Source organism: Haemaphysalis longicornis, unplaced genomic scaffold, assembly GCF_048455015.1.
Source record: "Haemaphysalis longicornis isolate Haplotype H1 unplaced genomic scaffold, Haemaphysalis longicornis Haplotype H1 scaffold_5, whole genome shotgun sequence".
Lineage (NCBI taxonomy): Eukaryota > Metazoa > Arthropoda > Arachnida > Ixodida > Ixodidae > Haemaphysalis > Haemaphysalis longicornis.
In genome coordinates, this window is record NW_027526385.1 from 214,260,294 (window position 1) to 214,332,382 (window position 72,089).

Sequence of the window (72,089 nt, forward strand, 5' to 3'; positions counted from 1 at the left end):
TGCCCTACTTTCTACAAAGAAGTGTTATGTGATCTTTCAATGCATTTGAGCTGTTGAGACAAGCTGAACAAACTGAACAAAAAAAAAACATTTCGCCAGACGACGGCTATCTGTTTTTTTTTTATTGCGGAAGTATGTCCGCTGCCATAAATACGGTCACAAGCATAGATTAACTCCCGTTTCGCGGACGAAGCCATGATGGGGTCCCCAAATCCATCGTTGTAGATCAGGTGGTCGCCCAGGATGGAGGCCTGTGCCTCGAAGATGTGTTCTCGCTGCTTCCAATTAGGGGCAAATCCACAGCAAATGTTCTGTGTCCGTACTTCGGCAGGAGGCGTGCAAAGGCGCAGTTCTGTGCGAACGGGACATGGTAAAGTGGTGGCCACTCCCGGGAAACAGCGGGAGGGAGCGCCACACCAACACGAAGTCTTTGCAGCAAGACGTCCTCCCAGCGAGCGGGTGTGCTAGGGAGGTGCATCCACACGGCGGAATTTGAGCTCGTGTGGCGCGGCGAAGATCTTTCCTTTGGAGAAACGGTCCTGTGGTGCCTAGTGTCAGTAAATACAATCGTCGTGGAGCAAATTCAGTGTGCCAGGCACCATCCGCCGCAGTGTGAGTGGGAAGAATATTTCGCCGCACCTACGAGAGCCACAGAGGTCAGGGGTACGCATCCAGTATGTCATGAGTGTCCCTCGAGATAGCGGAGTTATTTACTCTACGTAAATCACGTATGGCCGCCGTGTAGTCTGTATAAATTTGTAAAGAAGCACCTCCAGGGGCTTGATGGAGAGCAGGAGTTAGTGCTTGCAAGCTGTCGTGGATGGCTGTAAGCTCGGCCAGCATAGATGGCGGGGTGGACGCTTATCTGTCGAAGTTTAGAATAGGTCCCAAAAAATCCATCACTCGAACACACCACCATACAGCGGTACTTACGGACACAAACGGAAGTTTCTCTTTCTCCTTTTAATATTCTGCACCCGATGTCGTATGGATAGCGTTAAAAATTTCAAGCGACGCCATGGGTTTAAAGTGTAATGCTTTAGTAGTTTACGGGAGATTAAGATATCATGCTGAGGTGTTGGTCCCGACTTGTTACGAGTGTCTGGACTTAGCTCGAAATAAATTACAAAGGATGATTGTACCTCGTAGGAGGCATGGCCGGACGCGAAAGTCGGCGAGCGGGAGCAGTGTAAGCAGGCCGAAACACTGCATACACTCCCCAGAGACTGAACGTGTGCCAATTTATCGTTTAAAAGAAGAAATCATTGCGGTCTCCCTTAAAAAAGATTGGGTGCGATCCCCCGTAGGGACAGGGGCAAGTGTCTGTCCTTAGTTTGCAACAAATTAGGAATGCAATGAATGACTTTAATTATAGGCACTGTTGTGGGACATGGGAAAAAGGGTAGGGGAGGCGCGTCTATTTGAGTGTTTCAACTGCCCTGCGAACTTTCATTAAGCACGTTATGTCTGGTTACGCCCATAAGGGCACCATACATAAATATAGGAAGTAGTGACGAGGACAATCGAATACTAGGTTCCGGGTAAAGTACGACCAACGACTTCTGAAGAACAAGTCAAACATGCCAGAAATAGCCGCCTCTCCCCTGCCCCCACCCCCACCCCCCCGGCACAGCAAATTACAGAATTTGGTCTAAAGGCAGGTCTATATAAAGTAGTGTGATGGCGGATCGTTCAGCGCCTCTCAAAGTGACCTCCATACACAGCCTTTGTGGCTCCTGAACGGCAACAAATGAATAAAATTGCATTTTTTGAAGGCATTAACGGAAGCCAAATGCAGCGAGCGGAAGCAATGCAAGCAGGCCGACGCATAGTTTCTGCCGATATGAGTGACAACGAGCTCAGCCTGCCCTTTGAAATGCAAATGATGTCAGGGGCTTTCTTTGAGGCGTGCGCACTGGCAGCTGGTTATGAGTGTCTTTCCAAAGATCGAAATTTTTTGTAAAGGATTACTGATCTGTTTAGGAGACGTTAAAGGAAGCGAAAGGAGACAAACGGAAGTGAAGGAAACAAATCGAAACTCAGCTGAAACTGGAGTGAGCGGAAACTTTCATCTCGCGGGCCTTTAAAGAGCGATTGAGATTGCGGTCTTCCTTGAAGAAAGTCGGGTACACTCGCGAATTTTTACGTCGGTGCCCTTAGATGAAAAAAATAATAAGGAATACTGTAGCATTTGTAGGGCGTGAACTGAAGCGAAAGGCGGGGAAAACCCTATTCTTAGTAGCAACATCCAGTGAAAGGTGCTTCAAAGCCAAATAAAATTGGTTACGGTGTGTATACCGGGGATATAAAATTGGCATACCTTCTTTTTCAGAGCTATTTATAGGTAAACTTTAAGTGATAGACAAGGCTTTCGTATCAAAAGGGTAATTCTACGAGAAGACGAACATGCGCACACACGGCGTGTTTTGTTTTTGCCCATATATATAGGAGATATGTGCAATCCAGCGAATAGCGAAAACCCGCAACCCGTTATCCTCGAGCCTGCGTACTTTGCCAGAAAAAAAATGGCAAAGCTGGCGATAGTGACGCGCGAGTTCCTCCAGATGCAGTTTTTTTTTTTCAAATTCGGGGCTTCTCATGTTAACGAGTAAGTGGTGCTGCAGGTCGGAGCCGAGCAAGTACAGACAGGAAATTGAAAATTCCTGCGTATTCTAAATAGTAAGGGAGATTTTGTGGGCAATGGAGCGCAGTGACCTTGCAGCATCATGGCGTGATAACTCAATGTCGGACAATGGGGCAGTTCCACGGGCATAAAGAGCCGCTTTTTCAGCCCACTCACTTCCAGAAATGTCGTAGTGGCTTAGAGCCTTGAAAAATAATATTGTGCGATGCCTTACTAGGAAGTCATACTCTCGAAGAATCTCGGCCACAAGCTCTCCGTACAGACCGCGGCGAATGGCAGACTTCAGGCACTGGAGAGAAGGCCTGGAGTCGCAAAGCAGACCCCATTTTTGGGGTAGTTCTTTCTTTGGATACAGATGAGCCTCGTAAATAGCTATGAGTTGGACTGCAGTCGATATTGTTAAATTGGACAGCTTGAATTGAATGTGTACAGATCTGGCTTGCACGATTACAGCTCCCGCCGAGCTGTAGACGCGAATTCATGTAAAAAATGCATAGATCCCTTATAAAAATTTTTACGTCCAGTCAAAAGACAGTCTATTTCCCGGAGGCAATAGACCATGTATGTCCTCTGTGTGTCCCCTGTATTGGAATTTGGCCACTTACTTTTTGTGTCCTCCAAGTGTCCTTTGTGTTTCCGTCCTCCATGTGTACAGTATATTTCCCAAAGGCAATAGACAGCATGCGTCCTTCATTTGTCCAGTATGTTTCCAGAAGGCAATAGACTGTGTGCGTCCTTTGAGTGCCCTAAAATTGGCCACAGACTTTCTGTGTCCTCTATGCGTCCTTTGCATTTCACGTTTCCTCTGTGCGGCCTGGAAGTATCCGTCCACCTTTCTCCTTTCAGTTTTCCTGCGGTTGATGAATGGCTGCAAATAATCAAGTTCTCTATTCCTCATGCACTGAACATCCTTCGAATGGCAAGCGTGTTTATATAATACTTTGTGGCGCTTAGAATTGCTGCCAACCACGCAGTAAAACAGCGACGCATTTTTCTGCCTTTACAATGTTTATTTGAGTAACATTGTGAATAATTAAATGCAGTGTACTGAAAATTATGGCCATCATTATTTGGCCACCTCGCCGCGAGAAAGCATTGAAGAAAGCGATCCGGCAATTTATTTCTCGCTGACACCAAACTCCGAGCACGTAAAAGCTGCAAAAAAATGAAAAGCAAGAACACAGCAGAATTATTATTTGCAGGCAATCTTAAGAAAACGGTCAACAGAAACGAACAAGTAACCTACATGACAAACATGCCGGTACATATCATTTAAGAGGCATTCACAGTTGTAGTTCGCCTATGTGTCACAGGGGTGATGATACAGGGGCAGATTATTTAAAGAGCTTCTCCTAAAAAAGCTGCCTCCTAAAAAAAAAAAATCGGGGAGTGCGCGTTTTGTTTTACAACCATTAACGCAGTTTTCTTTTTCTTTTTTTTCATGCAACAAGCTTTAGCGGTCGAATCCACCCAAGCCAAGCGGCGGCCGCTGGCCCGTCAGCTTGATAACACTTTCGTTGCCGGCAATGGCAAGGATCACTCACACAGCATACTGGCCGCCGCTCCTGGAAGCCCATTCATGTGACCGCGCCGACGCAGCCGGTAATTTACAATAAAAGAAGCGCGGGGAGCCGAACACCAAGGAAAATACTCAACACGGTTAACGAAACGGCGCTGCGGCAACGCGTAAGAAAATTTTAACATGCCCCACGATAAACAATCACTTACGGCAGAACACGCAGCCTTTTTCACACGTCGCGTCGACAGACTGGAACTTGCAGTAGAGACTCTTGATTCACGTAGGCACGCACAACTTGTCAGGTGTTTTGTCAAATGGCGACCTCGATGTGCGTTTGCCACAGCAGCGCACTACAGCGACGACACAGGCGCTTTGCCGGCACTCACGATGTTTCAGGTGGCACAAGAGCACTAACACGTAATATTACGGCAGGAGGAGCACGTAGTAATTCACGTAACAGCAGCAAATCGAAAACAAACCATCAAAACCTTGCACAACGAATCATACACGTCTTTTTTTGCCCACCTATAACAATGACTGCATATATGCTAGCCTAGATTAGACTTATTACTACAGTTGGATAGCAGTCATAGAGTTTTAGCAGGTACTTGGTTACTTCGTGATTACCCCTGAAGCAAACTAGGCAGACGCCATTATAGTATTTTGTTAAAGTTGATAATAGCAAACATATGTATAATGGCAGTACATTTTCTTGATGCGAGCAACGTCTTTTGTTGTCGTAAGTTGTTGCAACTCAAAAGCAAATAAAAATGGATTAACAAACGAAGTTATTATCATCGTCATCTACATCTAGATTGACTGTTTTGTGTTTTGTTCAGCGTCCAAGCATTCACTGTTTGTGGGCTTTTCACAAACAGAACGGCCGGATAAAAAATTATTCTCGCAGACATACGCAAACACACGCACACACACACACACACACACACACACACACACACACACACACACACACACACACACACACACACACACACACACACACACACACACACACACACACACACACACACATACACACACACACACACACACACACACACGTGCGCGCGCGCACACGCACGCACGCACACGCACGCACGCACTCGCACGCACGCTCACTAAAGCACCGTGCGTCAAATCCACGCAGGCAAACAATTCACTCAAATAAAGGCTTAGCAAGACTATGTATGCTCAAATATTTAGACCTACGTTTAACAACCCACCGCATTCTGTTTCGGTGGCTTGGAGGTTAAGTACTCGCCAACTGACCCAAACGTCGGTGGTTCGAAACCAGCACAGTAATCTTTTTTTTACCGTGTTTTAATTGAAGTTTTTCTGCCTTACGTTATATTTTGAATAATTCTGCGAATTATTCAGACATCACTAGCACGAAATAACGTATACAGTGCTGCAGAATTTTAAACCATCGGCGTTGTTTCTTACCATCTCTAGCCAAGCCAAAAAACTTAACCTTTCGAGTTTAATTAAGGCTTACATGCTCGACTTTATGTTTACTTGAGGAAGCACAGCACGATTGTTTAGTTTGCGGCTCTTCAGAAAAAGAATGTAAGGCAACAAATAGTTATACTTCTACCCAATGTCCTAGAGGCAACACAAAAGACATAAGTCAGTCTTTTGACTTCCTTTTGCCTTCAGTACATACATAAGCAACAGCATTACGGCACACAGAAAAAGAATTAAGACAGCAAATTCAAGTTATATCTTCCACCCTTTGTCCTAGAGGCAACACAGGGGAAACAAGCCAAAGTCTTTTGACTTCATTTTGCCTTGAGTACACACATGGGCAATAGCATTGCGGAACTCAGAAAGAGAAGAAAGCAAGTCAGTTTTAAAGTTTTATACTTCTCATCCGAAATAAAATCTCGTATACAAATTTAAACTTTGTCTTTACCATAGTACATGTAAAGGTAAAACATCATGGCTGTTTATCCGGCAGTCTATAAAAAGTACACAGCCTGCTTATGTCCTAAAGGTAACACAGAGGAAAAGTCAAAAGAAAGGCCACACAGTCAACATGCAGGAGACACAAAGTAAACAGAAAGGAAAAGTTCATTTTCATAAGGGATGTAAAAAATGCAAATGTAAAAAATGCATAGCGTCATGTAAAAAATGCATAGATAGCTGTTGAAGACCTGTGGGGGCATATCCTCTTTCTTGGTTATTCCCGAGTGTGTTTAGATGCACTTCCGGCGTCGAGAGGCTCCAAATGCGTGATCATGTCCGTGCCACAGGTGTGTATCCAGAGGGGAGCTCCCGCAGTGGGAGGCGCTTATCTTACAAAAAGATGCCGTGCACAGGGATGAAAGGTGGTGATGTGGTAGCCGAGAGAGATGTATAATATGAGCCCCGAGGGCTTCCACTGTAACGTATGTCGTTATTGGATTATCTCTTGCGGTGCATATGGTCACCACTGTTGAGGGACAACGCTGTAGACCACGACACATCCGGACACCTCGGTCTTAAATCGCGTGAATTGTTCGTAAGTTGGTTTTGCTTGCATTGGACAGAACGGGGAGGCTGTAACGTAGAACACCGAGAAATAGTGCTTTGTAAAAATGTAGCATTGAGCGAATAGAAACGGCCCACTTCTGCCTGGCCATAAATTTGCAGTTCGGACAATCCCACAGAGTCTTTTCTTCGCAGATGAGATTTGTTCATTCCATGATAAGTTTCAATCGATAATGATTCCAAGAAACCGGTTACTTATATGCAAGGAAAGGGGTGTCCTTTAAAAAGATTCCAGTATGCGACATTTCCTTTAAGAGTAAATGCCACCACTGCACACTTATCTAAGGCTGTTTGAAGTCCTTGTTGACGTAAAAATGAGCATGTGTGGGTCCCAGCTTTTTGAAGACGTGCCCGTACCTGAGGACGTGAAACCCATATAGCCCATATGAAAATATCTTCAGCATATATGAATAGATGTACAGTGATTGATTTGTGGCTTTTTTTAAGTCCCATCAACGTGAGTGTGAACACATGTGGGCCTAAGAACATTGCCTTCTGGGACGCAGACAGACGTTCCAGAAATTTCTAGTGCTGAACCCATGACACAAGGTTAAAACACTGCTGATGGAAGAACGGCCTTGTCGGAATCCAGACATAGGGTTTGGGTAAATATTGTGGTGCTCAAAATACCACTGGAGACGGACCAAATCCACTATTTCCATTAGGTTGCCGTTGTAGCTTGCTAGGTATACAGGGCGATACGACGGTAGGTCGAGCGGAGACTTGCCTGGTTTGAGGACTGGAACCAGACGGTTAAATATCCACTTTTCAGTGACCGTGTCATCTCCCCAAGAGTGGTTTATACGACAAAGAAGGGTGTGACGGACTCCTTGACTTAGGTGACACAAGGCTAGTATGTGGCATTGTCTGGTCCTGGTGAAGATGTACGTATACACTGAGATAAGGCAGCGTCGAGCTCTTTTCTTGGAAAAAGGAAGGGTTTCAATATCTGTGAACCACTGACCACTGTCAGTCAGACTTCTGGGGACCAATGCCAACTCCAGACAACTGATACATGTTGCTGCACAATGAAAAGTTGGGCTGCCATCATTTACAAGGCGATGCTCACGTTGGGATGCCAGTGAGACAACTCTTCGACCTCCTACATCGTTCTTCTGGCTCCCTCAGGGCATACTGCGTACGTTGAAATCTCCGGTTATGATCAAAGTTCAGGGGTGTCCGGAATAATTTTGTCTAGTCTCCTGCAATCCAAGCGCCCGGATGGACATATATAAGCTGCTATTAGCGTGAGCCATAGGCCTTACTTTTTCACCGTGAGGCCAATATACTGGTTACTGTAATGGTGTTGAACTGTGTAGAACACATCTGAGTTCTCTTATGGAGAACACCACTACTTGGCTCGACACGCCAGAAGTTAATGAGAAAAATGTTTTATATCCAGAAAGTTTCATCTTCTTACTTGAGGTCGGCACGTAAATGACGATAATAGTGAAGATATTTATGAACACAAACTGACGAAAGTCCAAGAAACAAGGTTTCAGGCTTCTAGCATTCCATTGCAGTATAGTGGCGCGTTTTCCTTCACCCCGAAAGGACCTTGAATTAGGGGCCATGATGTTCACCAAAGGATGGTTTCGAAGAGGCGTTAAACTGTGCTAAATAGCGTCCCAGAAATCCCTAAAATGGCTGGCTTCAGTCTCAGCAGGATCTCATGGATAGTTTTGCTGCATCTTGGAGCCATAGAAGTAAGGTGGGACCGGAGGGCTGTGAAGAGGGCTCGCACAACGTTAGAGTAGTCATCTACCTTGACTTTCTTGGAATGAACACAACTATCCTTGAGACAGTGGCTTGTTAACCATGTCTGCGTTTCACCGGAAGGAGGCTGGAACTGCGCATCGCGATGAACTGGTGTAGTGTCGATATCCCGTGGTTGTGGTTGCTCAACACTGGTCGCATTTTCCGTGCTTTCCGTCACCTTCACGGGCTCATGTGCAATTAGGGCCGGAAAACTGCCCTGCCTGGCAGCGCCTGGTGTAGCGGCGAAGGAGATTTGCGTCCTTCGATGAACGCCTTCCTCCTGTGTAGCGCGCTGACGTGAAACGTACACCCGCTAAAACTTGCAGGGTGATCGCCACCGCACTTAAAACACGTAAAGTTTGCATTACGATGATGAAGATCATGTGGGCCTCTACATCGCTTACAGCGCTAGTCTCCATTGCCGATCTTGGCGATGTGCCTAAAACATTGACGCTTGAAGCAGCGAGAAGGGGACTCCGTGTAATCGGCTGTTGCGTGTTGCGTGCCTTGCAAACCCGAGGTTGACCATGGTCGGACGTTCCGTGTTTGGCGCGAACGAGAGCACCGCTGCATCAGATGGAGTGGTTTTCTACTTGTCCACTGAAGAGCCAACGCGCCGCATAAGCCTTCTCACGGGCAGAACACCTTGAGGACAAATAGAGCCCACGTATTCCTCCGTGTACCACTTGGGAAGACCTTTATGATACACGTTTTCTGTACGTAGGACTGAGGAAGGCGGGAGGGAACACCAATTCCCCCTACTCCATCGCATCTCAGCAGAGTATTCACCTCCTTCTCCATGGCCACGACGAGAAGCAAGGCTCCCTCAGCTGTGAACAATCTGCGAAGTGGGCCCTTGCTCAACAAAGACTCAAAGTCTAGGAAGAAGGTGATAGGGGTAACGTTTCTGAGGCCCTGATCGCTTTTAGTTTGGGAGACAACCACAGGTATGCCGACGGTCGCTTTTTACGGTGACTCACCAGCATGGCTTCTTCTTAATCCACGTCAGTCATTTCAGGGATGACTTCTCTTTCACCCACAATTGTAGTATTGTCCGCTTTGGAAGAAGTGATATCATCAGTGTTCTGCTCATTGCCTGTTATCGGTGGCACGACCGCTGAGTCCTCTGTAGGTGCAGCTAAGCTATTCTTAGCAGGGGGGCCAAGGCGTGATCTCTGGTGGTAGCTTCACTCGGTCTGCGGTGCCCTTTCAGGGTGGAGGACTCCCAGAAGGATCCAGGCGACGCATATGGAGAAAACCCCCATAAAAAGTCAGGCGTTCTTGTCGAAATGATGGCTGAATTCGTGATTACCACGGAAAAAGAAACGAGATACGAGGAAGCTAACACACAAACTCCTCCATCGTCGTCGTCCTCTTTCTCCATGCTTGTTGAGCTAACCATACCATCCTCATGCCGATTCGCCAAGAATGACAGAAAACTTCATGGTTTGCTGTGATCGTGGGAGCAGTAGCTCGTAAAGAGAAAGGCTCGAGCTTTATCCATACGCGTGGAAGCACATTCTCGGAACGAGAGAGACACGTACTAGCCCACTCGCCTTCACAGTGATGTAAAGTGATTATCATTTACACGCTAATAGGAAGCTGACACCCATAATGGAGGAAAGGTCATTGCCGCAGCAAAAAAGAAGCAAATCTGTAGCAATCGCGAGCTTATATTGCCATTATGGTCGTCCAGAATCTTTCTTCACTAGCTCCAAGTCTTACATGACAGTGTAAACGTGTTAAATTTTTTTGTCAGTGGTCGAACGCCGAGACATGGTGTCGATATAGGGTTGAAGTGATGAAAACATTGATAGGGTGCGTAGTTTTGGAAACACGCTATGGCGAAAGATGACATCGAGCCTTCTATCGAGTTAAGTGGCGCACGGCTTCAGCCACCTGAGAAGTTCAGTTTTGCGAACCCGAGCTGTAGGAAAGAATAGGGCTTTGATTCCGCAAATATTGATATGCATGCGGGATCTGCGTAGCGCTTGGAGAGGTATATGTTAGACTGCTCATTTACGCAAGATGCATCCAAGATACCTGCTGCGTTCTCAGAAGCAGCCGTGTCTTTGTAACACAGATGTAGGTTTTTGCCTGAATAAACCCGTTATCCCTGCCATGCTGGGCTTACGCCGCATTGTGGGTACTCTGTTTGCGCAGAGTCTGTCGATGAAAAATGCGGGTTTAGTTCTATCTCATATCTTTGTAGTCTATGCATACATGTTGTGTTTAGTATACACCTTATTGTAGTTAGCTAAATGTGTTTAGGTTTGTTATATTATAGCTTGTTTGGGCTGTAGTTGAGTTATCTATAAACACAGTAGAGCATGTTGTATTCTTGGTACATTAAAATCATTGTTTTAAAGTGAGTAAAATATTCCCACGAGAAGGAAAAGGCGAGGACGCTGCAAACGAGGATGAAGGTTTGGGCAGCATGCAGCCTGGCAGGGTGCCGTTATGGCTTCCATGTACATACTGTAAAGGCGTGGCTTATCATTGCTACCAATCCTTCGTCTCAATCGCTCGGCCGCCACGTTACACTGTATTGGGTGAAACAGAATAATGAAAATGATTGTTTTATACGTGACCAAAGAAGGGAAAACCAAACAAGTAAAACATTCTTTACGTTAGCCCCATCGTTCTGTTTTATCTCCAACGACACAAAGCCCAAAAAACACACTTTTGCGTTTTTTAATATGTCAGTTTGCCGGTTGATACGTCCCAAGATGGGGTAAATCATTTTTGTTCATCGGTCATTTCTTCCTTTAAAAAAAGATCTAATGTCCCTGAAGGACGCGTACTACCATAAAATAAACGTAGTAATTGCACATTCCGTTTCCTTTTTTGCTGAGAAAGATTTGAATCCGTGAATAATTACAGTTTAAAGTTCATAGCAGGGCATTTGTTCAGGACAGTCCTTTTTTGCACTAAAATTATTGAAATTTACAAAAACATAATACTCATTTCGACAAATCATACGCAAAGGCGTGAGCGCCCTTTATAATCACTGTCCAATTTGTAGAAACTTTTTGGCCAGATTTTTATAGACAAGGGGAATAAAAAAATAAACGATTTGCTGAAAATGCACGCAAGCAGTTCTGTAACAAAGGTTTTTTTCTTTTGTACGAAGAAACGTTTCCGTAAAGTAATTAAAACGCTAAATGCGTTGCTAGGCCAAGTTTAGGTACACGTGTGAATGGTTCAGTAGGACTGCTGGTGTGCGGGGATTTGGCTAAAGCTGACTAAGCAATGTTCCGGGCCTGAACATGAGCGCTGGTGTAATTCTTGTGCTTTATAACATCATCCCGACAATTCACGTAAGATATAGTAGTTCTTTGTTCTTACTAAAACTAAGTTTTGAGGCAGGTTCAAAGTATTATTCTTAGGTCGATAGAGTTGGAATGAAATTAAAACATTTGTAAAATTTGCGTTGGCTTTCATGTTTCATCTGGGTTCCGTTACCTGCAAAATTTCTAGAAACATCAAACGTGGCATGATATGTTACACTTTAATGTTGTTCAATGGTGCACTCTGACAGATCATAAAAGTTATTTTATAGAAAGTTTGTAGTAGTAGAGCACAAAAAAGGAGTATTGGCTTTTTTACGTGGAGGATCTCTACTCTTGGTTGGCGAAGCTTTGAATGAATATTTTTGTTATTTAACCTGCAGAGATGTGTTATTCATTGGAAGGCAAGATATGTAAAAAAATTGTACATATACTAATGTTAAAAACAAAATACCAAGAAAGAGGAGTAATACCACATAATAAACCAAAAGCAAATATATGATTACTTTTGCGATATAATAGTTCTTTCGTTCGAAACAATTGAAGAGAATGAACTGAAACCTTTTCTAAAAATATTTGGGCCGTACACACCCACAGCAACAATGGTAAGAACTGTGCCACCGGTACACCAATTTCTCAACGCAGTAACTCAAATATTGATTTTACGAGACCATCTGTTGTTTAATGAATTTAAGGCCATTTATTCATGAGTTGAGGAATGTTCTGCATTAAACATTGTATATTACCTCTACATGAAGTAGCAAAATTTAGACTTTATTTTCGTTACAGGCAGCAGTAAGTGAAACTTTTATGACCGTGCAAATCAATTTCATGATAAAATGTTCCAAGACAGCGTCTGTCATAAGAGAACCAAGCCGAAAAAACTGCAAGACACGGCACATTTCTTACGTTTCTTGCTAATTATTTGGTTAGGGCCATTTTCTTTCGGATAATATTGGGATGCAGATGTACGTTACTTCAAATCTTTGTATTTAGAATTGAGGGCAACTGAAACAGCCGGCAAAATTTGGGATGCTTGTATGTTAGCGACCAGAGTTACTTGGTGAATTATATATTTGCTATTACAGAAGCTAGTTCGATCATTACACTGCAGTGTGTGCCCAAGAACTTGGCAATCAAAAGATTTAGCTTAAATAAATTTAAATGGTAGCAATAGAATCTGTCTTTGTGGTGCTGCAAAAAAATTCAAAACAAAAACTTCTGCGGTTGTGTCAGCTTTCAATATGAAGCTACCGCTTATCGTGTTGAATTGTCGATCGGCAAAGTGAAAGATTCATTTCGCCTGCAAAAAGCCTTGGATTCACTTGGCTTACCTTGGATTAACGAGAAGTAGTTTGCTAAACCTCGACAGTCTGCGTTTGCGTAAGGTCGTGCTAAGGAGCATGGTGTTTTCGAGTGGAACGGGTCGCTCTTCCTCAGTATCCACCAACATCGTCGTGGGCTTCGCATTCCGGAACCTCTCCAGTGAAGCATCTCGGTAAGCGATATTCGCGGGGTGGTCGAAAGCCGATTTCCGACGACGGCTCAAAATCTTTTGCCTCCGAGCAATATTCAGAGGAAAGAAGGCCCCACCTCGCACTCATTTACGCCAAAGTCGCGCCTCACGGACATCGCAAACTGCGGAGGCCGTTTGTGAGTCTCCTCGGCCTCGTAACTTGTTCCGAGCAACGTGAAGGCACGTGGACCCCCCAGCAGTACAAGGGAAGCGTTGGAAGGACAGGACAGTAGCCGCGCGGATCCCGAATGCGCAGACGGCCACCGCTACCTGTCTGTTCGTCCGGCGGTCCGAGCTACCTCCTTCTCACAACATCAAGGGAGGCATCGCCCGCGAGCTCGCCGTAACTCCCAGAGTCTCCCAAGTGAGGGTTAATAGCCGACTGAATGTGGTTGCGGCCGACACCTAGACAGACAGGTGCCTGGCTGCCCCCCTTGGCCACTCAGACGGTGGCTCGCATAGCTGTTCATCGAGGACGTCCCCCCAGTGGATGCACCAGCCGTGGTCTCGTTCTTGTCGTGCACCTTCAAGTCACCGTCAAGGACATCCAGGCCAGCATCGAGTTTGGGAGGTGGTTAGTAGTGGGGCACGGAAGGCTGATGGGGCTCTGCTGGTCAAGTTTGCTGCCCCTTGCCTTCTCGCGTTTGTGGCTGTGTACAATTTTCTGCTGTCTGTGAGGGGACATCGGCCGCGCCCCACGCAGTGAGCGCGCCATGATCGACTAGACCACGTGACAGCCTGTTGCAGGGACTAACAAAGGTGTGCTCGCTGCGGTGGGGGCCAAATCACGCAGCAGTGCCCTGCCTCTACACTACGCTACACTAACGGCAGTGGCCACCACCCAGTTACAAACCCTCTCGACCCCCACTGGCAGCACGAACGCAAGGTGACCACAGCTATGTGACGCGTACCGCAGCCACTGACTCGAGCTGAGGCCGCAGCTTCGGTCTGCACTGAGCAGCGACCATGATTTCGGTGATTGCCAGGTGACACTCAAGCCAGCAGCAGGCCAGCCGCCAGCCGCAGCAGCCTGCCACCACCCAGGCACAATAGCAGCCGCAACCAGCAGCTATCCAGGGACAACACCAGCAAGCCCAGCTCCAAGCGTCTGCACTCTGCAATGATGTCATCGACGTTCGAGCTGTTCTTGAAAACTAGTACACTGAAAGCGTCCTCCGCAATGCCTTTTGAGATGTGCCCAATTTTTTCTTCCTCAGGCATCGCCCGGTTGAGCTTGACGTTCAGAGCAAGTACGTCCTGAATATATTTCCGCGAACCATGTATGTGCTTGCTTGCCGGCTTCCAGATGTCGTAGAGAGCACAAAGGGTGAGTACCCAGCACCTCAACCAGATGTCACGAAGCCAAGGACGACGCAGTTGTCTTGAAGGAGAAACAAGTTTATTGGAGCGAACTTGTGCTCCCCTAACAACTCAAAGGAATGCAGAGGCGGCGAAGCAGCGGTTCACAAAGTGACCTGCGTCGGCGAGCGTCGCATAATCGAATCCGAGGAGTCTGCTCTGCTGGCTTTTTGTCTTTCGGCGCGAGTGTTTTTGTAACCGTGAATTCACATCCAGAACATTGTAGATCACAGACGATTATTCTGGGCTAGCGACGTTAGGGCGAAACAGTTTGCTTATCTGAATGTGATAGCCCGTGCGGCATACAAATAAAGAATGGAAAACGCGCTTTTCTTGGAACGCAGATAACAAAGCAGGGCGTGGCCCGGCAGTAAAAACCAACAATATATAGGCAAGCCCATACATAATTCGCGGCAATATGCAATGTAGGATTCGCTTGAAGTCTGGAAACAAGACGCGAGATTGTTCTTGGCAGCACGTGGAAGATGAGGAGTGTTTTGAATCGCTTTCTGTAGCATCTCCTTGAAGACGTCCCAACTGGTCAATGTCCCTTTTTTGGTGTCGTACCACGTCAGTGGCCTGTTTTTCAGGCACAACATAGCGTTTTCCAGCACCGAAGTTGGAACCCACCTGTTAAGGCTGCTTACCCGCCCGAACATACGGATCCTCTCATCAGCGTCGTCGCAAATGTTACCGGTAAGCATTCGGGGTTCTAGAGGGTGAGACACGACTATAGGAGATTGGCAGCGCCTCAAGAAAGGTCGCTGTTGTTAGGCTACCTGGAAGGCGGAATTTGATGGCCGCTGTGTAGTAACGCGGTAGATTGGAAAAGCCCAGAATCTACCAAATGTAAAATGGCGACAGATCCAATGACTCAAGCGATTGTTGAAGAATGAGGAACGATCTATTGACAAAATTGACAATGTGGCAAAAACAGAGCGCTGGAACCCAGCCACTTCTTCGTCGTCCTCGTCGCCTTCTGTGATGAGCCATGACGGTATAGGACATTGGTCGTCTAGGTGTCTCGTGACAATATTATTCAACTACACTTATTGCGACAGAAAGCCGTACGCGCTATCTTCAATTAATGAAATGATACTCACAAAAAACAGCTTTTCCAGATATTAGGTATTTGCACTTCCCCAGATTTATATACCTACATACTTACGAAACCATATATTCTTGGAATAAAATAAAAGAACACGTTCTTTCCAAAACTACCCAACCTTACTCGTAACCATCACCGTTATTACACTCGCCTTAATGAAACTTGGTAAATACCGCGCGCACGTAGTGATTGTGGACCCCAGATGTTGAGCTACGGGTTACCAGTGTTATTAAATTTGCGATGAATTTGAACGTAAAACTTCACCTTTATCCGTAATAACTTCACCTTTATTTCTGATCCTGCAATTTCTCGATGTGTAGAGTACAATATAATTTTTTATTTGCCTAATAATAATTATGTACAACTTTTGATGGAAAAAACTTTGGAATGCTTCAGTAGTGCATTGCCCTATACGCGTGTTCTAAACAATGCGTCAGAAACATGTTGAAGCGTTGGTTGAAACCATCTTGAAACAAAAAGAAGATGAAATTTTGGAAACTAGACTAGTTTATAACACCAAAACCCACATCAAACTATACACATAGAGTAAAAAACTACGGAACACTGGAGAGCAAAAGAACAGAAGGGGACTGCGATAACGGGGTATAGGAACCTGTTAAAATGTTCATGCAAGCGTAGAGAAAGTACGTGTTTGTCACTATAAATGGTCTGCCGCACCTCACTTCCCGGGAGCAAAGTCATGGCCTGACATCTGAGTTGCTGAAGGTTGGGTAAAGCGCTCCGAGCTCGCGTCACTGAAGAGCCAACGCAGCTCTCTTGGAACGTCGGGCCTTCTGCCGATGTCGACGAGCCACTTGCTCGCAGCAGAGGGCGCCAGGTCTTCCGTTGTGAAGGGCCTCTTGGTTGTTGCCCGGGTCATGGCACCCGGCCGCTAGCATTCCGTTCTCTCTTCTCCATGTTCTCTCTGCTCTTCACCACGAGATCGCTTCCACCACCCGCCGCCGTCACTGGCTGCTTCCCAATGGCTGGTCGCCGGCGCAAGCTCGTGCCGTGGTCGCAAGCCCTCGGCGCCGTGTGCGGTGTCGATGACCTTCGCGCCGCGTGTCTTGCGTCTTCTTTGTGTCGTCTTCTTTGGGCGTTTCTTATGGTGTTGGTATTTTCTGTCTTACGATTTCTTCGTAAAGAGAGCCGGTCCAATTCAGCGATCTCGCTATGGAAGACAATGTTTGACACAGTTATCACATACTTTTTGAAGTCATTGTGGAGTTCACAGCATTGTTCAGATAGATCGCTGACTCTAACCGGATTGTCTTTATTATGAGCTGCGACAATTGGGGCAAATAAAAAAAGGTGAGAATCTTTTCTGACAGCCAGTGTGCTATTTTAAGAGCAGTTTAAAATAAATCCGAATATTGGCGACTGAGCTGTGCAGAAATTTTTGAATCAATGGCGTAAACTGCAAGGTGCCAGTAAATTCTTTATAATTTCGAGCAAAAAAAGAAACCTCATTTTTGTGTGGAGAAACGGCCACTGAATATGTTTGCGCATACACCATGAGGACGATTTTCAAAAGTCAGCAGTGAGGTTTGGCTGTTTTTTTTAATGCTTAAACCTTTAGCCCCTTTTTATAAGAATCAAATTCTACTTTCATAATTTGGTTATTACTTATGATGACGCAAGTATCTTTGACAACGTGTTTTTACTTTCTTTTGGGCCAAGAAAATAACAATGTTACAATAAAAATCTTGGTATGCCGTCATAAATTTGCTGTTATGTTGCAAAACGAGATTTCTTTCAAGGAGTAATAAAAGAAAAAGCAAACATTGGATTGTTGCACGGTAAACTTATTTATTTATTCTTTAACAAAGACATTTATGATTCTAATTAGAAATAAAGACACCTCTGCCAGATGAGCATAAAAAGAGAAAGAAATCATCGAATATTTCGAACGGCTTGCTCTATTTATCATTTTAGTAATGTATTCACCGAGTAATAGCGTTCGTTCAGCTGTATATTTAGATGTAAAATGATGCGAATTCACGTTTTTTGCGGTTGACGGTTTTTCCTAAGTTTGGTAACTGAAACAAGGAATCTGAAGTGTCTTTGTACAGGAATACAAGCAAGGTAAATTAGGGAACAACGTTTATGCTACAAGATAAAGTAGTAAATAAAATGCCCTTCAGGTGTATCAACGAGGCTGCTGGGTCACATTGAAGTACTGCACCTTCTGCCAGCTTGCCACATCTTATGGTTGCAGCGCCATCGCATGGCGTTTGGCAAACATCCACAGAAAAAAATTATAAGTGCAGTACACATTCTTCTTGTATGGAAACAAAAACAGAATTCTACAAGTCCTCGTTTTATGCTTCAATTATTGACTGGTTGTTATCACCATCTCCGTGAGGAGATACAATGTTGGGTGAGCTTTGTGGCCTAATTAAAATTAGATAAATATTTCGCTTTTTGGAACCTCAATCCTGCTAACACCGACATTTGGGTGAATACGCTGTCACATTAGTGTAGGAGGCGAGTGCTTACATCAAACAAATATAAATTTCAGAGGCTTCATGGTATCATCCTTGAATAAATACGGGAGCTCTCAATGGTCGTAGAATGATGGCATAGATAAAATAAATGAATCAATACTTTGCACTGAACCAACAAAGAGAATTTATTAAATATCTCGCACTTACTCTCGTGATGCCGAAAAATGTTTCAATGGTCATCCTCGATAAGGGACTGGAGATAAGTTTTGGAATATGATGTTGAGGTCTGTTTTGTTTCCTTTTGGAGCTTGTGATGAAGCCAGAGTTTAGTTGTTGATGAACAACCATACTCGAGCATGTGACGTGTATAGATAGGGAAGCAACACGGGACAATGAAAGAGCCACATTTATGGACGCAAAGAAGAAAGACAAAAAATGAACAGACGACTAACGTCCTGGTTGGTATTGCTCTAGCAGTCACGAGAGGTTACCAGCTAAACGATTGAATGTATGAAATGAGAACGAGCCCACGGGGAACGGGTACTGGTAAAGCTTCCGGCGTTCAGGAATCGACGTTCTAGAAATGACGTGTATCATCGGAGATGTCGGCTAGACATACTACACGAATGCGCCGGAATGGCGCCATATCGCCCCTGCATTGATTGTCCGAAGTAGTGGACGACTTTGCACAGTGGGAGGGACAAAACAGGGGTATACTTCAAAGCGGGCGCACAAGCCGACGCTCGCCGGCAGGGTTGTTTTTATATATGGGGGGACTGGTGGTCCGACCAACCACGTGGCGGAGCCCCACAGGGCAGAACGATGGCCAGTCCTTGCGGCGCCAATCTCGGCTGCCTCAAGATGGTGCCTGAACGGGTGTCTGGCACTACGGCGCGTGCTGTGCTTGCCCGGCAGAAGCTATCGGCGTCTCATTGCTACTCAACAGTCGCCTTGACATTGGCTCTTGTCTTTATTGTGCGAGGTAGTATTTATGAGCCGCGCTTGGCTCCACCGGTCCGGCTTGCTACCAACGTTACAATGTCCTCTTATTCCTCATCATCCATCTACTTTCGATAAGCCGACATTCGCTCCATCGATAGTGGTGCGAATGCTCCCACCGTCCCAACGCATTGTGTTCCTTCTCTTCAACCCACCTGTCTTTTCTTTCTGCGCGAACCCGCGTACGGGTGATTGGCCTCGTTCGGCGCTTGTCCAGTACTTTTCCTTCTTCCTCTGTCTTACTCCTCACCTTTTTCGTGCTTTCACTACATAGTTTTAGTTTGTTAGTATCCCTAAAAATAGATTTGATACTTTTAAGCACACACTGTGTAGCAGTGTATTGCTTGAAGTCTGGGTCAGCAAACAGCGGTCATTTATGTTGTTCACAGGTTCATATACAGACTGTATATACATTGAGCAAAATCTAAGGAGAGCAGTTAAGGATTAGCAGGAAAGAGCCCTGCTGTGCGTCATCGGTAAGAGTGACATACAACACCCATCTAAGTAAAAATTATAGTGTGAAGTTGAAACCTGCTCAGCTTTGTTTATCTCACTGATTCATCGAACACCATGCCTTTGAGAATGTTATGTCATTATTGCTTTTTGTGGCTATTAGTTCTTGATTGGTTTACTTTTCTATCTTTGAAAAATTGCGCAAAGCCATTCCCTCTTTCGAGTTTCTTAAAAATTGTAAAACTTTTTGGTAATAAACAACAGATACTGTAAAAAAATTTGCAAGGTAAATATTTGTTCTAGATTCTATACACTCTCAAACTACGATGCTTTGAATACCAGAAGTTTAATTGCCTCTGCGTGGGTCAATATGACTTCCTGAGTTTGGTGACACTGCGAGATAGGTATTGCGTGTATGAGATGTGGTTCAGTAACTTCTCGGTCATTAATTCTGCTGTACTTCGCATGGAACCTATAACAGAATGGAAGAAATAGGCTTTACTCGGTCGACAACAAACCAACTTTGGCGTAATTCGGAAGCACCATGGTTTTACGGGAAGCAAATCACAGAATGAAAACGCCTCAAATTTGAAAAAGTGCCAGCATAGTACTTGCCCACGACTAAATAATATTTCTTTCTAAAAGCACTAGTGATTGTTCCTACAATCCTATACATTCTGCACTTTTTACAGGAACAGCTCAGATAACTACTTCAGGGCTGTATGAGTGTACGAATTACAGGATAACAACGCCTGGTGCGTCGGAGGAGCAGCACTACATTGTAAATCGCCTTTCCGCGGCAGCTGCGCGCCAACTACACATTAAAGTTTTAAAAAAAAAAGGCCTCTTGGCGATGTTGACAACGCGACCTCTGTGAAAGTTGAATGACTGTAGATTATTAAAATTTGATCTATGAGCCAACAAAAGTACTTCAGGTATGTGGCTAACACATGCGACCACACCGCTGTTGTGGTTCCCTTAGGGAGGGCGTTGTAAAATGATGAGTGACTGTTGAGGGTACTCCGGGAAAAACTCAAGGTGCGGAGTGTAGTATTGGGCTATTTGGTGATTCAACTTAACAACACAGCGCAACAGGAACGACTACTTAGGCTGTGTGCCTCAGCTTCAGTCTTTGTTTCTGTTGCGATGTATTGTTAAGATGAATCAAGATGCGGCCGAGGCCCCCGTTTGACTAAGCTCTTTACACATTCACTGTTGGACGGACTGGCAGACATTACTTGCAAAAGAGTCGAGGGTAATGATTACCTCATCATACATGCGTTTCTTGGGATACTGACGCAACTGTCCTTGGTGTTGCTGAGGTCAGTCTACCTACGAAGCCTGCCTACGGAGGTCCGGTGGTGTCATGCTGCAGCAGACATCTAACTTAGAAATATTATTCGGTCAGCAAAAACTATTTTGATAGATGTATTTGCCTAAATCTATAACTTTGTAGTTATGACATCATTGTATTCACCAAAAAAGCTACAAGCGGTAATGAAAACGTTTATATTATCAATAGCCGGCCATTTCCGTAGGTGCATGGTAGACAAAAACGGGTGTAACAGTGGTTTATCGCAAGTAATTGGTTAAAATTTTTATGATATTTCGAGGATTAAAAAGTTCTTATTACAGATATTTTGTTGATGGTTGTGATGAAAAATACTGGGCTACGGTTATACAGGGTTAGCTATGTTTATTATAAAGTAGGAAGAGATAGCGAATATAAGCGATTGCACGGCTTCCCCTCTGAAGAGAAACAGACGTAGACGACAATGCACAGACTAATTCATAGTCGTCGTCTGCTCAAGGTTCAATGCGCTCCGCCGCAGGGAGGTATACAACAATCAAACTCGCTAGCGCCCGTGTTGCAGCTATTCATACTAGCGGCTGTCATACACCGTAGGTTTGGTTTTCGGTAAATACACTGGGCTTGACTTCTTTGCGCCTTGCCTTAGTTTCACAGGCAACATCTTTCCTTCTTTCGCCGCTTTGCTTTATTGCAATAAATAATACGCGCACCCATTGTGTTGGTTTCGAAACTTGATTGCTTTCCTCTGCCCCTGGTTCGTCAAGTCTGCGTTCAATTGCGTTTGTATGGTCAAAGGAACACTCCAGCTTGTGCTATCGCTTTGGGACATGCCTAGGCCTTGGTCACCAAGTGAACGTCTTTTTAAAGTGTTGCCAGAGAGTGTCCAAGCATTCTGGGTGTTTCTTTAAAATGTAACATAGGAAGGTTTTTTTAGAAACCTCATCGGTCTGGTCCACAAGGTTGTAGCCATTCATTATAAGGTCCGTGTTCTCCGCTGTCTTTCTTCCGATCAGACGTGTGAGGTCTTCTTTAAGAACTACACGTTCCACCGTGTGCTTGGTCCCTCTTTGAGGTGGTGTTTCGAGTTCTGCTTTCCAAATTTTTTTATCCGTAACGCCATTCCATGTTCGTAGAGGAGTTCCGCATATTTCCAATTGCTCTCGAGCAACATGCATGCTAGTGAAGACATCAACAGCTGCTCCCCTGTGTACTTCGAAGATAAGTTGCTTTCCGTTTCTATCCAGTAAACAGTATACGGCGCTCATTTTCTTGATGTCGATGACAAAAATACCATCCTCGTTCCCTCTTTTCATCCCTAACCCTGCTACTACTTTGCGACATTTGCATACAGCTGCAAAATGGCTCTCCTTTCTGCATTTGCTGCATACTTTCCATGCATGGAATGCTTCTTTTTTGCGCTCATGGCTGCGGCCACAGTAGTTGCATGTCTGCAGAAGGGGGTCTCTTGGTTTCTTGGTTTCGTGGTGTAAAGGCTGCCGTTGCCTACTGTTCGATGGATATTTTTTTCTTGCATATACCTGACTATTGCCCATCGCTCCTTCCTCAGAGCCTCTCACTTGGAATTTTGTTGCTTTATGAAAGAGACCGAACATAACTTTCTCCATAATTGGGTCCTGGTTCATTAGTATATCCGCGCAATCTTTAGTCATGTACTCCACATGCGGTTTGGTCACGGATCAAGCTCTCTTTTTTGGGTCCCGAATCTGCATTCAAGAGCTGTAGGTTTCAAGTTTGCCAGGAAACTGTGGAATTGTTTCTCCTTGTTTGCAGCAGGCGGGAACCGAAAATGTAGCACGAATAGAGTTTGTTGTGCATCAGTAGGAAGTGTGTGGCGAGATGGTTAATAATTTGAGACAAGCGAAATTGTGGTTTCGGTCTTGGGGGGAAGGTATACCAAAGTACCAAAGATTGCCTACTTAAGGAAATGATGGTTTACGATGGCTGAGAGAAGCTCTAGTTCCCTTTCGGGCGAGGTGCTGGCTGTGTGCTTTGCTTTTAGGGCAGCGTGACGGCTTGCTTGAAGACACGTCATTGTTCCACTGCATTCCCACCGAGTCATATTTCGGTGGAACTGGTGTGACACGAAATCGCAACAGACGGTCTTAAGAGGTTAAACATAAATAAGCACAAATTCTAGAAATATATGAGTTTTAGAACGATGTCGACATGTGAAATATTTGCACAGGTTGAGCAATATCCCTTCCCAAAATTAGGAAAAGCCTGGTTTTAGGGTGCAGTAAAAACGTTTGTAAATCAGTGGTTGTGTCACAGCAGTCTGTAAAAGTACCTAAATATACAAGAACACGTTCCTTTACAAAAACAGCGCGAATTCATGTGGCAAAAATTAATGCAAGGTAAAATGCAAGTACAGAAAACAATACTGCCATTTTGGGGTTTAAAACAACTAGTTCTTTACAAAACCCGGTTGTACCCCTGGGCTACTGAGGGAGAACAGTGGAGCTCTCCAAGCAATTGCATGAGTGTTCGAAAGAAAGCAGCAGAACGTGCTGTCCGCTATCACAAAATGCGTGGGTTGTAGCACCAAGGCAATAAATCGCTTTGGATAAAAAAGGCGGGGTTCGTTTAATCAGACAGTCGAAACCACCGTTTTTGCAGTTCCGAGAGTATTACGCTCAGTGTTTGTTAATGGAGTGTTTTCTGTCAGGAACATGTTATCATTTGTACAGAGCTTGCCAATGCTTGGAATACTCAGTTAGGTCTTAACAAAATCCAGAACAGTCCATAAACCGACGAGAATTTTCACATGCTAGATTTGTCATTTTGACAATAGTTTCAAGAATGACAAAGCACGTCTTTTCAAGCTTTCGCCGTAAATACATGGTTTGCATTTGTAGGTGATTATTTTGTATACAAACCGGTATTTTGTAGCCTAACATTAGCAGTTTATTCAAGTGTACTCGCCAAACAACTTTTATTTTTATGAATGCCTTACTTTACCAAAACAAAGGTCGATGTGTTTAATTACTCTGTACGCCTTTCTGTAAGAGGCGTTTTTTCTGCAAAGTTGTGCTCACTGAGTAATTGAAATTTTGTCGCAAAGCATTCATCTGCTTTCATGGACCCCTATCTTAGAAGCGGCGATGGTGGCCGATGTTAGAATACCTGGAATTTGGAGTTGTTGTGATAATGTTTTTATGTAGATTGGTTTTACTATTTCAGTGTACGCCTCTAAATAAAAAGCTTGCACAAAATATTTGGGTGATTCCGCAGCATTTATAAAAGTCTGCAGTCATTTATAGTCGCGTTGAAGATTTGCGGGTCCAGACGTTTATGTCTGAAGTGATCGGTCTTGTTTTCTGAAATCGGCGTCAAACGTTGGCCGAAATCTCAGTGCAGCGTCTTCGCGTTGTTAGTTTGCTGCCTTTGTCAAAAAGAGGCATTAAGAAATAATTGTGAAAACTGCTATGCCGCCGTGCTTTTAGTAGCTTTGCCAAACTTTTCATGCGTTAGAAAACCGCCAGAAAGGATATGTATATCTAAATAACGTACCTATATTTGGTGACAAGAAAAAGTTTGGTTTACCATCCGTTCCATCAGAATTTTTAACGTTCAAACCCTTGTTGTTTTTCCTTTTGTATATGCGCACATACGTTAAATACTTCAGACTTAGCTATTTTGTTAGAAGAATATCGGCAAACAAAGGATATTTCTTCGATTTCTGGCATGAGGCTATTTGTATAGCTGTTTCCTCCCTTCATTTGTGCATACAAGTACGAATTTGACAATAAGGTTTTATCCTACCCCATTTTCTTAAGGAACGCTTATAGTATGAATATATACCCCTAGTCGGTTTCTAACCGAACAAAAACTATGCAACCTCAAGCAAACATGTTACGTTTTCTGGTATCCTTTTTTTTATTCTATTATTTGCAGGCTGCATTTTTTGTAAGTTTGCACTTGTTTTTTCTCTCCAATAAGGAAAACGTTTGTGGTCGACATAAAATATCGAAAGATTTTGAATACGTTGAAGTGTTTTGGGTAATTATGAATAATGCTGTATTATGGGCGTTCAGCAGGTTGTCGTGAATTTTGTTATTTCATTACCTAGTTGGAGGCTGTTTTCTTACAAAACCATAATCCAACCGCGTTCTGTACTTTAAAATAAAATACTTGTATTTCAGGGCTAAACATACTCCCATAAGCAATAGATATTGTGTGAATTAGTTGCAACACAAGACCAAAAAGTTTTCTTATAAGCAAGCTGTAATATCTTGAAGTTCTAGGGTGTGGTTAAAAGATAGATGGCTAGCAGGTGCGCTTGCAACTGCATAAACAGTTACGCTTTCAGAACTGCTGTGAATATTATGGAACGTATCATTATGCAAGCCATGTTGGTAGGAGTTCCGTCTTAAATTTTATGATTCCATTTGGCCCTTAACACGCGCCAGAAAACTCGACCGAATTTTTTTTGTGACTGTTGTGACAAAAGTACTTAATACGAAAAAGCGCACCGTTCTGTAGAATATTTTCGTTAGGGCAAAAACATACAACGCCGGGCTAGTTTTTTGTGTCGAATCTGGTAAAATGTAATTTTTTGCCGCCCACCGTTAGTTCTCGATGCCTTTCAAGGGATAATTAGAGATGACATATTTCTCAATGACATACTAGCTTTAAGTTAATTTTTCAAGACGCGATAATATTTTATACACGTTGCCTGTTGAGGCACTCCCGTGTGGTTTACGTGTGTTTCGGAACGATCCATGCGAAACGAAAGTGTTCTATTGTCCCAAATGTTCTTGACAAGCGTGCCGCCGCCACTGACGCGTAATCTCATGGCGATGGTGCATTTTGGATGAGGGCAGCATTTTCTTGGACAAATGCCGAAACAAATACTATGTTAAAGGCGTCGTTATTCGTTTTGGTATGGTACACCCACTAAAATGTACAACCACGAGCTTGTGGTGTTGGTGAATTTGATGCTCTCGAAGAGCGTTCTGCTGCGCCTCCTCCAGAAGAACCAAGAATTAGTGTTTTTAGACGAGTCAGTGAGGGGTTCGACTGTATTATTAGGCACACCTTCCATAGAGGTTTCGCACATCTTTCTTGCATTTCAGCCCCAGAAGTTGGGCTATAGCTGAAGTGTACATAGCGTCAGAGAAAACTCTGTCACAGTTGGGACCCACCCTGGTCTAAAGCTCCTCTGACACAAATAGAATTTCTCGTTCAATTATGATGTTCGAATTGCCGCGGACACTTACTCTAACTAGACCTGATGAGCGATGGAGCTCAGGGCGAATACCAGAAGTTCGAGGTAGTAATGGGGTAGGTGAAAACGAGGCAAAAGGGCACGACACGAGTTCCCTGAGTGCTTAAGAACCGTCAACCCAGCCTGAGTGTTTAATACACCGGTCCACTACACACACCTCGTACAAATCACCGGGACTCACGCAAATGGCTTTCAGATTCAACCCGCACATCCATACATGTGTGTGTTGAATTGCTAATAATATTTGTACATCACCCTTCCTCACGCAATTTCTAAATTCACTCTTGTTTAACAGTCTAGAATACCATAATAACTATGCTGACAACAAACATGAGAACTTTTAACAAACGACTTTTTTGGAACCATAAATCAAGATGGAATCGCATGTTCGGGTTTCCAGGTAACTGTAACCCAGGAATTACTGTTTTAGGCGCACCCTGGTTGTTTTGGGTATCAGCTACACAATGACAGCTGACACACCTGTAGCCTGGAATGTCCCCATTTGTAGCGTACATTACTAGCATATCGCACAATAGTCCAATTTGACCGCCGCACCGAGCAAGTATTGACTGTTGGGATCATTTCGCCTTTGTTTAGGGTGAGAGGAGGACTGAGTAACAGAACATCACTGCATGTATTGAAGTTTCAATAACTAATAATAAATGAAGTGTGTGATGTTAGGTTTTTTAAGATTTCAAGAATTCTCCAATTCCTGTTAAACTTCCGCCCTGGATTGAAACTGACATCAGGCATCCGTGCAGATACTAGTAGGCAATGAAGATGAAGGCAAATGCGCTATGGTTGGAAAAGAAAGACGATGCTCCAGCTCAGAGACTACAAGTAGCCCATCTTCTCCCAAAGTTGAACACCAAATTCTACGTGAGGTGTTGTCCAAGGTTTATAGGCGAAAGGGATTGGCCAGACGCACAGTGTATTTGTAGAAGAGGAGGTAGGTCGGGACTGTGCAAGCCGTTTTCTGATGTGTTCGGTCGATTTTTCCAAGATATGATCAATGTAAATAAACCCACTTCATCTACCAAAAACATATCTTGTGGAGGGGCGGCGGGGTAAGAGATACCTAGATGCTAAGGACCCAGCGAAATCGTGTTCTCCATCGGAGTAGGCCTATCGCCGGCTTGGCTTCAGATCCAAGACATAGCGCCCCGAAAAGAAGTCTTTTGCAGTGGTGATGAAGGGTTCGCATCACCAGGAACTACGCATGTCCTCAAAGAAAAATGGCAAAGTTTTAGGAATTGTGGAAGCACTACAAAAAACTCAGCAAAAACTCACTTGGTCAAAGCAGCACAACTACGCCATATAGTGCTTTATCTCACTGAAACAGCCGTGCTCGATTTCGGGACAGCTCTCCTCTCAATAGAAAACGGCCGAGATAAGATAACGGCCGAGATCCAAACCTAGAACATCTCCCCACATAGATAATTTAGGGCCAATATTCCTGACCTACTGTGTTGGGAAAGTCATGGAGCAGATTGTTCTCAGCCGTCTTCAGAAAAATGTAGAGGACACATAGCAAATGCCCACGACAATGTTTGGATTCCGCAAACATCTAGGAACCCAGGACATACTCCTTCAATTCAATGAGGAGGTACTCAAGCAAGCTACGCGCCACTCCTCCCAGGCCATCTTGGTCCTCGATCTCAAGGGCACGATTGACAACGTGACTCACGAAAGTATATTGAGGAACCTAAATGCCTCAGATTCCGGAACGCGGATATACGAGTACATCCAGAACTTCCTCTCGGGTCGCACTGCCGCAGTCAGGATAGGAGATGGCACATCCGACCCCATAAACCTAGGAGATACAGGCACGCGCCGGGGATCTGTGCTGTCCCCGTTGTTATTTATTGTCGCCTTCCTTGACCTCCTCAGAAGGCTCGACGCCATAGATAACCTTGGGCATGCTCTTTAGGCTCACCATATCACCGTCTGGACAGGAACTGGCTCCCTCGGCGATATTCAGGACACACATGAGAGGGCAACGGACGTCATAAATCAATACGCCAAGGCCTGTAGCCTCCAGTGTTCGCCACAAAAGTTCGAACTCCTCGTTGTCCACCCGAAAGCCAAGAAGAACACCCAGGAAGACATCCAAGTTCAACTAGAGGGACATGCGATAATTCCTAGGCCCAGCAATAAAATCCTAAGAGTTCACCTACAAGCAGGTACAAAGAGTGACATCTCTCTAAAAAAACTGAAGCAAACTACCGATCAAATAATGCACATAATTAGAAGGGTGTCAACTAGGTAAAGACGAATGAAAAAGGTGGATACCCTGTGTTTGGTCGAGGCATTCGTCATTTGAAGCATAACCAACGTCACGCCGCACCTCTTACTGAACAAAAGCGACATAAATATCCTCAATATACTCATACGGAAGCCAGTCAAGCATGCCATAGGTCTACCCATGAGCGCGTCTACAAACAAGCTGCTGAGAAAGGGGCCTACACAAATCCGCAGAAGAATTGATTCAAGGTCATCTATCCAGCCAAAAAACGGCCCTCGATACGATCCCGTATGTGCAGATACCAACCTCCTGGCGCCAGACATTAAATATTCACCCTGTGCCAAGAAACATGCACCCCACTCATCACGACACCACAAAAGCAGCGAGAGCCCGAGTGCTCAAGCGAGCTTTGGAAATACCGCGGAGTAGTATACACGAACGCCTCCCACTGCACAGGCAAGCCATACGCAACAATAGTGGTATCGACCGAGAACCATCTCCTTGTACGCGGAACAGTCAAAACCACCAACATAACTGAAGCGAGGAGATGGCAATTGCTCTGGCCCTCACACAGACGCTGGCACAAACGATTGTCACCGAATCGCAGCAGCATATCCGAACAACCAATCAGGATGGCTGTCTCCAGCGACAACTAGATTGCCGCAGATCAAAATAGCAAACAGAAAAAATCAAATTGGTGTGGATGCCTGCTCGAGCCTCCATGGAGGATAATGAATTTTTCACCAACAAGCCTGCGCACTCGCATTCCAGGCTGCGGAGAAAGGCGTGGAGTACTGCCCGCTCATCACTTTCAGCGCAATCACGCAGCACTATCGGCTAGCAAGACAAACACTCCCTCCACCTCCTCCCATCCAATCTAAGGAGCAGCAGACCGTCTTTCGCCTAATTCAATCTTGATCTTTTCCCCACCCAAAAAGGCTACACCTCATGGTCCCGGAGCAATACTCGGCCGAATGCAAATTTTGTAAAAACCAGGATTACTCCGACACATATTTGGGGATTGCGATTTCAGCTCAGAAAATCCACCCCTCCTCGATCCCCCACCCCTCTTTTTGAGATCAATGGAAGAGTTTGATGTCCTGCGTCGACCAGCACAAACCGCGTCGCCTCTCTGGCGACGCAGTTTGTGCTGGTTGACCGGGCGCAGGTGGCCATGACGTCATATGGGCTCTAGTGAATAAGAAACCACTCCCAATAATGACGCCTAATAAATGTATTCTCTCTCTCTGCCGGAAGAAGGCCAGTGAGACACTCCCGCAGTAATAACGGGTGCCAGGCAAGAGTTGTACGACATACATACAATAGTTCCTTAAACTGTGATCTCTTGTAAAGCCGACCATGGCTGAGGAGTACTAGGTGGGCCATTCGCTAAAGCGTGCAGCGGTAGATATATAAATCTTCTAGGCTACAAAAGAAAATGTAGCTTCTGCAGCAGACGTGGACCACCACTGCCGCACATTTAGGGCTTTCAATCTTCGGCGGGTTAGCCGAAACTTTTGGTGTCTTTCAAGTGTAGCGACTGTTGTCAGCGTAGACACTGCTCTTTCTGGCGATATGGCATCCTCGGTTCGGCGTAAAATAGGAGAACTATTCGAGTAAACCACGTCACCTAAAATATATCTTTGAGATGTAACAAATCGACTGCGGATGTCCAAGAGACATCGTACCTTGACAAAATAACATGCATTTTACGTTGCCACCACAACGAAATTTCCGTCTGAACAACCAAAGCAGTGTAAAATGAACGTGTTACGGTTCTTTTATACGCTATATGGGATCTTACCTTATGTGTTTCCTCACATGTGTTGTAGGGGTTCGCATTTAAAACATATACGTATGTTGTTGCAACACCATTTTAATGTCTTTGGCCCAAACATAATTTTGTTAAAATATGTCTCGTGTACATTAGTATGATGTTGCTGGATGGACACGTACACAAATCAATCAACGATCTTTAAAAGTTACTTTCAACATCCGCCAGTTTTGTTGGCAAGGCATTCATTGTGTTGGGAGTTATAATAGGAAGTATTGCATCGCTATTTGAATTCATTGCTAGGTGTAATTAGGCACCGAATTTGTACAGAAGGAAACTTTAATTTCTTAATATGGCGCTGCGGTGTTAAGCGGTGACCACACATATTTGGGAACTCGATTCTACGCCCCGATTAACCTGGTGCCACGTCACGAAGGACCGGATAGAAGGCAAGAGTTGAAGTGTTTTCTAAATGCCACTATGTTTTCTAAATGCCCTACATGCCACTGTAGTCATCCTCGATATGCGTCGTACAAGACACCCCAGGGAATTGTGTCCTTGGGAGCAGAGCGTGCTTTTCCCACTTGTTTTTAGCCATGGAATCCTCAAAGCGTTTTTTAAATTTCTTTGAATAGTAGGACCCTGGTGGTTAGTGTGCCTTTGTGGTTTTCTAACACATGAAAGTAGTGACCGACCAGAACAACATAATGCTTTGCCAGCTACGCGGTACTATCCCATCAATTGAACTTTTTCAATCGGTCGTACTAAATGAGCAATTCATAGCTGCCGGCTTGGTCGTTTTCGGAAAACATACGCGGCTTCCTGTACGGCTAAAAGATGTACAATCGGCGTTGTGTGGTTGCTTTCACTTGTCTCAGCTGGGGTTAATACCCGAGGCGGTGAAATACTCGTGATTCCGTGGCTGTGGCGAGGATGCGGGGGAACAGTCTTCTCGTAAGGCAAGCCGCACCCTTCAACACGAACTGTTACTGCGGACAGAGCTTTTTACAGAAAGAGACGGGGACGGGTAAGTTAAAGAAGACGGGCTTCTGGACGTTGCAGCAGCACCAGTTGTTGTTGTTGTTGTGGTTTCTTGTAATAATGGCGCATACGCAATCAAGGGATCTGGCAAACATCATTTGTTAAACCGAAACAGATTACTTTTTAGGTAAATTATTCCAGAATATTAAAAACATTGGGAAGCTTTTTTTCTCTTGTGTTGGAGGAATCGAGTTCAAAAATTATTTATTCTTAAAAAAACAAAAAAGGAAACAAATAAATAAATAAATAAATAAAGAGCCAGTAGAAAGAAAATGAGAAAAAATAAATTAAGAAAATTTATTTGTTTATTTATTTGTACAGACATTGTACAGAAATTAATTCTTTTGTAGGGTTTTGGTGAGGTGTCAGAATAAGAATGAAATTACGTCGTGAATCGTTTGGAATTTTCTATGATGCGGAATAGCAGAACAAACATCCAGGCGGCAATATCCCGTTTCAGAAGCACCAAATGATGAGAGAGCCAGCACTGATAATGCCAAATTCCAGGCTATGAAGCAGCATCTGAAGGAGCTGAAGTCTGAGGCTTGAAAATCGTCGACAGAACAGAAGAAAATGGTCGACAGACTCTTCTTCATTACAGTATCGACACATAGCAGACTGTGCCAGACGGAAAATGTGGAGGTATCTTTATTCAACTGGGCACACGACGATCGAAGTCTCGTTGCAGTCACCTGCAGGTCGCGTGAAGGGCACCAATTTGGTTTCCAGGAAAATTTTAGTTGACGAAAATCTCTCAGCAACAATTCGACTGATACGTGGTGCCCTTGCAGCTTCAACATTGTACGAAACCTTGCAGCGGCAATATAGGCGTTGTCTCAATGACATCGACAACAGCCCCGGAGAGCGCTAGCCTTACCAGTCAATCTGAGGTTTTATTAAAGGTGATTCCCGCATGCCTATGGACCCAAAGAAGGTAAACTTCAATAATGTCAGGTGGTAGATGTGATCGAAACGTCCGTAGAAGAGGCGAGCCTTTAGGAGAAAAAAAGTCTAAGCCTAGGGATAGATAATCTGTAATTATGACTGGATACGATATTATTGTCAAGCTTGCATGGTGCCAAGACAATTGCCAAGATATCAGCATAGAATATAGAGATAAAATTTACTACACGAACCCAAAAGAACCAATTTAAGAAAGGGAAACTATACCTATTCCGCATTTTTTATCACGTTGAGAAATTGAAAAACATCTGTATATAGGATATTGCCTTGCTGAATTTAATCCAAATTATCTTGTACGGTACCATTGAGTTGTTGGGCAGGTAGCATTTTTGCATTTTGGGGAAATATGTTTGGGAAGATGACTGTTAACTTATTACCCCCATCGAGACATGGAAGTACGTTATAACACCGAAGCCCCTAATTAAGACAGTAAGCTTTGTGCAAGAGTAACTTGCGGCCTATAGCACCTGGGCCACTGGATCGCCAGACACACAGCTGTCTTCGCCACAATGATAAGATGTGCCCTGTTAACCCACGCACCATAGCACCTCAGAAAAGTATCCACAGTGAGTATTCGAGATCGGTGTAACATAGGGAGCACCTACTTCCATTTCGCCTTTGATTATTCAACCCACTTGACCCTTTCCCCTTAAAGGGGATTGCACTGTTCAATGATATATTCGATGGAGGTAGCGAAACTATTCAGGTCGGGCGGTGCACACCGGCGGTGCGATTTTCCCCTCCTCTTTCTTGTTGAACCAAACTAAAATACCTTAAAGGGGTCCTGAAATACCTTCCGCCAATGCATGGATCTACATGTAACCAAATAAGACAATGTATTAGCAATCTCCTCCCGCAAGAATTTTGTTAAAGCGATGAGTATTAGCTGAGAAATCGTAAATCAAAAACCGCGCATTATCGTCGCGCCGCGTTTCCTCCTCTTTTCAACTGTTGACGGCGCGCAAGCACTGCCTCCCATGATGCTGCGCTAGTCAGCGGTGACGTACTTCCGCATTACGCTCCTCCGACTGCCGTCTGCTACGGGCAAGTTTTGTTGACACCATGAATTCCGCACTCCGCTCAAGGATGGATAAGCGAACGAAAAATCTGGCCGCATGTGTGCGGTGGCCTGGCCTTGCCCTTTCGCGGTGGGCGTTGCTGCAGTGCAGCACGTGACTTTTAATCGGCGGCGAACTCGCAGCCGCTGGGGAGGATCTTGCGCTCGGTCCCTTTCATGCACCGCGCACTGTTTATCCAAAAAGCGCCGTATCAGATGTGGCCCCGCTGGTGCCGGGTCTTATTTTGCGGTGGTGGTAATTCCTGCCGGCGCCATGTGAAAAAGACATTTTAAGCCGATACAGAACCCGTGCACAAAACGCTTCAATCATGTGACCAGTTCAGCTTGGGGCGACGCGTGGTGGAGAGCGGCAACGTTGGCTAAACATGCTCCGGCGCGGCTTTGAGCTTTCTAGCGCTGGAGCGAGCGCCTTTCTTTGACGATCTCAAACATCGGTTGCCTTGGCAACAAGGCACAAACCGCCCCAGAGGTCAATTACGGTTGCGTGATCCCGGTTCAGCTTGGGGCCCCACCTCGCGGCATATGGGCACTGCAGGCATACTACTCACTCTCATTTGGAAGTGCGAGATGCGTTTGGCATTACAGGAGGCGATGGTGTGTGTGTTGTGGACGCCTTTGTTTCGTGATGAAATGCGACGTTGTGCTTCGGCGGGTGGATAGTGCTTCCCATGGCCTGGATTATCTTTCTCGAGCGACGTACGACTCAACCTCGCATGGGGTATGTGCAGTGTGCGTAGCTAAAAGCCATCTCGGCTTGCGCGCCAGAGTTTAGTGACTTGCTGTTCGTCCCCGCAAACCGCGCGCGAGGTGAGTGCCGAATTTACGAGGGGCAGAAGGAGGCAGCCCATCGTCTGTCAATCGCGGTTCAGACTTGCTACGCATGTTGTGACGTTGTGTTCGTTCGAAACGCATCTCTGGATTGTTTTGAAGTGGAAAAAAATGTATCCGTCAAACCCGGGCATTCGGCTCAGGGCGTTCTCTGCGATTTCACGAAAGAAGTGCCACGGGGCTGCAACGCTTTCTTTATGGGACGTACTCCGGTAAGAGAATATCCATGTCGTGTTATGGCCGTGTTGCATTCAATACGAACGGTTAAGCGTTTGTTTACACTTGTTTCGTTTGTTGTAAAATGTCCAAGCACTCCGGCACTACGCTGGCAGATCAGTCGGCGAGTCGACGCTGAGCAGACGACTCATCTCTTTGCCGGAAGTGCGTGAAAAAGCCGCCCAATAGCAGGATGTCTAGCTCATGACGAACATCGGGGAATCGATGATGTAGACATGTGAAGATGGCGGCGTCCAAAAACACGAAGGAAAGGGTGAGAAAAAAGCGACAAACTTTGCAACAAAAGTGTGAGCTTTCCGCTGCGCGTAAAAGAGTAATACTTGGCCCAGATGACCTTGACGACCCAATCTAACGATTGCGCTACTTCATTTAGTGTGCTCAAAATGCCTTTCAGGGCCCCTTTAACATAAATACCAGAGAAAGAGGATTGGAAAATCGCCCCTGTGCTTGCGTAGTGGTTATCGCACCAGACCGGTATTCTGGAGGTCGTGGGTTCGGATCCCACATGGCGGGCATTTTTTCTCCACTTTCATTCTTTTTTTCCAAAATATTTATCTGTTTCAGTGACCTACCACATGCTCCCCTTTGATTTCCTAGGTTTTCTTCACTGCCAACCCTTATTTTTGTCTTATTTTCAACGAGCCCCTCATTTCCGATTGTGATTCGCTATATGCATAGCGAGGGCCACTGTTCTGGCAGTCTTGGTGCTATTGTAAGCTTAAGAGGGTTCAACATTGGTTGACCACTCTTGACATGTTGTAGACACTCGAGTCACGATCCGGGGGTTAAAAAGAAGGTCCCCTTCACCCCGAGTAGTCCGAGTTGCGCTGGCTACTACCCCCAAGCACCGGAAACAAAAATACCTTCACATAAATACCCGACAAAGTGGTGGGGACACAGCCCCGCCGGTAGCGTAGTGGTTATCGCACCAGACCGGTATTCTGGAGGTCATGGGTTCGGATTCCACCCGGCGGGAATTTTTTCACCACTTTCTTTTCGACTCAAAAAATTCTTCATATCTTTCTATGACCCACCACAACCTCCCCTTTGCTTTCGGACGGCAACCTGCCCCCAGTATAAAAAAATGAACACCAATTGGGGATGAAAAGTCAGGCGTCGTGCTTGCACGGGTAAACGTAGCCTCACTGGCAAACACCGTCAGGACAAAGCACTTGTTGGGTGCCCTGCCAAATTAGCGGGTTACGGAAGGCCTTTATGGGCAAATCCTGCAGATCCCGGACGCTCCGAACGTTCTTTTTAAAGCCCTTTTGAACTACGGAATAAACGACGTACGCAATAAATGACACCCGATTTTTGATGACGCCTGGACCCCTTAAATCCACACGCGGCACGGACAACAGTACGGGACTGCGACGTCGCCTGCTTGCCCCGCAGTCCCCAAGAAATGCCCGCAAGATGGTGCCTCAATCGCTATAAAATGGCCGAAGCGTCAAAATTCCTGTTCTATACAAGTAATAAAAGCGCGGTACAGTCAGCACTAGGTGGCTGCGGATGTTGACCATTAGAGACCTTAAAAAAAGTTTCCCCTATTTCCATTTTCATCTTGCCCTTGTGGCTGTTCAACGGCGTAGTTTTGGTGTCTACGCGGGCAATTTTTCAGACATTGCGAGCGGCAAGGTGTCGACCAAGCCAACGTTTGAAAAATGGCCTGGTCAAATGCCGTACGCATGGTTCATCGCCTTGAAGCACCAGATTAGGGATTTTGAATATTGTAAGGGTCTTGGGTATTTGGTGAAGAGGGGCGTTTATTCTACAGTACAGGCGTCGCCAAACACCGGTCCAGGAACCAACGATGATGATGATCAGTCCCTAAGATGACGAAGTGCTCCTCAAACTGTTTATGATGGCGAAAATGCGGAAGTAAAATGAAAGAATTTTCGCGTTTCGCGCTTACAATATTGCCACCCTTGAAAGCTGAACTTGCATTAGTAGCATGTGTTCGCTTTAGGCGCGCGCGAATGCCGACACGGAAACCAATAATTGTACAGCCCCGGTGAGCTTACGACACAATTTCAATGTTTTACTTATGAAGTGTGTGCACAGATAAATCTTACGATGCGGTCATTGCTAGTTTATATTTTCTCCCGCAAACCTTTTTTTGACACCACAAGTCCTTTTGTGCAACCGTTGTACGATCTTCGATGAAGTTGGGCACTTTACTCCTTACGAGTACTAATGAGCGGGATGCCCAATTTATCTGCACCACAGGAGTTTATTCATCCCAACCTTTTTTTTGATACCTGACACACTCTGGCAGAACTTATTGGAATTTTACCCTAATTTATGACTTACCATGACTATCGCTTGAGGATAAGGAGGAAGCATCTTTTATTTGTCCCAGGTGAGTCCCCTCATCAATACTTTCAATTAAATACCCATACCACGCTGGGGCATCACCTTGATTTTTACCCCAATCAATGACTCACCCTGACTGTATCATGATAATGAACAAGAGGAATTTTTATTTGGCTCACGTGATTCCCTGATTTACACCTTCAATTTGACATCCCACACACCCTAGCACGCATAACTCTGACTGTTAACCATATCAAGGACCCACCGTGACTGTGTCACAATTATAACCAGGAAGCATTTTTTTGTCCCACGCGAATGCCCTCACTGAGATCTTCAGTTGGAGACTCCACACACACTAGCGGGATCTCAATGAATTTTAAACCATTGTATGACTCACCGTGACTATTTCACTCTTACTAGCATGGTGTATTTCTTATTTGTCCAACGTAATTTCACTAATCGCAACATTTATTTCAGAGCCCATACGCCTACAGATTATCATTATGAGGTCCAACTTTTATTAGGACTCACAATAAATAAGTCATGAATATGACCAAGGATCCTTTTTGTTTGTCCCACGTGATTTCCATCCTCGGGCGCTTCAATTTGATACCCCACATGCCCTAGTGACGTTTAACTTTCAATTTTACCCCAATCTGTGACCATCCATGACTCTCGTGTTACGCGGTTCTCCATTTCGGTATTTTTTCCTATTTATGTTTTTGTGTTTTAGGATCTTCTGTGGTCAATACTTTACATTTACGCTTTGATAATAATTACCGGTTGAACTTCTGGGACATCTGCATTTTTGTGGAGGAGGACCTCGAGGAACAACTTTATTGAGCATTTATTAGTAGCGCTTTAGCGCTAGTGGGGTGGTTCCCTCTTCTCGCGTACCATTTGCTTCAAGTTCCTCCTCGCCCCTGGTGATCAGTGTTTGCTGGTCTTCCATGGCGGGGCTGGACGGCAAGATCTCCCATGGCTCGGTAATGGCAATATTGGGTAAGGGGACGAGCGGGCGGAACGTTTTTGAGAAATTGCACTATCCTATTACATGTCGGAGTTTGCCCGGTTTTTTCCAAAAGTTGCATTCCTTTTGTGTCTCTCTGGATACATTTTGTTCTGGAGGTATGGATGAGGGAAGAATCCGGCATGGATTTGTCTCTAAATGGCTTGCTGGGTTGGACTGAAGGAGCGGTGTGGTTCGGGGAGCGTTTTCTGACGTCCCCCCCGCACGGGGCACCTTGAGTAATCTTGGTGACGGTACTGGCGATACCTTGGACCCCGAGCCCCCAAACATAAGCTGGATCCAATCGTGGCGATGTGTTTATAGGTGGAGGGTTAGAAACCACGAACGGTGGCCGTCGGAGCCCAGGTCAAGCTCCGGCGGATGGGGTCCCTGTCTGTTCACCAGGCAGGAAGCTCCGGGACCTCTTTGACTACCAGGGTAAGGTCAAGGAAGGAAGTACCCCCGTCTCCCTGCTTTTTCCTATGCCATATGGATAAATCAAACCCCCCCCCCCCCAGACGTGATCGGCCCCCTAAAAGGGGCCGCACCGAAGTATCTTTTCCTTCTTTGCCTTCTATCTCGCTCCCAAAGCCAGATAACTACCCTCGTTTTTTGAACATGGAATCTGTGGACAAATCGAAGCCGGTTTCCTCTCAATCGGTATTTCTTGTTTCTAAATACCTTGAAGGTATCATCGGCAAAACATATGACGCCAAAAAACTCAGAACTGGTGAAGTGCTAGTTGAAGTTAAAACCAAGCAGCAATCTACAATCCTCCTGAAACAAACCCGCATGGCAGATCTGGAGATCAGGGTCACACCCCACCGCAGCCTCAACAGTTGTCAAGGTGTGATCTCTGAGGCAGATCTCCTAACCGAGACAGAGACTGATCTGCTCGAAGGCCTAAAAGAACAAGGCGTGACAGCAGTAAGGCGCATCGTCATCAGGAGAGAGAACAAAGAAATAGCCACCAAACATCTGATCCTTACTGTTGACCGCTGCACACTGCCCGAGCATGTCAACGCAGGTTTCATGCGTTGTTCTGTCCGGCCGTACATCCCGAACCCGAGGCGCTGTTTCAAGTGCCAGAGGTTCGGGCATGGTACCAACTCCTGTCGAGGCAGAACAACATGTGCCAAATGCGCCCAGCATGATCATCTCTCTGACAACTGCACTGCAACCAACTTCAACTGCCCGAATTGCCAGGGTCCACACGCAGCATACTCTCGCGCTTGTGAAAAGTTTCATCTTGAAAAAAAAAAATCATTAACCTTAAGATAACCGAAAACATCACCTTCCCAGAGGCGCGAAAGAGGTTCGCCTCCTTCCCTGTGGGCAGGTACGCCGACGCAGCTCGCCGGGGGGCGGAGCGGCGTTTGGTTTCGGCGGGGACCCAGTACCGCGAGTCGGACTTGGTCCCGCCCCCGCCCCCCCCCCCCCCCACCCCCCCCCCTGGGTTGCCTATGGCAGCCCAACCCACCTCCACACCGTCCGCTCACCCAGCAGCGGCTGTGGTGGCAACAACGTCTGTTGGGGATGCCGCTGCATCCTCTGCTTCCTCTATACCGGCCCAAAGCACATGCAAGGGCACGGAGATGGAGACGGAGGCAGTCGCAGCGACCCCCTCCCCCGCCTCACTGCCTGTGCCACCTGTGGTGCTCCCCACGCCTTCGGCACTGGCAGCGCAGGCAAAGAACACCCGAAAGGGTACCACGTCAAGGGGGCCCAGTCCGCTGGCCACCCCTTGCCATCAGATGACGACATGGACGTCGAGACCTTCCGGCTTTCATCGCAGCGGAAGGAACGGGCTGCGACGTCCAGGTCAGTAGAGAAGGTCAGAAAACCCCTTCAAAGAGTGCAAGCCCCGAAAGACCCTACATAAATAATCACACTCCAGTAGCTCTAACACATCATAATGGGAAGAGAAAACATTGTTCAATGGAACTGCAGAGGCCTTCTGAATAATCTTGACGACGTGCATGAGATTCTGCATGCCAATCAGCCAAGTTTAATGTGTGTCCAGGAAACACATCTTAATTCCAAACACACAAATTTCTTGAATAGTTACCTCGTATACAGGAAAGACAGGGATGGCTGCACACACTCTTCTGGCGGTGTGGCCATAATTGCCCGCAAATCCTTAGCATGCCACCCTGTCACCTTGAACACTGTCCTTGAGGCTGTAGCAATTCGAACAACAATATTTAATAGGTTGATAACGGTATGCTCCATATACATTCCTCCTGATGTCTCACTCTCGAGCTCTGACTTCGAGGCGCTGGTTGACCAACTGCCCGAACCATACATCCTTACAGGCGACCTTAATGCTCACAACTCTCTTTGGGGCTCTTCCAGAACGGATGCCCGAGGTCGCCTGATAGAGAAATTCCTTACATCTTCTGGAGCATGCCTTTTCAACAATAAACCGCCTACATACCATAACATAGGACATAACCCATACTCATGTCTTGACTTGGCTATTGGTTCAGCAATTCTCTTTCCATGTCTCGAATGGGGCGTGGGCACAGACCCATATGGTAGTGACCATTTCCCCACTTCATTAACGCATATAGGTACAGGCCCGAGCAGTCCATCTTCCCATAAAAGGTTTAATGAAGCAAGAGCTAACTGGAATACATTTACAGAGACATCCAAACTACACCACACATCCATAGGACACCTACACGTCGAAGAAGCTACCCAACTGTTCACGGCGCACATCCTCGACGCCGCCGAAAGGTCCATTCCCCACACCTCTGGTGCCCCGCGCAACCAGCGGAGGCCGTGGCGGAATGAGAACTGTAGGCGGGCACGAGAGGCCCAGAACAGATGTGGGGTATCCTTCGTCGGTACCCCACGTCGAGTAACCTCCTCTTGTTCAAACGGGCCAAGGCGTTTGGAAAACGTGTGCGCCGTGAGGCAAAACGCGATAGTTGGCGTACATTCATAACATGAATTAACTCCTACACAGACACACGGAAAGTATGGACACGTATACGCAAGCTAAAAGGACAACAGACACACAGCCTGCCCCTGGTTAGCACAACAGGGGACACTCTGGAAGACCAGGCTGACACACTCGCACAACACTTCCAGCACGTGTCCAGTTCAGCACACTACACGAACACTTTCCTGAAACATAAAGCCTCTTGTGAAAAGAAGTCCCTACACGACAACAACAAATCACAGACTTCTTACAACTCTCTGTTTTCACTACATGAGCTGAGGGCTGCTCTGAGCACGTGTAAACCCTCAGCTCCAGGCCCAGACAACATCACATACACAATGATACAACACCTGCACGCAGACACTCTTCTAACACTCTTACACCTCTATAACAAGATTTGGCTTTCGGGGCACATTCCAAACTCTTGGAAGGAGGCTATAGTTGTAGCTTTCCTGAAGGAGGGAAAGGACCCGTCGTCCCCCTCAAGTTACCGTCCTATTGCCTTGACGAGCTGCCTGTGCAAGCTCTTCGAGAAGATGATAAACCGCAGGCTCGTGTACTTCCTTGAGTACAACGGTCTTCTCGAGAGCTGCCAGGCAGGCTTCAGGGTGGGGCGATCCACGAATGATCAACTCGTAGCTCTTGAATCTTACATTAAGGATGCCTTCGTGCATAAACAGTATGTCGTGACTGTGTTTTTTGACCCCGAGAAGGGCTACGACACCGCTTGGCGCTACGGGATCCTCAGTGACCTGAAGTCTTTCGGTGTTTCGGGCAATATGCTCAACACTCTGGCTAGTTATCTGTCCCACAGAACGTTTCGCGTGAGAGTTGGTAGCGCACTGTCAAGGATTCATGTGCAAGAAAACGGCGTGCCCCAAGGTGGAGTTTTAAGCTGTACTCTTTTTATAATTAAAATGAACTCTCTTGGAAGGCATTGCCACCTACCATTTCTTACTCTATGTATGTAGACGACGTACAGATATCTTTTAAATCTTGTAATATGTCAATCTGTGAACGTCAGGTCCAGCTTGGTGTTAAAAAACTTGCCAGCTGGGCAGACAAGAATGGTTTTAAAATTAATCCTGGAAAGAGCTCTTGTGTTGTATTCTCCAGGAAGCGTGGGGTCCTCCCGGACCCAGACATCACTCTTGCGAATGTGCCTATTCCTGTGAACAAGGAGCACAAGTTTTTAGGCATTTTATTCGATGAAAAACTTACATTCATCCCTCATATCAAACAGCTCAAATGTAAATACCTAAAATCAATTAACATTCTTAAGGTTCTCTCACATCAATCTTATGGGGCCGACAAACAACTCCTGCTGCGCCTGTACACGGCGTTGGTGGGGTCTCGGCTCGACTACGGCAGCGTCGTGTATGGGTCGGCGACAAAGACCGCACTGAGAATGCTCGACCCAGTGCTGCATCTTGGCCTTCGCCTCTCATGCGGCGCTTTCCGCACTAGCCCTGTCGAAAGCCTTTATGTCGAGTGCGACAAGTGGTGTCTAGGGCATCAGCGGGAGTATGTTGATCTGCTATATGCATCTAAGATTGTATCCCTTACCAACCATCCTTTTAATCCTATCATGAACAATACATCAAACTTGCAACTCTTTTTAAACAGGCCATCCATTTCCTTACCTTTCTCTCTCAGAGTTAGGGAGGAGGCTTCTGCACTCAAGGTCCCTCTTTCAGACACGCACTAGACACCCATCCATAATTTAATTCCACCATGGCATCTACATCCTATATCATGCGACTTATCATTCACATTAGTAGAAAAAATAGGGCACCCAGAAGTGCAATTCTGCAGCACTTCCTGTTCCTGCAGGACAAGTACAGGTGCGCAGAATTCTAAAGCGATGCGTCGAAAACTGGTTTTACTGTATCTTGTGCAGCGCACGGACCAAATTTTACCGTAACTAAAACAATGAATTTTCATAGCAGTATTTACACGGCAGAAGCCTATGGCATTTTACTCGTTTCAAACCACATCCTCGAACATAAAATTCCAAAGTCCATCATCTACACAGATTCTCTAAGCGTTGTACAGGCACTGTCATCCGGAAAGTCATCTAAAAACTATGTCATAAATGCTCTTTTCAAGGTACTAATGTCTGCTTATGCCTCAAATCTTGAAATAACTATATGCTGGGTACCAGGGCATTGTGGAATCCCTGGCAATGAGGCCGCCGACCAAATGGCTGGTGATGCTGCTCTCATGACTACAGTTGACGTTACAACAGTACCTTACACCGACCTAAAGACACACATCAGACGACAGCTTCGTAACACATGGCAATTGCACTGGAGTCAACAAACAGACAACAAGCTACACGTAATAAAACCACAACTGGGACGCTACATAACTGACTCACACAACAGATACACTGAAGTCGCCCTGGCTAGGCTGCGGATAGGCCACACACATGCGACGCACTCCCACCTGCTCACTGGAACTTCGGGACCCATGTGTAGCAGGTGTGGAAAGGGCCTATCCGTAGTCCACATACTAATCACATGCAAGGCACTTGACACAACACGACACAAACATTTCCCTGATTTATACAGACGACACATTCCTTTGCACCCATCATACTTTTTAGCCGACGAACCAATGTTTTCTAGTCAACGTGTTTTTAAGTTTTTAGCTGAGGTAAACTTTCTGCAGCTCTTGTCATATCATGTGTAATCACCCTGGCCCTATACACCAGCCATCTCCATTGTCTTTTGTTTTACATCACCTTTACTTTTAGTCACATGTTTTAGTATGTACGGTCTCATCATAATTCAGTAACGTCTTCTTTGGCGCTCTTTGCCCGTAGTCGGCCTTGCGCCAATAAAACCCAACTATCATCATCATTCTGACGTCCCAGTTATGATTTATGATATCTTTGTAGCTTGTGATGGGTTGTTGCTCTGGCCCCTCAGCCCGGAGGTTGATCTCTCGGGCCTGTGGTGGGCAAATTCATTGCCCTCTACCACTGAGTGTGCCGGTACCCATACTAGCTCTGTCCTATGGCTTGGAGGCGTTTTCTTTTTGAGGTTTCTCAGCGCCGCTAGAGACACCCATCCTTTCCTTAAGTTTCTGTAAGCCTTCTGGGAGTCCGTGATTATTTTCTTTGTGCCAGGTTTGGTTAAGGCAATGGCTATCGCAGTTTCTTCGTCCTCCTCTGGGGAGGGTGATGCAATGGATGCACACGTGAGTAGTTTGTCTAGCTTCATGACGGCGATGGTTGCCTTCGTTGAAAACTTGGGCAGCGAGGCGTCCGTATACAAGATCATGTCTTCTTCTTCCAGAGTTTTGGCTAGGGGTTTCGCTCTGGTGCCTCTTCGTCCCTCGTTGCGGTTAGGTTTTATATTCCGGGGTATTGATTTGGTTTCAATTACTTCGGCCCAATTCTTGGGTATGGGGCCCTTCCTTTGGTGATACGCTTCCTGCCATCCTATCTTGGCTAGGACGGCTCTTCCTGCATTTGTTTGACTGAGCTTGACCCTTTCGTGGGGCAGAATGGGTTCCACCAGTTCACTTATTGTGTTGTGTTTACCCATTTCCAGGAGCTTCTCGGTAAATGAGTGGACTGGGAGGCCAAGGCCAGTTTTGTGGCTTTCGTGATGATTGTGTCTAGCTGTACCATATTACTCTATCGTAGTTGGAGAAATGACACTGAGTATGCTATCCTTGATGTCACAAAGGATTTACTAGCTTCAGGGCATCCTCTTCTTTCAGTCCCCTTCTGTTTGATAGTCTTCTGATAATGTTCATGATCTGCTCTGATGTGGTCTTGAGTCTGTGTAACGCTGCTCCAGCCTTGCCATTTTCTTGTATGAGCAGGCCTAGGATTCTGACTTGGGTGTCGGGTTGGTTTTGGTGTTGTCTATGACGGTACTTATCTCTTTCTTTTAATCCGTTTTCTGTCTTGGCTTTATTATCAATAACTCTGATTTCTGCAGCGAGGAGCTTAGGCCGCATGATATTGCAAATTCGTGGACCGTTTCTGCTGCTTTTTAAAGAGTCTCCTCTATCCAGCCGTCGGATACCGCCTTCGATGTCCAGATGGTGATATCATCTGCGTACAGTGCATGGCCTATCCTTTCTATGTTCTCCAGCAAGGCCGGAAAAGAGAGAAGGGCAAGGTTTAAGAGCATAGGAGAGAGGACTGACCCTCGCGGGGTGCCCCTGTCGCCCAACGCTAGGGGCTGCGACTTTTCCGTTCCGATTTCGATGATTGCCACCCTGTTGGTGAGAAAGTCCTTGACATACGCATAGGTCCTTTCTCCGCATCCCGTTTTGCGTACGTTGCGAAGTATGCTCTCGTGGGTGACATTATCAAATGCCCCTTTCAAATAGAGTGCTGGTATGGCTCTGGGCATCTGATTTTTTGCCTTCTTGATGACCAATTCGATTAGTTGTATAAGAACATCCTGGGTGCTTAGGTGCTTTCGAAACCCATACATGGTTGTTGGCATCTGGTCGCTGATGTCCACATGTCTCTGAAGTCTTCTGAGGACCATGCATTCTACCATCTTCCCAATGCATGATGTGAGGAAAATGGGTCTCATGTTGTCTATGTGCGACGTCGTCCCTGGTTTTGGTAGAAACCTGATCGCCGCCTCTTTTCATTTCTTGGGTAGCGTTCCTGTCTCCCAGGCACTGTTTATGTTTCCTAGGAGCTCGAGTCGGCTTTTTTGCAAATGTTATTGAGCCTCTTGTAGGTTATGGTGTCTCTGCCCGGTGCGCTGCCATGGTTGCTTTCGTCGATCGGGGCTGTCGGCTCTTGATCGATGAACAGGTCGTCCTAGTCAGCGTTACTCGTTCCCTCTTATTTAGGAAGCGGCGTGGCGTTTTTTTCTGTTTTTAAGTATTTTGGTTTGAGATCTTTGATTAGCTGCTCGCTGCCACTTTGTAGTTGTTCAACGTGCGCGTGAGGCTGTGGTTGCTTGCGCTCTTGCCATTTAGAGGGTCTATCAGGTGTGCGAGGAGGTTTCACGTATTTCTTGTCGACAGATTACCTTGTAGTCCATCGCACTGCTGCATCGAGTTTTCTCTAAACAGCTGGGTAGCATATTCCGAAGCCTGCCTGTTAGGTTGCTGTATGCGTTTCCGCAACTTCTTGTTGTGTTTTTGCCTTTTCAATCTTCTGGTTAACCCCTGTCTAGCCTCTCATATATGGAATAGTTTGCTGTCCACGTACGGGGTTTGCACGGAGGTAACTATCTTTTGCGTGTACTTGTCCACCTACTCCAAATGTTTTTTGGCACACTCCTGGTAGGACCTCAACTTCGTTTCCCTTGTTCTTGTTCTTCGGTTTCCATTCTCTTCGTGAGTTGATCCCAGTCCGTTATTCTTGCCTGTCCTAGTTTCGCTTTAAATTCGGTCCTCTTATTATCAGGCATATAATATCGTGGTCCGATCTCAGATTCGTCCCCTTGTTTTGCCAGGTTAAGTCGAGGTCTTCCCTCAACAGGGACAGGTCCAGGTTGGTGTCCCTTGACGTGCTCGTACCCATTATGGTTGGGGGTATCCGGCTCGTTCATCATGACCAGGTTGTGATCCTCTATTACGTTAGGTAGTTGTCCGCCCCGTTTGATTAGTACTTGTACCCCCATTGTGTGTGCGGGGCGTTGAAGTACCCCAGCACTAGATTCGGTCTTGTATTTGCTTCCCCGATGCAGTCTAGAAGGGTGCCATTGAAGTCGGAATATTTTCTCGGTGGCCGGCTGTAGGGATTCAGTACGAAAATATTCTTCTCCTTGCCTATGCTCCTGTAATGAATTTCGTTAGGCACGTGCTCGCATCCGCGTTGGGCGGATACGTGTTGTTCTGCTGACATGTTATTGCGGACTAGTGTTGCCGTGCTCTTTTCGCTCGAGTCCGTGTAGGTAATGTACCCCGCGAGCTTGGGCCAGTCTTTGGTTTCTTGTAGCGCTAAGACGGCTGGTTTCTGTTCTATATTTTCGATGTGTAGACGGAGCTCCCTAATTTGTTCTTTATCCCTCTGCAATTTTATTGGTAAATTATCGTCGTGCTATTCTCGTCGTGTTTACTCTTCATTCATCTTGGCTGTGTTCTTCGTTCGCGAGATTATTCCCTAGGTGTGGCTTGCTGTGGTGCGTATCCTTGAGCGATTTCTTCTTGACTAAGGTTGCATGCTTGATCTTTGCATTGAAGGCCGTCATTGTGGCTGACATTTGACTATACTTGGCCTCGAGGTTCTCAAGCCTCGTCGTCTCATTCCCCATCTGTTTGGTAAGCCCTCCCACCTCATTGGCTATTCGGGATACATGGCAGTTGGTTTGGGTTAACTGGTTAGTGATTTGTGATAGCATGTCCAGGACAGTTTGCATCGTGAGTTCGTTTGCGGTAGCCTTGGCGGGCTTGGTTCCGTTCCTTCGTCTTCCATTACCACCACCGGCGGCGATTCCGGATGGGTCTCTTTTTTTTCTATTTTGCGTTTACCACTGTCCTCGGTGTTCCCTGATTTACCTGAAGCCTCCATTCTTTTTTATTAGCGCCTTAATCGGCTGATTTTTATCTGGATCGCTTGGTTCTGCTGCGCCATGAGTTTTTTTAGCCTTGAGCACTCCTTACAGTCGTTACAGGGAGGCGGAGGGATGAGGGGGGGGGGGAGGGGGCGGAGCGGTCTTGACCGTTACCAAGAGCGACGGGAAACTTGCCTGCCCAACCAACCTGTTTATCGGCGAAGGGGCCTTCTTTTTATCTCCCTGGCCGTTACTCGAGTGTCTACGACCTGTCGAGAATGGTCAACCAGCGTTGAACTCTGTTAAGCTTCTTATGTCACCAAGACGTCTAGAACAGAGGCCCTCCCTATGCATGTAGCGAATCACAACAGGAAATGAGAGGCTCGTTGCAGTAAGACAGGAATAAGATTTGGTAGTCAAGAATACAACGGAAAACAAAGCGGAGAATGTTGTAGGTAATTCAAGCAGAACAAATTTGGAAAAAAAAAAACAAAGTGGAGAAAAAATGGCAGTCAGGTGGGATCTGTACCCAAGAGATCCAGAATACCGGTCTGGTGCGATCACCACTGCGCTACCGGCGGGGCTATTTCTCCTCCATTTTCTAAGGAATTTATGATCAGGTATTTTTGTGTCCTGCGCTTTCGGGTGCTACAAAGCGCCACTCGCACTACTCGTGTGTAGGGGACGTTCTTTAGAACCCTCGGGCCGTACCTCGAGTGCCTCGAACTTGTCCAAAGTGGTCAACCACTGTTGAACCCTCTTAAGCTTCGTGTAGCACCGATACTTCCAGAACAAAGGACGTCTATATGCATGTAGCGAATCAAAATAGGAAATGAGGGGCTTGTTGAAATAAGACCGGAATAAGGGTTCTCAGTGAAGAAAACACCGGAGAGCAAAGCGGAGGATGTGGTAAGTCATTGAAACAGATAAACAATTTGGAAAGAAAAGAAGATACTGAAGAAAAATTTTTCCGCGGGGTGGGATTCAACACACATCTTTTCTCCACTTTCACCAGTTATTTCCAAGTTGTTGATCTGTTTCAATGACCTGCCACATCCTTCCCTTTGCTTTCCGAGGTCTTTTTGACGCCGAACGCCTATTTCTGTCGCACGCTTTCATAAGCAGAGACAAATTACTCTGAGATGAAAAAAGAACGCCTAGTGGTGATACGGGCCATTACCAAATTCCGCCCCTACCTGTACGGCCGCCCTTTCAGGGCTGTAAGCGATCACCACTCCTCCACTCCTTATCCTGGCTGGACAGCATTACGACCCACCTTTGCGACTGGCTCGGTGGGGCCTACGGCTCCAAGAGTACAATATTACTGTTGTAAACAAGTCAGGAAGAAAACATACCGATGCAGAATGGTTATCGGGGGCGCCGGTTTTATCCGACACACGTGAATCTGTACCGCGTTCCTTCGTCTGTAATGTGGCCGCGTACTGCCTGCGGAACAGTATTCGGTATAACCTTAGCTATGAAAGACTGCAGGAGTTTCTCCTTGTCGTGGCAACTGCGCATCAGGCGGATATACCTAAACAAGCCGGTCACGATCAGGCTTCCGCCGGCCATCTCGGCGTGAGTCACACATTTGGTTAGATTCACCATAGTTACTTTAGTCCGAACCTGCTTCAATCGGTAAGGCAATACGTAAGGACGCACCGCGATTGCCAGCGCAGCAAGAAAATTCCTGTAAAACCATCCGATCTGCTTCATCCACTTGAAGTCTCCGGCGCGCCATTCAGCCAAGTTGGCATGGATATACTTGTGCCATTCCCAACATCTTCTCTGGGAAACAAATGTAATATTGTAGCCACCGACTACTTAACACGATATGCCGAAACGAACGCTCTTTCTCAAGGGAACGGCGCAGAAGTCGCAAATGTTTCGTTGAGAACATCGTTCTGCGACACGGCCCACCTGCCACTGTAATTGCAGATTGGGGCACCGCATTTACTGCTTCCTTCCCGGAAAACGTCCATAGGCTAACTACGAGTATCGTAGAAGCACGTCGTATCACCCTCAAAGTAACGGACTCACAGACCGCCTGAAAAATACCATCACCGAGAAGTTGTACATGTACGTCGATCTAGAACAAAGGAATTGGGACGAAATTCCAGCTTACAAAACCTTCGCTTATATCACGGCTACTCCCGAACCCACTGGACTCACACCGTTTCTATAGGTTTTCGGATGACCGGTGACCACTACCCTGGACGCTATGCTTCCCGAAGATCACACCGAGGTTTCCGACAATTCCGTGGAAGATTTAATGCAGCCCGCTGAAGAAGCTCGTCAGCTAGCCCGACTGCGCATTCTAAGGCAACAAACAGTCGACGCCCAACGGTACAACCAGGGCGACGCAATGCTGAGTATCTAGCTGGAAAAATTGTTCGAGTGTGGACACCCGACCGTCGCAGTGGGATTTCGGAAAAGCGTCACCGCCGATTATTCCGCCCCTATCAAGTCCATCGTCCCGTCTCTGATGTGAACTACTAGGTAGAACCCAAGGTCACAGAAGCACGCCGACCTACCCTAATGATTGTACATATCGCACACGCATGATGCCGAATTACCCCCACTTATTCCAAGCCCAATCTTACTGAACGTATCTTCTTACCTTTGGCTGAACGTATCTGCTTACCTTACTTATCTTCTTACCTTGTTATCTAACATTAAGACTGGTTTGGCTCGAATACCAACTGACATACCAACCGGCATCAGGCCGATGCCGTGTCCTACTGAGGAGAGTAAAGCCATGGCATTATCACCATCGCCAGACGGACGCAGCGGTCCACAACCAATATTGGGAGTGAAGACCTTGATGTAAGCAGCTGAGGAAAGGCGAAAAGAAAGAGTAAGGAGGGGTTTTTGTAGACAATGTCTAGCGGTGACAGCGGATGCACGGGCACAAGTTTTCCCTCTAAATAAAGTGCTTTCCCAATTGCTACAATCAGCGCCTACTTCCGCGGCTAAAATATTGTTACGTGGCGAAGACGCGTAAGGTTAAGCTATTTATAAGTACGAACAAGCTGGGAAGCACTGGAGTAGGCAGCAGCGTGAGTCCGGGGCCAAGCGTTGTCGTTCTCGTCGTCTTCTATCAGCGGCGCAGCGCCCACCGCATGTTTGGCGCGAACAGGGACTGCCCCGTCACATGACCCCCTGCGGAAGAGGCACCGTCTCGGTGCTGTCTAAGGAGAATCGGTCAGCGGCGGCTGATATGGCTTGAGGCGGGCGACATGGACAACACTGGTAGGCGGGACAGTAGAGGACGAGGCCCAAGTAGAGACGGTAGGAGCAACCTCATACGTCACATCTGTGACGCGACGCAACACTTTGTATGGACCAGAATAGGGTTGGAGCAGTTTTTCGGACAGGCCAACACGACGTGCAGGGGACCAGAGCAGGACGAGGGATCCCGGAGGAAAGTGGACCGCGCGGTGACGTTCGTCGTACCGTGTCTTTTGTGAGACTTGCGAAGCAAGAAGCTGGTCGCGAGCCAGTTGACGAGCTTGATGGGCGCGAGTGACAGCATCGCGAGCGTATTCAGAGGAGCAGGCAGGAAGGAGCGAGTCCAAAGGCAAAGCCGGTTCACGGCCAAACAGCAGATAAAATGGGGAGAAACCGGACGTGTCATGGCGGGATGTGTTGTACGCGAAAGTTACGAAGGGTAATGCAAGGTCCCAGTCTCGGTGGTCAGAAGACACGTACATAGACAGCATGTCGGTCAGCGTCCGGTTCAAGCGTTCAGTGAGGCCATTAGTTTGCGGGTGATAGGCCGTAGCAAGCTTGTGTTTCGTCGAGCAAGAGCGGAGGATGTTGTCGATAACTTTGGACAGAAAGTTTTTCCCGCGGTCAGTTAGAAGGTGGCGGGGAGCGCCGTGGTGCAGAAGGACGTCGTAGAGCAGAAAGTCAGCGACATCTGTCGCGCAGCTTGTTGTAAGGGCACGGGTGATGGCGTACCGCGTCGTGTAATCTGTCGCAACGGCGACCCACCGGTTTCCCGCTGACGACAGTGGGATGGGACCAAGTAAATCGAGACCCACTCGGAAGAACGGCTCATGGGAAATGTCGATGGGTTGAAGTTCTCCAGAAGGAAGTGTTGAAGGCTTTTTCCGACGCTGGCAGCTGTCACACGAGGCAACGTAGCGGCGTACAGATCGGTAAAGGCCAGGCCAGAAGAACCTACGCCGCACTCGATCATAAGTTCTGGTTATCCCTAGGTGGCCTGCGGTAGGAACGTCGTGTAGCTGGTACATAACGGTCGAACGCAGGTGGCTCGGCACAACGAGGAGGAGGTCCGGACCGTCAGTACGGAAGTTATGGCGGTATAAGACGCCATTTCGTAGGGTGAAGTTGCGCGTGGAAGAATCGGGTGATGAAGAGGTAAGTCGTTGAATGAGGGAACGGAGCGACGGGTCACGGCGCTGCTCGTCACCGATGTGGAGAAAGTCAGATATTGCGAACACGCAAGCGACATCAGTAGATGGGGTGGCCTCAGGGGGCTCAACAGGGTGACGTGAGAGTCTGTCAGCGTCTTTATGCAAGCGACCCGACTTATAGGTGACGGAAAACGTATACTCCTGCAGGCGTAATGCCCAGCGACAAGCCTTCCGGGTGGGGTCTTTCAAGTTGGTAAGCCAGCACAGCGCATGGTGATCTGTGATGACTTTAAAATGTCTGCCGTACAAGTAGGGACGAAATTTTGCGAGGGCCCAGACAAGAGCAAGGCACTCGCGCTCTGTAATGGAATAATTGCGCTCGGACTTTGACAGCAAACGGCTGGCGTACGCAATCACGCGGTTTTGGCCGGCTTGCGATTGGGCCAATACGGCACCGATCCCGTGGCCGCTGGCGTCGGTACGCACTTCGGTGGGAGCGGAAGCGTCGAAGTGACCCAAAATTGGTGGCGACGTTAGGAGGGTGCTGAATGCTTGGGCTTGATCGGGTCCCCATGTAAAAGTGGCACCGTTCTTCAAAAGGTCCGTGAGAGGAGGAGCGATGTGGGCAAAATTTTCTATAAAACGGCGAAAATAGGAGCAAAGCCCGACAAAGCTGCGGACATCGTGAGTCGAGCGCGGCACGGGGAAATCGGTGACGGCTCGAACTTTGTCGGGGTCGGGCTGAACTCCAGAGGCGTCGACCAGGTGCCCAAGAATTGTTATCTGGTGGTGGCAAAAGCGACACTTCTTGGAATTTAGTTGGAGACCAGCGCGTCGAAATATTTCGAGGATATCTGACAGGCGCCCCAGGTGTGTCTCAAATGTGGGTGAGAAGATGATGACGTCGTCTAGATAACATAAGCACGTGGTCCACTTAAAACCGCGCAAAAGGGAGTCCATCATTCTCTCGAATGTGGCCGGAGCATTGCACAGACCAAATGGCATAACCCGGAATTGGTAAAGGCCATCAGGGGTCACGAATGCAGTCTTTTCGCGGTCTTGCTCATCAACGGCTATCTGCCAGTAACCAGATCTCAGGTCAATCGACGAAAAGTATCTGGCACCATGCAGTCAGTCGAGGGCGTCGTCTATGCGCGGAAGCGGATAGACATCTTTTCTCGTGATCTTGTTTAAATGCCGATAATCCACGCAAAAACGCCACGTGCCGTCTTTCTTCTTGACTAAAACGACAGGGGATGCCCACGGACTAGAAGACGGTTCAATGATGTCCTTGCTGAGCATTTTCTCGACCTCTTGTTGGATCACGAGGCGTTCAGAATGAGATACGCGATATGGCCGTCTTCGCACCGGTGCTGCATCTCCAGGGATGATGCGGTGAGTCACAGCGTGTGTCGTACTCAGTGGACGGCTGCCTAAATCGAAGATGTCTTTATAGGACGTCAAGAGAGAACGAAGAGCGTCGGCGTCCATTTGCGAAAGATCGGGTGCGATCATCGCTGCGACTTCATTCGCTGGGAGTGATGACTGCTCAGTGGGACCCAAACAAGGCGTCACAGGCTCTAGCGGGGTAGTAGCGGTATGTGCTTCCAAAGGGCACAGTGATGAAAGTGCCATTCCTTTCGGTAAAACTTGAGGGAAGGAACCGAAGTTGAGGAACGGGAGACAGGTCTTGTTGTCAACAATAGTGACTATAGTATGCGGCATAGTAATATTGCGTGACAAAAGCACATCCCGAAGAGGTGAAACGACGTAGTCGCCGTTTGCAACAGGGGAGGACGGGGATAAGGAGATGTAGCTGACAGCATTTGGGGGCAAACGAACGTGTTCGGTGTTGCAACAGCGCAGCTGGGGTCCGTCGGAAGAAGGAGGGAGAGGAAATTGGAGGCGGAGGAGTCCAGTAGAGCAGTCGATGAGAGCGGAATGCTCAGAGAGAAAATCGAGGCCCAGAATGAGGTCATTAGGACAGTTTTCGAGTACGGTAAACAGAACGGCTGTTTCTTGGTCAGCGATGCGTATACGAGCTGTGCACATTCCGACGACCGGAGGCGTGCTGCCGTCGGCGACTCGAACTGCACGGGACGTTGGCGGCGTAAGGACTTTGTGGAGACGGCGGCGAAGGCTCGAACTCATGACGGAAATCTGGGCACCGGTGTCGATAAGGGCTCGTACTACAACTCCATCGACAAGGACTTCAAGTAAATTGTGTATAGTCGGCAAAGTCAGTAGAGGATTTACGGGCCGGGTCGTTGATGCAGCGTCACCTCCTTGAGCTGCATGACTTAGTTTTCCGGAGGGGGTCGAGAGTAGTCGGCCATGGGGGAGGGGCGGCGAGGCTGCGGTGATCGGGACTGGCGGCGGTGCGGCGACGGCGATCGGTTCATTCGTGTGTTGGGACTGGTAGAGTTGAGCGGGTTGAAGTCAGTGCGGGAAGAGAAGCAGTTTTGCCGGTCATTGGGGTAGCCAAAGGATGGTCGATTACTGTAGTTGGCGTAGCCATTGCGGAAGGTCGGGGGCCTGCGGTTGCGACAGTACCGAGCAATGTGGCCGACTGCAGAGCAACTGAAACAAATCGGTTTGTCGTCTGGTGTACGCCACTCAGCAGGGTTCCGGCGGGGGTAGCGGGGAGCAAGATGGTCGATGTGGGGACCGGGAGACCTAAACTGTCGTTGTAAAGTGGAGCCAATCGCGCACACAGGGTGAAGGCCCGGGTTGGCTATTTCGTCGCGGACAATGGCTTGGATGGCGGAAACGGTGTGGAGCTCGTTCCGATCCGGCCCGTATGGCACCGCAGTAGTAGGGGCCATAGCCTCCAGTTCTCGGCGCACGATTTTTGTTATATCTGCCGACGGCGAAACGGGATCTTGAAGGCGTGAAATACAGGCTGGTGGACGTACATCTTCACATGAAGATGTAGCTGCTGTGTGTGGAAGCCTTGTGAATTTATGGGCGATACGGCGTCCTTTGGCCTTTTCGAATCGGCGACATTCCGTAATGATGGACTCCACTGTGGCACAGTCTTTGCACATAAGAAGGTGGAATGCGTCATCCGCAATGCCCTTCAGTATGTGGCCTACTTTATCGGTCTCCGTCATGGTGCTGTCAGCCTTCGCGCAAAGAGCCAAGACGTCCTGGATATAGGCGACGTAAGATTCGGTCGACGTCTGGGCGCGCGATGCGAGCTCCTTTCGGGCAGCAAGCTGACGGCCAAGAGGCTTTCCGAATACCGCTCACAGCTTCGTTTTGAACACCTCCCAACTGGTCATTTCGGTCTCGTGCGTCTCAAACCACTTGCGCGCGGGACTTTCCTCTTTCAGGTAGAAGATGGCATTCGCCAGCATGATGGTAGGGTCCCACCTGTTGTGAGCGCTGACACGCTCATAGAGGCTGAGCCAGTCGTCGACATCAACGTCGTCTGTTCCGGTAAACAGGCCAGGCTCCCGGTGGTGAGACACGATGACGAGGGGTGTTGTCGACGCGGTCGCTCCATCGGTCGGCATGGTGACACGAGGAACCGAGCGTCCACTACGAAGCTCCGTGGTGGGTGGAGCTGGTGGAGCACGCCCGGGCGAGGGTACGGGATGAGTTGTTCACTCGAACTCCGCCACCTCCACCAAGGATGTTACGTGGCAAAGACGCGTAAGGGGAAGCTATTTATAAGTCCGAATAAGCTGGGAAGCACTGGATTAGGCAGCAGCGTGAGTCCGGGGCCAAGCGTTGTCGTTCTCGTCGTCTTCTATCAGCGGCGCAGCGCCCACCACATGTTTGGCGCGAACAGGGACTGCCCCGTCACAATATGTACACAAGAAATGCACTGCTTCTTTCCAGTGCTATTCTGCTAGTTGAAGATGCTTTATAACGCCTGGTGCGGTCATTGTCATTTTTGTATGATACAGGAATACAGAAATCAAAGTCGACCAAATTCTTCCAAAAGCGCCATTGTACTATGGTGTCACACATAGCCAAATCTTGGAGAATTAGAAACTGTTTGAAAAAAGAGGTCATCAGCTAACCTAAGTTTTTCCATAACCAAAGAAAATACAGGTTGACTTGAACTGGGGTGGTAGTTTTCAAAACCTGAATTTTACCTGCCTTGCATATTGGTGTAACTAGAGCCGTTTTAATATTGTCAGGTGTCGAGGGAAGCATTTACCAAAAATGTGCATTTTAACATATTTTATTTTTAATGCATTTTTAGGACTAATTCTTTTGGCAACACGCCCACAGCTATTCAATATAATATAGGTGGTTTCTTTTTTTGAAAAATCAAGGATCCGGTCAAGGTGCGATTATAATAGTCGATATAGAAAAGTGAATGATGCCAAGGAATCATTAACCGTCATGTCTTTCGGAGGCTGTGGGAACGCCACTGTTGTAGCCTGGCACGAAAATGATTGAACAAATAGGAATTTTTATCCCGGCGTCTGGAGAAATGTTCGCCAACAGAATTTTCTTTGCAAAATTTTACTCTGAGTTTTTTCCGTATTGACCAGATCTTCCCAGCATTTTTGGATGATTCATGAAACCTATTGAGAAATAAATGGCGTTGTGCAGCTCAGAACACAGCCACTACCCTCTTTCTTGTAATCTAAATTCTAAGCGGAGGGAATTATTCTTAGAAAGGGCAATGTTTACATATTTCCCAAAGTCAGTAATAATAGGATATAGCTTGAATATTGTCAAAGTTGGTCCACGCGTGATTTTTCCGGGGCTTTTTATTCCCAGTAAAGGTGCAGGACCCTTTGATATCCACCAGTCGTAACGCAAGGTACCGTACACTTGCAGTGGTAATCTGCAGTCAATCAAGGTAGGCCAGACAAATTTTTCAATGAGACAATGTAACGGGTTGGTACGCCGCCACGCTGGCGCCTCATGGCTAGTAGAGAAGCCCAACACTTTCTTTAGGAGCTCTCACGTAGTTTAAATGCTACCAATGCTTCCCCTGAGGTTTCTGTCCGACCACCATCTCCCTACTTTCTAGCATTCTTAAATTAATTAAAAATGGCCGTCTCCCTTCATGAGACGCCAAGCTGTTGGCCCTCACATGGATTTCCCAACTGCTGCTGAAAGTTATCACTGACATGCAGGCCGGATCGCTTTGTCCGCACGCTTTCACATCTCTCCTGTAATGAATATCGATACTGCGCGCTAGATCACGGGACATTCGGCTTCGCTAAGTAGGCGAGTGGAACGCGAACGGTGCGTCGATGCGCCCTACGGCAGGCATGAATGCACGTGAACTAGTGAAGAGAACCACACCCGAGATATCACTCCATGAACGCTTGGCAGAGGGTTCAATAAAGTCTTTGTAGGTCATTCCTCACGGGGCGCACGCTCACGTGCAATCGGTATTTTTGTTGGTGTTTTGTTCTGTTGGCGCAGTACGGCGGAACGAAGCGGTTACACAGCTCGGCTGTTAAACGCACTTTACTTCTAAGGCGCTTGATGTTCTTCTTAAACCCTGTAATAAAAGGAATGCTTCATATCCAATGTGAAGCTACGCTCCAAGAACACCACAATTATGTTCTCGCCACGCTACGCAGGTGTTCCGAGGACCTCCAATGCCTTGATAGACCTGAGAAGAGCCATTTTCGCGAACTGCACACGTGGATATTCTACAGGCGTCAAGACTAAAACACACTTCATCCCCCTCGGGTTCCTGTAACTTAAGCAGCGAGTTGGCTGACACAAACACAAGTTATGAGCACGCCAATATAATCGAGGAATGAACCCCAAAATGAAGCCAACGTAGGAGGACTAGGAATCGGCTCTGTGCGGCTCGTGGGACCAGATGTCTCTGCGGCCTCTGGTCCAGCGGGCATGGGAAGCATCTTCAACCAATGGAATCCCGGACTAAAGAATATTTGCAACGCTAGAGAGTATTAACAAGATTTTACTTCTGTTAACCATGATTTATACACTAACAAATTTTTCCTCTACCTCACGCATACGCATATTTGTATCATTTTGGTATAATCCTTGAATTGGCCTCATTGGAGATTCCCAAAATATACTAAATATGTGGTTTACAAAACTAAAGTAAGGCAATGTCCCATTGCTCTAAAGGAAGAACAATATTCAGTGGCAGAGCGAATAAGTATTCGGGAATGTTTTCAGTTGTCTGGGATTGGGGAATGTGAGTTGTAAACGCCAGTACGAGTACGTGTGAGCGCAGGATGTTAGTTGTGAGCACCAGTGTGAGTGGGTCTGAGTGGCCAATATGAATGGTGAGTTTGAGTAAGTCTGAGAGCTGAATGTGAGATGTGAGCCTGAGTGTGATTGAGTTCAATTGGGGGTTGTGAGTGGCGAGCGTGGGTGCAAGAGGGCACAAGTGTTGGTTACGAGTGGTAAGGGAGAGTAGATACGGTGGGGGATGACCTTGGCCGCGAGTGAGTCAAGTGGTGAGGGTGAGTAGTAAACGCGAGGGCCAGTAAGTATGAGTGAATAATGTGTGCGCGAGTGAGTGCGATTCACGACGGGGATCGGTGAGCGTGAGCGCGAAGGAGTACGAGTGCAGACGGTAAGTGGTTAGCATGACCACGAGTGAGTGCAGAGAGCGGTGAGCGTCAGTGCGAGTGACTGCATTGGGAAAATCAATTCTTGGAGTGAGTGTGAGTGAGTGGCATGCAATTTAGCAGAGATGTGCTTCCCAAAGTCATTAGGGTTCGTGCACCGAAAACACGCCAACTTCTAGGAATATTTTATTCAGCAACTTTCTTCATCCCTGGGTGAAAGTTTCCGCTAACTCAGGCAACCACTAATGGTAGAGAAGTTTTCGAGATTTTGAAGGTGAGTGCAACATGGATAACTCGAGAACAGAGGCAGGAGGCAAAAGTCATCTGTAACGAGCCCATCGAGGTAACAAATTACGGAGCAATTGTTAGGCTAAACACGGTGGAAATGCCGAGATAGCTTGCTCGCTCTCATAACAGTCCCCCCAAACTTTAGTGGAGGTTGCACACCACAGTCTGAACATTGATCTCAAGGAAACTACAGCTGCGACCACGCGCGTAAAGAATATGTTCCTCAGCGTCGCCCAACTGACACGAAGACCACGCAAACAGCTAAGCTAACGAAACAGACAGCTTATTCGTCGTTGGGCTACACTTATGTAGCTTAGCTTGCCGTACTACCCACTACTACTGCGCGAGGGCAAATACGAGTACCGAACCTCGCGTTGTAGTGTTTTGTGTAATTAGTTATTCGAGATAAAGCCCCTACTTCGAGCAGCGCTGGGGTGACTTACATGCCAAACGTACGCTTCTTCGGGAGTGACAAATTTCTTTAGTACTTGTAATAGCTTTGTCCAGCTTATATGGCCCTTCAAAAATTAGCAGAATTTTTTTTATTTTAATATCTTGCCCCGTGTGGTATGTATAAAGTTATATTTACAATTCTTTGAACAAAGTTCCTCACTATCACACCCTTGCTTCTTTGTCTGTTTCAGGTGTGCGACAAATTTTTATATTTCCGACATTCTTTGTTTTAAAAAACCAATCAAATTCTGGCGACATAGGATATTTCTTCTACTTCAGGGATTCTAATATTGTACTGGCACAACCATCATTCATTTCTGCACAATATATACTAATTTATCAATTAGGGGTGACCCTACCATTTCACCAAAAGAATCGGTCAAACAAAAAATATTCTTTGCTGGTTTTTCGTTACCGTAATAACGTTGCAGATAAATGCAAAGATGACGTTGTTTTTATAGTTTTAGTTGTTCTCGCTCTTACAGAATGTAACGTATGTAAGTTTGCAGACTGCTTTCTTCTCTCAAAAGAAAAATTTTCCACCTGAAATGCAAGATTGATTACAGATTGGTTGCAATTTTTTTTTCCAATAACGAATAAACACTTTATTACTCCACCTCTGCAATGCATTTGGTATTGATGGGTAAAATAAAAAGAAATAAAAACAAAGAAATGCATAAATAAATAAGAATATACATCAATAAATAATCGTAATACATGCTGTTCGGGTTAAAGCTAAAGGCGAATTTTTAATTTCGGCTGGTGCGGTTCTCAAATGCTTTTTTTGATGTTGTTTTATAGAATTAAAAATATGATAGCATTTAAAGTGAGAACTAACGCGCTTCCCGCAAACTATTAAAGGGGCACTGACACAAAAATTTTGCATCTTGTTTTTTTTGTTGCGATAAGTAGCTAGTGACCTACTTATAACCTGTAGAAACCTCATTTGCTTCAGCGTGCGACGGTTGTTTAATTAGAGGCATTTTCAATGCGGCCAGTCGCAGTTTCGGTTTCAGCGAGTGCCGCGAAACGATGGATTTTGTGGATTTTGTGTGAACAAAGCTGACCACGTGACCGTCGGAGGGATATCACAGTTACAGAGCAGAGCCGCCGTAGCACTGTCGAATCCGCATCGACGGCAGTTTCTGCGAATGCCCCCCCCCCCCCCCCGTACTGATCTCGTGAGGCGCCTAATTAAAAAGCGACCGTGGATGTGACGCAGGCGCTGCGAGTGCAAATGCTACCGCGGCTAACGAACGACGCGCGACGCTCGAGACGGTGGGTGGCAAGACGCGCGCTGGGAGCAGCCGGCCGGTCTGCCTACAGGTCCGCCTACAGATGTGTTCGGCTTAGCACTGCGGCGGATATTCGAGTGCCGCTCTCGTAAGCGGTGCAGATGACAATTTTTAATGCAACCCGCCATGGCATCATTAACTCCTTTCTCATGTAAGCCACCATGGTCGGGACTTGGGGACAATTTCGTGCAGCGGTAACAAGCTATCACTCGACCTACCTGCGCCGGCGTGGGCCACTTCGCGGCCGTGGCCGCCGCCTGCACAGCGACCGTGCGGCTTGCTCAGTGGGCTTTTCGTGCCTCCGGCGCGTTTCCGCATTCAATGGTAATAAACAGTAATAGAAACAGGGTGCCTGGAATCGCTGTAGAACTTTGGTCGCGGCCAGCTGCCCGATGAGCTGACGAAATCACGGCGCCTCCGCCGCCAACGATCGGGTCGTTCGTTCTCGAGAGCAGAAGCTCCGCCCTCCGGCCGTCCGATTGGAGCGGCGAGCCGGCAGTGCGAAGCGGCAAACACAAACTCGTGACGTGTTTGGATGTTGTTTATTTACACTTGCGCGTGGTCCTCTGCTGGCCGCTCGGTTGCGTTTCGCACACTTCAAAATTGATTTTAAATATGTTCTAGGCTGTATTCCCCGCTGATATTTTGCAGATGATGTATATGTGTTCCCACCAATCTATCTCCGAAGTTATCTCGCCTTCAAAATTTTGTGTCAGTGCCCCTTTAAGAGGCTGGGATTTTTGTCATGAAAAAAAGTGTTTCTGGTGGAATTAAAAAAATGTCCTTTAGTTTTGTTTCACACGCAATCAGGTCAGAGCTTGATCGTAAAACTGTAGAAAACACACCGTTTATTTAACATCAATTATTAACCGGTTTTTAAAGTAATCATGGTACAACCTATTTTGGGGGCAGCGTCCTGCTATACTTCTCTATTTAAATTCGGGCCATCGCAGGCAAATAATGCAACATATTATTCTTCGTGTGGGTTGTTCGTGTTATTCTTTGCAGAGACCAAACCTTCATCTTCAATATGTGCAGATTTCTGAAAATTTGTTCATCGAGCATTCCAAGGCAACGCAATAAAAGTTCTGAGCATCAGATCTGGTGAAAATTTACACCTAGACAAATTCAGCTATAAGGAAAAACATGTACGTCATATACTGGCTTTGGTGTATGATTTTGACGCTACTTGAAAGCAGCAATCATTGTCATGCAATCAACTGATTTCCCTTTATTGCTTGAACTTTTAGCAGTTTTGGCTGATGAAGCAAGCACCCTTCGGTAGCTGACTGATTTTTAGCGATAGCCGAGTATCAAAGTAAGTAAAAATTGTTCAATTGCCCAAAAAGAGCTCGGCTGCGAGCCATCTCCTGTGGCGAGTTTTCGAAAGCTCTACTTGAGTATCTTCATGTTTTCTGTATGCAACCTATTATTCCCTTCTTTTTTGCGGAAATATTACCCTGTTTCTGGCAGCATCTGCATGTTTCATATGGTATTTTGTTTTTCAAATTTTAAATGTACTACCTTCCTTTACACTTTGTTAAATGTATCTAGGGACATTTGTTACCACGCTGCCTATGAATTCTTTGTACGAGCACAGCAATGGTGGTGACCGGGCTGCAGACCCGGCGAAGCCAAGCATGGACGTCGGCGCTACTAAGCGCGTTCTTCGTTATCGATCGACTTGCGCCACGTGTCAATCCACATGCACTGAATACAGCTGTTCATCTATCCTGAGTGAACCTTGCGAGTTCACCTCTAAATTACTTCAGCGGAAACGAGCAGGCTTGTCCTGGCACGCAGCTGACTGAGCCATCCGCTCCCGGGCGACTCTGATGAAATAGCACAGACGGCTTTGGAGGTGTGGGCCGCAAAATCGGTTATCGGAGAGAAGCGTGAATCATCTCCCACCGCGTCTGAATCTTGAAAAAAGGGTCTTCTCGTACCGGCGCCACCATCACCTTAGCTCCCTGGTGGTAGCGCAGTCTCTCCCTCGCTGTCGCGTTGGCAGAAACCAGAACGGCTCCGAGCGATGTCGATGCCAATGTGCGTTAGATTGTCAGTCTCTGACTGGAGCAGACATTTAGAAGTTGAATTGCCTAGGAGGAGTCTAGGGACTTTTACTTGAACAAAAAGATGGGGTTCGGAGCCGCCGAGTGTTTTTCTTGGGAATATTTCTGTTGGTGTTGCTGTTGCAGCACAGCATCCAAAGTTGTACTCATAATTAATATACGTGTATCAAGTATTTATTTTTCATCATCAATCATCGTCTCTTGGTCAACGTCTCCGGTCACCAGTAATGCTACCATGATGGATTCCCGAATGCCGGAATAGCAACAACTGGTGAAAGCAGTGGGATCTGACCATCCAAGTCACAATTACAGGACTGGCGTCAGTGGTGGGATTAGACTACCGAAGTCATAACAACTGTAGCAGTGGTGGCAATAGAGCACCCGAAGGGCAACTACTGGTAGCACTAAAGGGATAAGACCACGTAACGGGCAACACCTAATCTCACTGTGGTCTATTGGGAGCTACATATCGCGCAACACATTCCCGCTTCGCGTTGCCCTTAAGGTTCGTTATTCACCCTCGAATAGGCATTATATCCCTTTTCTAGTAGCATATCTGTACGGACGTTGGTAACAAACAAGGCGGCGTATTTAAAAAAAAAAGATGAATGACGGTGTTCACTGTTTTCTATTCCATAGGTGAGTGCTTACATGCACAGTGACATTTTGTCCCCAAGCATTGTCGGATCGCATTGTCTCTTTTCGCGCTCTGTCCATTCATTTTTCGCGAAGGCAAATGTGGTGCAAATCTCCTCGCTTACCTGAAGGTCTGCGCATACATTAGTGAAAGTGCAGCGTCTATAATAACTTACCGAAAAGACGGATGGGGGTTTAATAATTATATAGGCCTATTTTTGCCTATTATTGCCCATGCTTTTGTTGGCAGTGTTTTATTGGCCGGGAAAAATTGGGCATTGCTTTTGCGCCCTTGTCCGCCCTACCGGTATGTTTAAGAACTTGACGAGCTACTGCATTCTCTCTCAATTCATTCAAATATATAAACTCTGTGTGCACGTTTTATACAGGGCGGCGCAATTAGGTTTTACTAATAAGATGGACGGCGGGGTTCATAAAAACTTAGGTCCCTTTTAATTCCTCCTTTTGGGATATTCTATTTTATCGAAATGTGTACTGGTTTTATTGCCTTTGCACGGGTTCCGCTTTGTTTCTTCGCACTCTATCGGGAAATCCAACACATTTCACTTTGTACAAGCTATTTTCGAACGTTCCGAACAAAGCGGGTTGTTCATTGAGGTTTATAAAAGAAACACTCTAGCTTTGATATTACATATTTCTCGGCCGAGTTCCTTTTTTGGCAGTCGCATTTTTGTATTTAAACTGCATGGCTCGAATTTGGTGCAGAGTAAATGTGGACTGTGATGCGACGACGGGACCTGTTTGCAGTGGTGTCTAAGAGCAATACATACATTTGCCTCGCGCTATTCTTGACGGAGATACCTTATTTGCCTACGCCCCTTTTCTGCTGATACCATATTCCTGTCGACTCAAGCACTGGGCTGCGAAAATTGGTCTAGGTTGGCCTTAGTGAAACTCAAGCCAAAAACTCATAGCTTTTAAAATTTTTGGTGCAGTTCTTCGGGATCTTGCGTTTCGCTACTACTACCAGCATCCTCTCGGTTTGAAGATCCTCTTTCAGCAGCTCCATTGGGCATGGCAGGTGTCACGTGTGGAACTGCGGACAACAACATGAGTGCACAGTAGAGAGGACTCTGCTGCAACGTCAGCACCAGACGGCGGTAGTACAATTGCGCAAATTTAATTGGCCTTCGGCAATTTAGGACCAACCTTAAATAATGTTGACTGAATTCCACGAACTTGCTATGATTAAGATGATGTTTGCGAGCGATGTCAAGAAAAATAAAATGCTTGCCGTCGTTCAATTCGAAATAGTCTCTGTGGCTATGAATCATACTGATTGTCTTATTCTGGCATTGTCAAAGCCGTTCGTATTACTAGAGGCGTTTGGATTAGAGACTATGCATCCACAAATGTTCAAAAGCATTTTAAGCTCCTCTGCATGACAAAAGCCTGTCCCTATCACCTCCATGCTCTTTTTTCCTGCGCTGTTCGAGTTCAGTATTTTACTCTGAACTTTCTTACTTTTACCCTCGATTCACTCCTTGGCCCTTTCCTTCTTCTAGACCAGTCTCTCGATATCTACTCCGCTACAATGATGATCGACCATGTTCGCTTACTCTCATTACTCTAGAAGCCAAAGTAGCTTCCTCTCATTACATCTACTCCGCTACAGTGATGATCCACCAGTTGTCGCTTCCTCTGATTACATTAGTTGCCAAAGTAGCTTACTCTCATCACACTTCCTCTCATTACATCTACTCCGCTACAATGATAATCCACCAGTTGTCGCTTCCTCTCATTACATTAGTAGCCAAAGTAGCTTCCTCTCATTACACTAGTCGCCAAAGTCCACTTCTTCTTTATAATTTAAACCATATTAACTGCAACCTTAATTTGCTTGCTCAACTAGAATTCTCGCTTATTCCTCATTGTTACCCCTGAAATGCTTCGTTTCGCAACTTGTTCAGCCAAAATAGGCTTTCTTTTCAACTTTTAAGTATGGTACCAAGTTACAGCCAAATAGGTCATGATGCATACTCGACACTTCCCGAACACATGATGCAAAAACACACTATGTTGTAAACTCATAACACAATAAACACTTTTTATTTACACTGACGTTTAGAGTGTCCTGAACTATTGTCTAGATGTTGATGGCTGAATATATGAGTGCCAAACAATATAACATTATAACCGTCAATGTCTATTTACATTTGCGTAAATAAAAAATGCAAAAGCTTAATATTTTGCCAAGAAAAACCAGTTTCCCTACACAATGCCGTTATGTTTATCTCAAGAAACAGACCAGGCAAGTCATTCAGTTCGAGATTAGGTCAATTAGGTGATTATTTTGTGAAATGAGCCCAGGAAAAGTTTGTAAACCATGTGGTTATGCAATAATTCAGGGTGACTGGATGGGTATTTGTATGATTTATTCTTTTAAAATATTGAAAATTACTATGTTGTAAGTGATTTTATAATTTTGCATCCCAACCCGTCGGGGTGGCTCACTGGCTTAGGGGTTGCGGGCCAACTGGTATGAATGTAACCACAGGGGCGGTATTTCGGAAGGCTCGATAATGAGTGGAACACGGAGTACAGATTCTTAGGTGAGTTGGTGTTGGATTGCAGAAAAATTTATAGAGCATGCTGACGAGGAGAATAAAACAGGAACACCACAGAGCGCTCCGTGGTGGTTCTGTTTTCTTTTCCTCATCCGCATGCGCTATGTATTGTTCTGAACTGGGGAGACACTCGCTCTGGCGACGCCCACATAACACCATGAGAATATTTATAGGCGGAGATCAAGCATTTCAAAAATGCGATTTATGCAATCTGCTAAATATTTAGGACATGCAACAGGGTTTTGGGGAGTGTAATCCAAGATGGTGTGACTAGGGCGTCGTGCGTGCTTAAATGCGTTCTCTCGCTCCACTCTTACACTGATGGCTACTCGGGACAACAAAATCCAACTACCTTACTTTATCGCCCTGTTAATTTATAATTTGGTATTTCACAACAAAGCACATTTAGTTTTCTTTCAGGAATTTATATCAGGTTTTTGTTTGAAATTTGATGTCCGAAGAAGCAGTTTCCGCCCGTTTCTGTCTTTGGGGGGAAAATGGAGTTCCGGGACAAATGCCGACATCCAAAAAATGAAATGGTGAGATGGAAACCCGGCACATTCAAAATGATTGCTGGTTAAGGTAAAGCTTCTGAAACCGTCTGTCTGCTTTCCATAAAAAATATTGGGGGGCATTTAGGTCTGATGACGTGCTCTGGTGGCGAAAACTTTGCGATACTAGTGAACGTGTTCACTGATACATTGTAGTTGCTTCTTAACCTGTACTTTTTTTCTTTGTCTTCTGGCGGAAAATACTTCGACCGGTTACTTTTTTTAGGTATGCCGTGTTTGCAGCAGTTTCTCTTTTTCATTTTTTTGCTAAACGACGTCAGCAAGATGACTGAAACCCCTTGCAGCTACCCAATAATCGCCGTTCCGCGCGGCTTCTGTGCACCAGTCCTCACCTGACATCACGTTCGCGTGTCACACACAATTCTACAACATTTACTTCTGCAATTACCAGTTTTGTGATTACAAAAACGGGCCTATTAGCTCCCTAATGTCGGAATTGCGCGGAAATAGCCTAAGTGGGCATGTGCTACGAAGAGATTAAAACAACCACAAAATTACAAATTTATTTGATTTATTTAGCTTTTTTTGGTGTCCTTCACGTGTTGGCGTTCTTTATTAAGCTTTATTTTGCATCTCTCTTGTGCGTTTGTCCTCTGACGGAAGACAGATTCAAGCTGTCTGCGTTCAAGATGTCCAAAGCCAGAAACAAACCACCTTCAATTCCCACTTCCGTTACTTGATGTGGAGACTCCCTGCCATAATAATAGCTATCTTGCTGTATTTCTCTCTACAGTTTTTAACAGTCACATGGTGTGGTGACTCAGTCGCAAGTCATTGTGTTGCTCAGCAAAAGGACGCAGGTGGAATTCCTCGCCGCTGCGTTCGTTTTTTTGATGGAGCCGAGATGCAGAAAGATCCGTGTATTCAAGATCAGCACGTAGTAAAACTTCCTCCAGAACACTCCATTACGGTCTGCCTTTTCGCCTGTGTATCGTCCGCGCGTTAATGACCATAATCAATGAATCACGCTTATACAGAATCCGGTGCACTCACGCCCCTAATTTCCTTTCGCTCTCAATTCTCCCCTTCACCAGCTTTTTATGCTCTGCTCTTTTGCAGCCGACGACGGCGCTGGACGAAAGCACTTCAAAAACGTAGAGATCATCTTCAATAATGAATACGAGCAGTATATTGAATACAATTCTGTCCCCAACGTATTGAAGATACGCCATGCCTCATGTAAAACTGCCTACTTGAAAACAACAATTGAAACGCCCGGTCATGGAACGCCTCGTTAGAAATAGTTCTGTGAACCCACAATAGCTTAAGCACACACTGCGGCTGCAGAAGAATAGACGCATGGCGGAACCTACGGAGCCATGTCCGGTGAAAATCCTAAAAAAAGGCGAAAAACAAGACTGCAGTGACGTTGTTGCGCATACACCCTGAAACTGTCGATGGTTGCGGTAGCTGCACTGTAAAAAAAAACTTATCCGGTTTACGGAACAAGCCGGGCGCTACGTATTTCCGAACACATTCCGTAATTTAGAAAACAGACAGTGTTGGGATCACCGAAAAAGCCCTAATACCTCTATTACGGAGCTTCCATGCAAGCTAAAATGTAAGGTGTCCCTTTTGTACTAATCAAATCAAATCAATTTTATTCGCCTTACAGATGGGTAGAGGGGAAGGAGCAGCCCCAAAAAGCTGCACAGAGCAGCTTGACGGGGCGGCTGCCAAACATGTCTCTGAAAGCAACGGGCCGAACAGATTAAAAGATAAAGTAGAGGAACTTGAAATACGTGTGAAGTAAAACATAACTAAATGTGCTTAACAGCCATGGTTAGCAGGGCAATAGAAACAGCAAAATGAATTCAACACGTGCATGTCACAGGTATTTATGACAACAAAAATACAACAGATATATATAGTACGCGTTACAAAAAATGTTCTTTCAAAACCGATTTAGAGAGTTTACCGATCTCAATTGAGTTACTTGTGAAGTTATTCAGCAGTCTGCGTAAAGTAAAGTTAAGGATTGACGGTCGTAATTGTTGTGGGGTGTAGGAGTATACCATATGTCTGGATTGCGTGTGTTGTATGGTGTAATATGTTTCTTTAACTTCGCTAGGCCCTCGTAAAAGCGGTTGTTATTTTTATAGCAGCCAGGTATGACTGGGCCAACCGGTATTCGTAGTAATTGCTCAGTTTAATTATTTTAAACTTCTTGAAGAGTTCAGGCGTGTGGAAATTATATGGCACATTCGCTATTATCCTTGTAACTTTTTTTGTACTAGAAAAAGCTGGTTAAAGTTCTTGGTTGTCGTTCCGCAGACCAAGTGTGCATGCGTGAGTTGCGCTAAAAGTAGTGAATTATATAAAAACAGTTTAGTTCGTTCAGGTAAGATATGCCTACATTTATTGATGACACCAACAGTTTTACATATTTTCTTATAAATTTGTTCGACGTGAGAGTCCCAGGTCATATTTCGAGAAACATGTACGCCACAAACTTTTACACTCTCCTCCACCTGGATTATGTCTCTGTCAAGGTACACCTTTGGTGAGGCAGCGAGTTTGTTTTTCGGGCGAAGAAGCACTGCCGTTGTTTTATCCACATTTATCACTAGGGAGTTGCGCTGAGTCCATGCCAAGAGCGTCGGCAGTGTTGTAACCGATATTTTTTCTCTTTCTTTGCTTGTTTTACCGGTGATCAGCAAAGTGGTGTCATCCGCATAACAGATTACCGAAACTTCCGGCCTTGACAAGAGTGCATGCAAATCATTTAAGTAAATGGAAAATAAAAGGAGCCCCAAAATGCTGCCCTGGGGCACGCCTGTGATTATAGATTTTAGGTCAGAAGAATGCTCGCCTATTAATACGTACTGCTGACGGTCACTCAGGTGGGAGAGTATTTGGTCATACGCGCCACAACGCACGCCATACGAGTGCAGTTTGCAGAGGAGTGTTTCATGTCGGAGGAAGTCAAAGGCCTTAGATAAGTATACGTCAATGCCTAATGTTAGACTGTGATCTGAAAAGTTCTTAAGCATGATTTCTTTTTGCTCGAGTAGCGCAGTTTCTGTGGAATGGTTCTTGCGAAAACCATGTTGAAAATCGTGGAATATTGCAGGCTTACAAAAATACGTAGTCAACTTGGAATGTAAAAGTTTTTGTATTATTTTAGAAGAAATTGGCAATACAGAAATAGGTCTATAATTTTTCAGCAAGTTCAGCAATTTCAGCAAGTTCACAAGTTCAGCAAGTTCAGCAATTTTTCAGCATTAACTTTACTTTCGCAATTTGCAACTTAGGAAAGGCACCTAAGGACAGTATAAAATTTGATATATGCACTAGGGTACGTGATACCAGTTCAGCAATATATTTGATAGGGGCTATTTGTAGGTCGTCTACATCGCACACGCTGCTATTTTTTAAATTTAAGATCATAGACAAAACTTCCTGGTCTTCTGTTGGACACAGAAATATGCTCTGTTGCTCACTAGCTGATAAGACTTTTTCTGAAATATCTGCAGTGAGAGAAAAATCGTTAAATACATTTGCCAGGCGGCATTGCGACACATTTTCCCCGTTATAACAGACGGACTCAATTTCGGTAGGCGTGCTCGTCCGACAAGCACAGTGTTTATTTTTTCCATGCAATGTCCGATTGCCCCGCGTCTTGCGCAAATAAATTACTGTACTATGCTAATTTAGCCTTACGAGTGATTTTAACTAGCTGATTCCGAAGGCGTTTGAATTCGGGATACACGTTTGCATCTGTAGATGTAATAAAGTTTTCATACATTTGATTTTTAAGCTTTATTTTTTCTTTTATATCTTTCGTAATCCAGGGCTTCCGAATTTTGTCCGACCGTTTGACTGTTTTATTTGGAAAATTAGCCTGATAAACCGTCTTAATGTTAGTTAGGAAACTGTCGTAGGCCTCATCTGGGTTACTTGCGTTCAATATGGGTTCCAATAAAATATCTTCTACACTTGCTCTAAATCGAGTTAGATTGTGCTCAGAGATATTTTGACAGGTTCGGTTTTCTGCCTTTGTTCTGTGGGTCGCTGTATTGACAAACATATAAACAGGCAAGTGGTCGCTGATATCGGCAATTATAGTATCCACAGTAACATTTGATGGCGAGTGATTTGTTACAAAAAAATCTAGCAGAGTGGACGATGTTTTCGTTATTCTTGTAGCGCTGGTGGAAATCACATCAAAACCATTCGTGTCGATAATTGCATGAAGCGATGTTAGTTTTGAGTCATATTGCATAGATTAACTTTGAAATCTCCTCCAACAACAAGCTTTAGGATATTTTCAGATGCGAACGAGAATAAACAATCAAGAAAGGTGCACAAATTACTTATACAACATTTGGTGGTCTATATAAACTAACAGACTATGATCATCGTGATGAATCGCATTTGTTTCATAGTCATCAGTTACAATAGTGTAGTGGTCATCAGCATAACACCGTAAGAATTTTGTACAAGTACTGACACGCCACCCCCCGCCTATCTTCTCTGGTCACATAAAAATTGGAGCAACCCGGTGGTACATACATTACGGATTGGCTGTCATACCAACTTTCCGTCAGCATTATAACTGTGAACCTCATGTTCAGGCTATCGAGAAACACATCGAGAGTGTCAATTTAAGATTTCGCAGAAGGGCAGTTAGGCGTCAGGAACGAAAGGCAAGCTTTTTCGGGTTTCTTTAGCTGGGAAAACTGGCTTGAATTTACAACCATATCGTTAAAATAATCAAACCAAACTTACTACGCGAGCTCATGTAGCTCCGCGATTGCTCGAACAACAATTGCATCATCACCATCCTTTTTCCGCAGAAGAAGTTTTCCATTTGCATGCCACGTAAACCGAAAGTTGTTCACCGATGCCCATTCTTTGGTTGCTTGCAGTAACTCACGGTTTTTCATATTCATGTTTTCGAAGATAGTCGCATCTTTTTTAGCTTCTCTAAGTTTTTTGCGATTTGCGAGCCACGCGTCCCTGTCTGCTTGCCTGTTGTAATGAACAATTATTCCTGGTATTTTATCTGGCTTTGCGGGTAGACGGTGAATAGCAGTGACGTCGCTCAGTTTAAACGGCGGTACTTCGAGGACAGATGTAACTTTGTTCACTTTTTCTAGGAATTTTTTATCGGGTGTTTGCGGAATGCCATAAAATTCTAGGTTTAGGCACCTGCTGCGCCATTCCAGATCGTTCACAGATTCTTGCAGCTGTTTCTGGGTTTGAACAATTCGTTCCTTGTCGATCTTATCGGCTCTCTTCTTTAGGCACTGTATTTCCTTGTCTTGGTGGTCTAGGCGTTTCATAATTTCGCCAAAGTGCTTTGACATGTACTGAACTGACGCTTCCATTTCGAGGGCAGTATCTCTAAGAGGCATTAACTTTCTTAGGCCAGGATAACAATCACAATCTTCACAATATGCGCCCAAACGTCCGTTATCTCCCCTGTTCAAGTTATTGCGATGCTCGCGCAATCTGTCATTGACACATCATCCTGTCTGTCCGATGTATATTTTCTCGCACTTGTACAGTGGTATCGAATAAACTACGCCATACGGGCATGCCCCGAACTGCGTTCGATGTTTGGTGCTACACGTACCAGACTTGACGTGGCCCTCATTACTTTCTAAGAAAGTTTGGATAGCTTTTAGGATCAGAGAATAGGACGTTGACGTTAGCGCGTTTTCAAATTATCTTCAGAATATGCGAAACGGTGCGAATGTGTGGGGTAGTAGTTATTATTTTATTATTTCTCTCATGTCGAGCATCTTGCCTGTGTCGTTCAGCTTTCACCTGTGTTAGATCATTCTCGGGTACTGAAGTCTGCAACTGTCCATGAAGGCTGGCTTGTATTACGTGATTATAAGAATTTTTGAGTGCATTCGAGTCACACAGCTTCACGATCCGAATGGTCAGAATGATACGGGAGTATGGGCTTCAAACACGAGGCTAATAAGCCCAAAAGATATAGTCATTATAAAATGTAGTTGGATATCCAGGAATTTTAGGCTGTCGTCAATCAGGGTTTCATGCTTTACACAAAGTGGTTGGAAATACCTCTAAAATACAGCCAAATATCCGAAACGCACGTTCCAAGTGATCTTCTGTGGAATAAATGAGCAGCAGGTAGTCATCGACGTATTTGGACGTTTTCTCTACTTTACATTGGGGGAAGCAAGTGGT